At 60.1% G+C, this 65,970-nt stretch overlaps 5 protein-coding genes and 1 long non-coding RNA gene across 9 annotated transcripts; 5 read left to right on the top strand and 1 right to left on the bottom strand.

The window, feature by feature from the left end:
• Positions 1 to 16,946: 16,946 nt before the first annotated feature.
• Positions 16,947 to 18,295, bottom strand: CLDN2 (claudin 2). The gene has a single exon (XM_062006787.1). It carries the CDS (start codon positions 18,029 to 18,031, stop codon positions 17,336 to 17,338), a length of 696 nt encoding a protein of 231 aa, XP_061862771.1. The 5' UTR covers positions 18,032 to 18,295; the 3' UTR covers positions 16,947 to 17,335.
• A 3,834-nt stretch (positions 18,296 to 22,129) lies between these two features.
• On the top strand, positions 22,130 to 24,337 carry RIPPLY1 (ripply transcriptional repressor 1; the record flags this gene model as incomplete). The annotated part of the gene is made up of 4 exons (XM_062006663.1): positions 22,130 to 22,256; positions 22,805 to 22,868; positions 23,418 to 23,488; positions 24,187 to 24,337. Coding segments are annotated over exons 1-4 (381 nt in total), but the record flags the coding sequence as incomplete, so codon positions are not given.
• An 18-nt stretch (positions 24,338 to 24,355) lies between these two features.
• On the top strand, positions 24,356 to 30,913 carry LOC133626590 (uncharacterized). Of its 4 annotated transcripts, none has more exons than XR_009819650.1 (4): positions 24,356 to 24,441; positions 28,909 to 28,951; positions 29,148 to 29,653; positions 30,462 to 30,913. It is a non-coding gene; the product is annotated as an uncharacterized LOC133626590 (long non-coding RNA). The 4 variants fall into 4 exon arrangements; XR_009819649.1 differs by lacking the exon at positions 24,356 to 24,441 and adding an exon at positions 25,126 to 25,190; XR_009819648.1 differs by lacking the exon at positions 24,356 to 24,441 and having other exon boundaries at positions 28,014 to 28,951.
• A 2,544-nt stretch (positions 30,914 to 33,457) lies between these two features.
• PRRG3 (proline rich and Gla domain 3) lies at positions 33,458 to 35,184 on the top strand. Its single transcript, XM_062006891.1, has 2 exons — positions 33,458 to 33,571; positions 34,696 to 35,184. Exons 1-2 carry the CDS (start codon positions 33,512 to 33,514, stop codon positions 35,182 to 35,184), a joined length of 549 nt encoding a protein of 182 aa, XP_061862875.1. The 5' UTR covers positions 33,458 to 33,511.
• A 2,455-nt stretch (positions 35,185 to 37,639) lies between these two features.
• FATE1 (fetal and adult testis expressed 1) lies at positions 37,640 to 47,491 on the top strand. Its single transcript, XM_062006992.1, has 8 exons — positions 37,640 to 37,926; positions 39,144 to 39,271; positions 40,463 to 40,690; positions 41,842 to 41,996; positions 42,743 to 42,831; positions 43,732 to 43,875; positions 46,872 to 46,950; positions 47,360 to 47,491. Exons 1-8 carry the CDS (start codon positions 37,640 to 37,642, stop codon positions 47,489 to 47,491), a joined length of 1,242 nt encoding a protein of 413 aa, XP_061862976.1.
• Positions 47,492 to 56,942: 9,451 nt separating this feature from the next.
• CNGA2 (cyclic nucleotide gated channel subunit alpha 2) lies at positions 56,943 to 63,596 on the top strand. Its single transcript, XM_062006755.1, has 6 exons — positions 56,943 to 57,055; positions 57,178 to 57,285; positions 57,746 to 57,916; positions 60,018 to 60,125; positions 60,344 to 60,450; positions 62,173 to 63,596. Exons 1-6 carry the CDS (start codon positions 56,958 to 56,960, stop codon positions 63,594 to 63,596), a joined length of 2,016 nt encoding a protein of 671 aa, XP_061862739.1. The 5' UTR covers positions 56,943 to 56,957.
• Positions 63,597 to 65,970: the final 2,374 nt, after the last annotated feature.

Genomic DNA, 65,970 nt, shown 5'->3' on the forward strand with positions numbered 1-65,970 from the left:
GCTGGGGAAGAAAGAGGAAGAGGGAAGATGCTCAGAGTGATGGCATTTGCCTTCCTGGGCAAGCAGGGTGCATGCTGGAGCCCTGCTGTCCTGGGGATGGCTGAATGATGGCAAACACTGGATGAATTCCTTGCTTTGCTTTGTGTGCATGTGCAGCTTTTGCTTTTCCTTTACCTCAGCCTGTGAGTTTTCTCCCTTCTACCCTCCAGTTCTCTCCCCAAGCCCACTGGGGCAGAGGGAACGAGTGGCTGTGTGGGGCTGGGTTGGGGTTAAACCCCAGCAGCTCTGGTTGGCACCCAACATGGGACACAGAGGGTTCAAGATAAAGACAGATTTGATTAGAATGTCCTAGGTTGAATTTATAGCTGCTATTGCTGTTTAGATACTAATTAGCAGGCTCCTGTGCTTGCCATGGGGCTGGTTTGCCTCATTCTATATTAGTTTAGTGCTTGTTAGGAGCTGCTTTTTCCTATTGCTGCTTGCTATGCTGCTACACTGCTTATCAGCTCATTCCTCTCTGCCTGGGAACACTTTGATAGCAGCCATGGCTGTGTGCCTGGGCTGGCAGAGGACTGGGGCATGGCTCCTGGTTCTGTGCTGCTGTACTGGACAGGCTGGAACACCGGTGTGAACTGGGGGTGAAGGGAACCTGCTGAGGGTCACCAAGGGCAGGGGCAGAGTCCTGCAGCTGGGGAGGAACAACCCCCTGCACCAGGCCAGGCTGGGGGTGACCTGCTGGAGAGCAGCTCCAGGAGACAGACCTGGGAGTGCTGGGTGATAAGAAACTGCCCATGAGCAGCAACGTGGCCTCGTGGGCAAGAAGCCAACGGCAGCCTGGGGGCATCCAGCAGAGTGTGGGCAGCAGGGCCAGGGAGCTTCTGCTCCCCCTCTGCTCTGCCACAGCTGCTGAGGCCTCAGCTGGAGTTCTGTGCCCAGTTGTGGGCTCCCCAGCTGCAGAGGGACAGGGAACTGCTGCAGAGAGGCCAGTGCAGGGCCACCCAGATGCTCAGGGGACTGGAGCATCTTCCTTGTGAGGAAAGGCTGCGGGCCCTGGGGCTGTTCAGGCTGGAGAAGAGGAGACTGAGGGGGCAGCTCATTCATAGCTCCAAATCTCTCACTGGTGGGTGTCAGGAGCTTGGGGCAGCACTTTCTCTCTGTTGTATCCAGTGGCAGGACAAGGGGTGATGGGATGAAGCTGCAACACAAACAGTTCCATTGAAACACAAGGAGAAACTGTTGGAGTGTTTGAGTGAGGGAGCCCTGGCCCAGGCTGCCCAGGGAGGGTGTGGAGGCTCCTCCCTTGGAGCTCTTCAAGACCCTCCTGGCCATGTTCCTGTGTGAGCTGATCTAGATGGGAGCTGCTTTGGCAGGGGACTGGGCTGGATGAGCTCTAAAGGTTCCTCCCAGCCCCCACCATTCAGTGACTGTGTGACTCTCACCTGTGGATGAGTCCATACAGGAGCAGGACATCCCAAAGTGTCTGTGACCAAGGATATGTCCACACCAGAGTAGGTGCACCTCAAAGCATCAGGCTGTGATTATGGCCTTGCTGTTGCAGGCACAGCTCTGAAGGGGCTGTGGCCCATGGACACATTCACACTGTAAAAGGTACACCTGAAAGCATCAGTGGCTCTGCACAAGGTCATCTGCAACACCTCAAAGTCCAGGACACTGCCAGAACACCCTTAAAAGAACTGTGGCCGTGGGCAAGACTGTGTTGGAGCAGGTTCATCCCTGGAGGGACTGTGGCCATGGACAAGGCTGTGTTGGAGCAGGTTCACTGCTGGAGGGACTGTGGCCATGGGCAAGGCTGTGTTGGAGCAGGTTCACTGCTGGAGGGACTGTGGCCATGGGCAAGGCTGTGTTGGAGCAGGTCTATGTCTGAAGATGTTGTGGCACATGGATAAGGCCACTCTGCAGCAGATGCACCTCAAAGCAGCTGTGGCTGGGGATAGGTCTATGTGCAGCAGGCATACTCCTGGAGAGGCTGTGGCTCCCTTGGAGCAGCCACAGCCCTAAGGCACTGTGATGTGTGGGGAAGTCCAGGGCAGAGCAGGAGCAAGGGGAGGAGTTCATTGCAATGTTAAGCCCTATAACACCTGATTTGAGTTGAATGTTGTGGGAATTAACTGTAACAGGGATCACTTGAACCCCAGTGGCTCAGGACAAGCCCTAAAGGAAGCAGCTCAAGTGCAGGTGCAGCAGTGACTCGACCCGAGCTCTGGTGCCCAGTGACTTCACGTGGGCTCAAAACACCCTCCTGACAATGGGAAGTTTTGAATGAATCCCTTATTTTGCTTTCCTTGCACTCATGGCTTTTGCTTTACCTACTAAACTGTCTCAGACTGCAGGTTTTCTGACTTTTACCCTTCCAGTTTCTCTCCCCATCCCCCTGGGGGGAGGGAGCGAGCTGCTGTGTGGGGCCCAGGCGCTGGCTGAGGTTAAACTGTGACACTGACAGGGGTCATTTTCAGATGGAGAAAAGGGAGTGAGAGACAACAGAGTTCTTGAAATGCCAAGAGGAACTGGCCCTGCTCAGGGCCCAGAAGAGGGAAGGGCTGTGCTGCAGCAGGACGCGTGTGTGTTGCTGTGGGTCGGCTGCGCCCAGCGCTGTGCAGGAGAAGCCCAGCTGATGAGGAGCTTCAGGAGCACAGGGATGCACTTAGAAGTGCTGAGGGAAGCACAGGTTTCCTGCAGGAAGAGGTCAGAGCTGTGTGTTGGCTGTTTGGCAGCCTCTGTCTTCCCTAAGGTGGAAGGAGAGGGCAGGAATCATCATGGGCTGCCCTGTCCCATTCATCGTGGGCTGCCCTTTCCATGGGACACTGCTTCCCTGGTACCCAGCACCCTGCTGTGGAGTAACTGGCTTATAAGTGAAGATCCTGCTGTTTTGAGAGGTGGAATCACCAGCTCTGGCTCTAAAGCTGCCCTGCAGAAAGGTGCTTGTCCATATGTGTCTGTGCTATACTGTGGCACCTTGCTGCTGAATCCCTTGCACAGTGTCGAGTCTGTAATGGAGATAAGAACGGGGTGGAAAAAGGAACCCCAGTGCCCATGGTGCTCCTGGCAGGAAGGGGAACAGCAGCTGGGTGTGTAGCTGGAGGTATGGGAGGTATCAGATCCAGGCTCTTGCTGCTGACTCTCCTCTTGGCTTTTGCCCTCTTGCCCACAGCCTTATGGAGAAGCTTAAGAACCTGTGTATGAATGCTCAGAGACAGCTCACTGTCTCCTCTCATCCATCCTCCCCTACCTGGAGCTCCAGGATATTAACCTTATGTCAAATCAGGTGGCTGAGATCTTGCAGACCAAGCTGGAGGTGACACAGTGCATGTTGGAGTAGTCCCCTCTGTCCTGCCACTGAGCCTTTCACACTCCATCATTAATCAACGCCTGGTTTCTTTACTTGTGCTTTAGACCATCGTGCTGCTGGGCAGGGGCTCTCCTCTGCTCTTGCAGGGCTGGTGTGGCTCTTCTGCTCCCCATCACTGCTGGCTGAGGCTGCCCAGGCGGTGGAAACACAGATGTGGTGTGAGCAGAGGGGACTGTGGCACGCTGAGCCTGGCCCGTGGACATCCCCATCAGCCTCTTGGCCGTGCTCCTTGGCAGGGTGGGTCTGGGCACAGAGGCAGGCACATGCTGGCTGTGGCTGCCCAGCTCCTGGTGCAAGTGGGATCCCAGGAGAATGGCATCTTTAGCCATGCTGGAGTCTTCTTGTGTCTGACACAGCTGGCTGGCTCGAGCTGGAGCAGCGTGGTGCTGAGGCTCAGGATTTGGACCCTTTCACTCCAGGATGCAGTGTCGAGCCCAAAGGTCTGATCAGCCCACACAGCAGCTAAACTGGGTCCCTGCCTGTGTTTTCCTCTTGAGTGTGTCTGTTTGTTTGTTAAATAATGTAGCAACACAAGGCTCCTTGAATGGAATTCCTCTGGCTGTGTAGCCATGGGAACAGCCCATGGCACAGTGGTGCTGGGGCTTGCACACACATCTGCTCTGAGGCTCTGGGCCCCAGAGCCCAGCTTCTTTCAACAATCCTGGGTGGGAATTTTGCCTTTAAACTTCTTTAGGCTGATTTTCTTCAGCCAGGAGTATGAGCATCCCTTTAACCTGGGAAGTGTTGAGGACAAGGTGTGTGCAGGAAGACATGTGGCTCCAGAGCATCCAGATGTGACACAGGGGAACAATTGCCCCCAGCCCAAGGGGTGCTGCAGCTCCCTGCCTTGCCTCCAGCAGGAGGCCTGGGAAGAAACTATGGGCAATTGTATGTAGTTCAATATTGTTTGAGCCTGTACTTCCAGCTCAGAAGCTTCCTGAAACAAACATGGTTTCCTATGGGTATAAAGCCCTCCTTAACAGCCATGCAGTGTCCTTCCAGCACAGTGGGTATAGAGGAGGTGGTGTGTGGGTGGCCAGCACAGCATTGCTCCTCTGACTCAGGACAAACACTTTGTTTGCCCTGGGAAGGCACAAGGCAATGTGGCAGAAGTCAGTGGCTCCAGTGGTATCACCAAATGTGTGCAGTATGTGTTGCCTGGGAGTCAGAGTTGAGCAACACAGCTCTGTGGACACAGTGCCCCATCCAGCATGGTAAAGGACTTTGTCACATCCTTTCCACCTTGGCTGGACTTGCACACATTACTGCCCCAGTCACTTTCACTGTTGCTGCTGGAGATAGAAAGGACACATGCACACAGCTGGGTATTTTCTGCAGTCTCTAGGTGCTGTCTCTGTGTTTACTCTTCCTGGTTGAATCCTGTTTCTAGGGCTCAGAGCTGTTTCTGTGACTGACCTCTCTTGACATCTTTGAATTGGGTTGTTTGCTGTGTTTTCAGGTCAGTGTTGTGGGTGGTATCACTTGAGCCTGCAGGTAGCTCCCTTATCTCCCTCCATTCATGGTTTGAAGGTAACATTTCTTATCTCCCCTCCCCTTGGTGCTTTGCTTTTGACATCTTGCCAGGTGATCTTCAAACCACAGGACTGCACTCCCATCACTTTTAACGTTCAATAGAGCTCTTGAGGAGATTGGATCCGTGCCAGGATGCCCCAGTGACTCAAAGCTTTCCTTCCCCAGCCTTTGGGACACCTGCATTCACGTTGTATGGTGGCTGAGGTGCAGAGCAGCCAGCAGTCCTGGGCAGCTGTCGTGCCTCTGATCACGCCAGGAAGTTTCATCCCCAAAGCCAGTCATGTTTTCAAGCATCCACGTTGGGCAGAGGAAGAGACAGACCTTTATTTTCTTCTCCAAAGCTGCTTCTAAAGCTGGAAATATCCACACCTCCTTCAGGCTTGATCTCGGTGCTTTTCACAGCACATATGTGTTGAGTTAGTGATCTTAGCTGCTGCTGCCTCTCTCTCCATCTGGGTTAGTCCATCCCATTGCAACTAGCTCTGGCATCTGAGCTTTATCCCTGCCACTAGGCTGTATTTCTTTTAGCAGGTTGTTCACAGACATCCCCGATGTTTGTGGTGTCATGTGCAGAGCCCTCGGGCTAGACCTTGGGAGGGAGCTGTGGCACCCAGCTCCTCCCGCTGAAGCCGGGGCAGGACGAGGCTGTGTGATGCACAGCAAGCAGACGCTCACGCATCGGGGGCAGACACGGGCTTTGCTGACCGTGGTGCTGCTGAGCAAAGGGTGGCTTCTATGCCAGCAGCAGCCGGCAGAGATCTGCGAGCCTGTGGGAGCGTTTAGCAGCTTGTGAACAGTCGGCAAAGCTTCACACTCTCACCTCCCCGTGTCTGGCGTTACCAGCCAGGAAAAATAGACGCTTCTTACAGCAGTGTGTGGGTCTGCTTTGTTTCCCTCGGTGCACAGAAATGATGCACGAGATGGTGCTGGGATGGAGTGTTTCCTAAATGGATGGGACTTGGCAAAAGGTGCAGCTATTAATTTCCCTTAGATAAGCTGGTATCAAAGTCCCTGGGTTTGAAACCCGGCACTTCTCTCCTGCTTTGCTCAAAGCTTGCTCAACAGGGCTTGTGCCAGAAGGCTGATGCCGGGGTAGTTTGGTGGAATTAAGTTGTGTAGTGAAGATAAGTAGTTATTGCAGGTGAGGAGGTCAGAAAAGCATCTAAAAGATAAGGCTGCTTGGCAAAGCTTCCTCCTTCCAGAGCTCTCCCCGTCCTCCCTGCCAGCACTGCTCCGTGCCTCCCGGGGCTGGAGCTGCCAGCCCTGCCCAGGCTCTGGGGGAAACCCAGCCTGCCCTGGCCTGGCTTCCCAGCACTGTGAGTGCTGCAGGAGCAGGCAGGCTGTGCCAGGAGCCAGGGGGGAGCAGGACACATCCCCTTTGGCTCACGCTGCCATGGCTGGTGCAGCTCTCCTCATCCCACCCGTGAGCTGGGTGTCGTGGGCAGCCTCCCTCTGCTTTGCAAAGGTCTCCCATGGGAAGGGGTAGCTGTGCTCAGGGACACCTCAGGATATCCTTGTCTCTGTGTAAGACTGAATTGCCTTTACAGTTGTGCTTTGGCTCCATTGGTCCTTTTGCTTTTGCCCCCCTGAGGCTTTTGCTCAGCCAGAAGCTGTGAAGTTGGCTGCATCAGCTGCATCTGCCTGTGACCAGTAGGGGGAAGCTTACTGAGGTTTCAATTGCAGGTTTACAAGCCAGGAATCAGCCCATGGGGCTCACATGGGATGTGAGCCACCCTGGCACATCTGGGAGAGGGGATGTTCTGGTTTTGGGAAGGAGACTGTAAGTCACAGCAAGACCCTTGTTTGTGAGCAGGCCCTGGAGTGTCAGCTGCAGGGACAGCCCTCCTGTAGCCAGCTCTGCTCAGGGAGGTGGAAATCTGATGTGTGCTAGCAAGCTCCTGGCTGCAGCAGTTCTTATGTCTTCCCTGCCCAGGGCTGAGCTGTGGGGGCTTTGTGCTGGGAGCCACTTTCCCCTTCCAGGAAAGTGCAGCACAGAGGTCCTTCCCCTTGCTGAGGAACATCCCCTATCTCAAAGCACCTGCTCTCCACACCTTAAAAACAAGGAGCTGATCGATTTCTCCATCTGCTCTCCCTTTCCTGCTGGCTTCTTCCCTGGACACAGGCAGCTTCTGCTTCCTCTGCCTGCATGGAGATGGAGAGAGCAGCCCTGTACAGGCCAGAAGCCAGGCCTGGCATGAAACAACCTGCCAGTTACAATCTAGAAACACTGCTGACATGAAGGTGGGTTGAGAAGGCCAATGAGGAAGCACTCAGTCACAGGGGAGATCAGAGGTTAATTGCCCCCTTGCCTATCCATACTGTGTGAGATGTGCTTGGCATCTCCTGCAGCTAAGGGAAAATCCAAAGTCAAAGGGCAGCACCCTGGTTCCCGTAAGAGTGCACTGGGACAGCTCAGATGGCACAGGAGCACCGTGGGCATGGAGTAGGGATGCTCATGCTCTGCCCTCAGCTCTGCAATGCCTGCACACTCCTTCTCCATGCCTTGGAAAATGCTGGGGGCTGGAATTGCTCCCACCTCTGCAAAAGGGATAACAGCTCAGGTAATGAAAAAGGCATTTGTTGGTGCAATCTCAGGTGTAGCTGGTGGTGTGGGACTTTGCTCCAGTGACCTGAGAAACCTCAGGAGAGACAGCTCTTCTAGGAAAGTGAGTTCAAGGCAATCACACTGTTTGTGACGTGGGGCTTGTCCTGCTTTTAGCCTTTTTTAGCAGGCTGGGCATCATAGACAGAGGGTGCTGTAAGTTCTGTGGAAATAAAAGGCACCTGCCTTTAGATTAGTTGTGTGGTGTGGAAAAAGCCTCATCAAAGCACACCCTTCCCCTGTGATCCTGAGCAGATGTAAGAGACAAGCCCAGAGCTGCTGGAGCCTCCCTGTGTTCTCTGCTTCTTGTTGCTTCTTCCAGAATCCCAGTGCACAGCAGAGAGCTTGGAGGAGCTCAGCTGGGTCTGGGCTCTGAGCATCTTCTTAGGTATGAAGCTAGCTTAGCAGCTGCTGAAATGGTGGTGCCCTCAAGCACAGCCCGAGGAGGGAGCTGACAGGCTGCTGGATGGATTTGCTGGGGATGGCTGTGTGGGGTAGTGTGGTTTTAGCTCCATTTGTCCCTGTCAAGGTGTTTGGAGTCCTCTGGTCTTCCTCTGCTCTGTGCAGCACGATGCTGTTTGACCATCAGTTGGCAGTGGAGCTGCAGGACAAGTTCAGTTGTGTAAGGCAGTTCTCCAGGGCAGATTTTGGCTAGAGGTGGAGCCTGTTTGTTTGTGCAGGATCCAGCAAGAGCTTGTGTTCACACCATTCCACAAGTGTCGTGCTGGTGAAGCTCACTTTGCTTCCTGAATTGGTTCTGCTGATAAAGCCTGCTCTTGCTGCTACAGATTAGACTAGATTAGCATAGATTAGACTCAAATTATGGAGGATTCTGATTGTGGTGTTAGTGTAATGCCTGGGACATCAAAACTCTGTGTTCTCTTCACACTTATCAGGGTTTTCTGAGATAAACCCTGATAGATTTCCAAGCTGCTGTTCAAAGGCAGCCAAGAAGCTGCTTTCTAGCAATCTCCTCTGGTGCACTCAAAGGCCTCTGTCCCCTGCAGTGCCATGGAGTTCATTCTGACCTCTTTCCCTCATACCTCTCTTTAAAAGCAAAGTCATCCTTTAAAGCACTGTTAGACAGGTCTCTTCCAGGAGGCTATGGAAAGCCCTGAGCTTGTGGACAGGCTTTTCCTCCAACTGTAAGTGTTCTTCCAAGGGGATGAGGTTTCTCCTCACCTCCATTGCAATGTCCCCCATTAAACCAGAAGAGCCAGACCCCAACAGTCTCAGGGCAGCGTGCTGGCTGTGTGACTCCAGATGAGGCCATCCCCAAGGCTTCAGGAAGGAGGTACAATGAGTGCAGTTGCCAGCTGAGCATCACAGATGCCCTGAGGTGAAACCATGAGGCTGTTTCCTGGGAGCACATCAGGTGTGGGGCCTGGGGCATGGCTGGCACGAGGAGCACAGCTCTGCTCCCACCAGCACAGGGCACTGGGGCTGCTGCTGAGCCCAGCCTGGGAGCCAGCATTTAAAGTGCTTGAGAGCAGCCCCTCTGCAGCCCCTGCAAAGGCTGCTGTAATGCCATGGGTAGGAAGAGTTTATCCTCCTCCAGCCCTGGCTTGGAGGCTCTGGTATGGTGTGGGAGGCAGCTGGGAGTGTGCTGCAGCTGGGAGGAGGGTGGAGGAATGTGGAAGCCCTTTCCAAGTGCCTCAACCCATCAGGAACTTGGCCTGAATTTTCTTCCCATTCCTGCCTCTCCTCTCTGCACACTTCCCAGGGGCTGCAGGCAGAGCTGGCTTCTCCCAGCACTCCTCTGAGAGCCCCTGGGGATTGTTTGCTGCTGCTTCAGCTCGGCTGTGCAGGGCAGGAGCGACAGGCAGGGTGGGGATGGCAGAAGGAGCCAAGATCTGCTTGCCTGGAGGATTCCAGGGAGGCAGGAGGTGTGGGAGCTGGCCAGGTCTGGGCTGAAGCTGTGCCCTTCTTGCCCCTGGACATCGCTCCCCTGTGTTCTGCTGGGCCCAGGAGGGTGCTTTGGCCAGGGCATGGCCCTGGGTGCTGTGGGTGCCTGAGGGCTCCTGGCTGGCTGCAGAGGCCTTGGTGGTGAGCCTGTGTTTCTGTGGCAGAAGCTGGGGCTTTCTCCCATGTTTCTCACGAGCATCTGCTGGGGTTGCAGCCCCTGCCCTGGCTGCAGCTGCAGGTTTGGGTGTGCTGGGTGTTTATAGTGCCTCTATTGCTTTTGAAGATAAGATAGTGATAGTATTTTATTGCCTTCTTTCTTCATCTGAGGCAACATCCAGAGCAAGAAGAGGAGAGAAGAAGGACTCATTTCCTTATGATGGGGGATTAGTCACTGCAGCCTGGCCCTGCAGTGAGGGGCTGCACCAGGCCAAGGGCAGGGAGCCATTCCTCACCCATCCCCCTTCCCCTGCCTCAGCCCTGGCATTCCGCTCCTGCCCTCAGCTGGGGCTGTGCTCCTCCAGGCCCCTGCTGCAGCCACACCTGGGGCACACTCAACTGGGGCAACCCCGGGGCCAGCTCTGTCCCATGCTGGGCCAGCTCTGTGCCATGGCAGATCAGCTCTGTGCCATGGCAAACCAGCTCTGTGCCATGCCATATCAGCTCTGTGCCATGCCATGTCAGCTCTGTGCCATGCCAGACCGGCTCTGTGCCGTGCCAGATTGGCTCTGTGCCATGCCAAACCAGCTCTGTGCCATGGCAGATCAGCTCTGTGCCATGGCAAACCAGCTCTGTGCCATGCCAGATTGGCTCTGTGCCATGCCAAACCAGCTCTGTGCCATGCCAGATTGGCTCTGTACCATGCCATATCAGCTCTGTGCCATGCCAGACTGGCTCTGTGCCATGCCATATCAGCTCTGTGCCATGCCAGACCGGCTCTGTGCCATGCCAGATTGGCTCTGTGCCATGCCAGACCAGCTCTGTGCCATGCCATATCAGCTCTGTGCCATGCCAGACCAGCTCTGTGCCATGCCAGATTGGCTCTGTGCCATGCCAGACCGGCTCTGTGCCATGCCATATCAGCTCTGTGCCATGCCAGACTGGCTCTGTGCCATGCCAGATTGGCTCTGTTGCTTCACTGGTGCTGCCATTTGCAGTTTGGGCTCTGGTGCTGTGTGAGCTCTGGGCAGTTGTGGCTCAGGGCAGTGTGAGCTCTGGGCAGTTGTGGCTCAGGGCAGTGTGAGCTCTGGGGCAGTTATGGCTCAGGGCAGTGTGAGCTCTGGGCAGCTGGGGCTCAGGGCAGTGTGAGCTCTGGGTCTGTTGTGGCTCAGGGCAGTGTGAGCTCTGGGCAGCTGGGGCTCAGGGCAGTGTGAGCTCTGGGTCTGTTGTGGCTCAGGGCAGTGTGAGCTCTGGGCAGCTGTGGCTCAGGGCAGTGTGAGCTCTGGGTCTGTTGTGGCTCAGGGCAGTGTGAGCTCTGGGCAGCTGGGGCTCAGGGCAGTGTGAGCTCTGGGCAGTTGTGGCTCAGGGCAGTGTGAGCTCTGGGCAGCTGGGGCTCAGGGCAGTGTGAGCTCTGGGGCAGCTGTGGCTCAGGGCAGTGTGAGCTCTGGGGCAGCTGAGGCTCAGGGCAGTGTGAGCTCTGGGGCAGCTGTGGCTCAGGGCAGTGTGAGCTCTGGGCAGCTGGGGCTCAGGGCAGTGTGAGCTCTGGGGCAGTTGTGGCTCAGGGCAGTGTGAGCTCTGGGCAGTTGTGGCTCAGGGCAGTGTGAGCTCTGGGGCAGCTGAGGCTCAGGGCAGTGTGAGCTCTGGGGCAGCTGAGGCTCAGGGCAGTGTGAGCTCTGGGGCAGTTGTGGCTCAGGGCAGTGTGAGCTCTGGGCAGCTGGGGCTCAGGGCAGTGTGAGCTCTGGGCAGCTGGGGCTCAGGGCAGTGTGAGCTCTGGGGCAGTTGTGGCTCAGGGCAGTGTGAGCTCTGGGCAGTTGTGGCTCAGGGCAGTGTGAGCTCTGGGGCAGCTGAGGCTCAGGGCAGTGTGAGCTCTGGGGCAGCTGAGGCTCAGGGCAGTGTGAGCTCTGGGGCAGTTGTGGCTCAGGGCAGTGTGAGCTCTGGGCAGCTGGGGCTCAGGGCAGTGTGAGCTCTGGGGCAGCTGAGGCTCAGGGCAGTGTGAGCTCTGGGGCAGTTGTGGCTCAGGGCAGTGTGAGCTCTGGGCAGCTGGGGCTCAGGGCAGTGTGAGCTCTGGGGCAGCTGTGGCTCAGGGCAGTGTGAGCTCTGGGGCAGCTGAGGCTCAGGGCAGTGTGAGCTCTGGGGCAGCTGAGGCTCAGGACAGTGTGAGCTCTGGGCAGTTGTGGCTCAGGGCAGTGTGAGCTCTGGGCAGCTGGGGCTCAGGGCAGTGTGAGCTCAGGGCAGTTGTGGCTCAGGGCAGTGTGAGCTCTGGGGCAGTTATGGCTCAGGGCAGTGTGAGCTCTGGGCAGCTGGGGCTCAGGGCAGTGTGAGCTCTGGGGCAGTTGTGGCTCAGGGCAGTGTGAGCTCAGGGCAGTTGTGGCTCAGGGCAGTGTGAGCTCTGGGGCAGTTATGGCTCAGGGCAGTGTGAGCTCTGGGCAGCTGAGGCTCAGGGCAGTGTGAGCTCTGGGCAGTTGTGGCTCAGGGCAGTGTGAGCTCTGGGCAGCTGGGGCTCAGGGCAGTGTGAGCTCTGGGCAGTTGTGGCTCAGGGCAGTGTGAGCTCTGGGCAGTTGTGGCTCAGGGCAGTGTGAGCTCTGGGCAGCTGAGGCTCAGGGCAGTGTGAGCTCTGGGGCAGTTGTGGCTCAGGGCAGTGTGAGCTCTGGGCAGTTGTGGCTCAGGGCAGTGTGAGCTCTGGGCAGTTGTGGCTCAGGGCAGTGTGAGCTCTGGGCAGTTGTGGCTCAGGGCAGTGTGAGCTCTGGGGCAGTTATGGCTCGGGGCAGTGTGAGCTCTGGGGCAGTTGTGGCTCAGGACAGTGTGAGCTCTGGGGCAGTTGTGGCTCAGGGCAGTGTGAGCTCTGGGGCAGTTGTGGCTCAGGGCAGTGTGAGCTCTGGGGCAGTTGTGGCTCAGGGCAGTGTGAGCTCTGGGGCAGTTGTGGCTCAGGGCAGTGTGAGCTCTGGGCAGTTGTGGCTCAGGACAGTGTGAGCTCTGGGGCAGTTGTGGCTCAGGGCAGTGTGAGCTCTGGGCAGTTGTGGCTCAGTGCAGTTGTGGCTCAGGGCAGCTGGGGCTCAGGGCAGTGTGAGCTCTGGGGCAGTTGTGGCTCAGGGCAGTGTGAGCTCTGGGGCAGTTATGGCTCAGGGCAGTGTGAGCTCTGGGCAGCTGGGGCTCAGGGCAGTGTGAGCTCTGGGGCAGTTGTGGCTCAGGGCAGTGTGAGCTCAGGGCAGTTGTGGCTCAGGGCAGTGTGAGCTCTGGGGCAGTTATGGCTCAGGGCAGTGTGAGCTCTGGGCAGCTGAGGCTCAGGGCAGTGTGAGCTCTGGGCAGTTGTGGCTCAGGGCAGTGTGAGCTCTGGGCAGCTGGGGCTCAGGGCAGTGTGAGCTCTGGGCAGTTGTGGCTCAGGGCAGTGTGAGCTCTGGGCAGTTGTGGCTCAGGGCAGTGTGAGCTCTGGGCAGCTGAGGCTCAGGGCAGTGTGAGCTCTGGGGCAGTTGTGGCTCAGGGCAGTGTGAGCTCTGGGCAGTTGTGGCTCAGGGCAGTGTGAGCTCTGGGCAGTTGTGGCTCAGGGCAGTGTGAGCTCTGGGCAGTTGTGGCTCAGGGCAGTGTGAGCTCTGGGGCAGTTATGGCTCGGGGCAGTGTGAGCTCTGGGCAGTTGTGGCTCAGGACAGTGTGAGCTCTGGGGCAGTTGTGGCTCAGGGCAGTGTGAGCTCTGGGCAGTTGTGGCTCAGTGCAGTTGTGGCTCAGGGCAGCTGGGGCTCAGGGCAGTGTGAGCTCTGGGGCAGTTGTGGCTCAGGGCAGTGTGAGCTCTGGGCAGTTGTGGCTCAGGACAGTGTGAGCTCTGGGGCAGTTGTGGCTCAGGGCAGTGTGAGCTCTGGGCAGTTGTGGCTCAGTGCAGTTGTGGCTCAGGGCAGCTGGGGCTCAGGGCAGTGTGAGCTCTGGGGCAGTTGTGGCTCAGGGCAGCTGGGGCTCAGGGCAGTGTGAGCTCTGGGGCAGTTGTGGCTCAGGGCAGTGTGAGCTCTGGGCAGCTGGGGCTCAGGGCAGTGTGAGCTCTGGGGCAGTTGTGGCTCAGGGCAGCTGGGGCTCAGGGCAGTGTGAGCTCAGGGCAGTTGTGGCTCAGGGCAGCTGGGGCTCAGGGCAGTGTGAGCTCTGGGGCAGTTGTGGCTCAGGGCAGTGCGAGCTCTGGGCAGTTGTGGCTCAGGACAGTGTGAGCTCTGGGGCAGTTGTGGCTCAGGGCAGTGTGAGCTCTGGGCAGTTCTGGCTCAGTGCAGTTGTGGCTCAGGGCAGCTGGGGCTCAGGGCAGTGTGAGCTCTGGGGCAGTTGTGGCTCAGGGCAGCTGGGGCTCAGGGCAGTGTGAGCTCTGGGGCAGTTGTGGCTCAGGGCAGTGTGAGCTCTGGGCAGTTGTGGCTCAGTGCAGTTGTGGCTCAGGGCAGTGTGAGCTCTGGGCAGTTATGGCTCTGGGCAGTTGTGGCTCAGGGCAGCTGGGGCTCAGGGCAGTGTGAGCTCTGGGCAGTTGTGGCTCAGGGCAGTTGTGGCTCAGTGCAGTTGTGGCTCAGGGCAGCTGGGGCTCAGGGCAGCCGTGGCTCCTGTCCCCCTGGCCGTGGCCAGGCTGCATCCCGCCTGCCCTCAGGGACGCGGCTTATCAGCAGCGCTGAGCGTGGCTGTTGCGTGAGGCAGAGATAACCGCTGCCTTCCTCCCCCCTGCCCTTCCCTTCCTCCTCCTCTGCTCTGGCTGCTAAAGAAGGGGAAAATCTCTTCCAGGCTCACTTGCCCTGTAGCCAGGTTTCACCTCTTTGGGTGCCCTCAGGTTCCAGGCTGGGAAAGCTCGAGGGGAGAACCCTTCCCTTCCCTTCCCTTCCCTTCCCTTCCCTTCCCTTCCCTTCCCTTCCCTTCCCTTCCCTTCCCTTCCCTTCCCTTCCCTTCCCGGAGCCCCCCACGCCCCGGGTACAGGCTCTGCCGTGGGCACATGGGCACGGGGCTGGGCAAGGCTCGTCCCCTCTTCAGTGTGATGGCTCTGGGCTCCTCTGCTGCTGTGCTGCACCCACAGAATGGGGATCTGGTGTTGCCCAACTCAGATGGAAACCCAAGGGGCTGCTGGGGACGTTGAGGTCCCTTGGGTGCCTCTGTCCTTGCACTCATCTGCCCAGGCTCTGTTTCGGCCCCTGAGCTCCGGGCTCAGCCTGCCTTTGCCTGTGCCCTTCAGGGGGAAGCTGTGGGAAAGCCAGCTGCTCTAAACCCTGCTTGAATGAAGGTGTTAACAAATCCAGCAGCAACCAAACTCTGAATGAAGCATTTCAAATGCCCCTTTGTTTAAGGAGCTGCCCACAGACACAGGCAGCTGCCTGGCCCCGCAGCCGGGCTGGGAGGGGAAGAACCCGTGCCCAGGAATTCCTCCTCTTTGCAGGCACCACCTCTCCTACCAACTATTTTCTCGCCTCCTCTCAGTGTCAGCTGGACAGAAACAAAACATTTGTGGCTGAAGGACTTAAGTGAATTAGCAGGATCTCCCCGGGGGGGGGCTGCTGAGCCCATTGCACACTTTCTATCCTCTGCAGCCAGGGCTCTCTTTGCCCCAGGGCAGCAATAAGGAACCCAACCAGTGCAGGGCTGGGGCAGCACTTTGTCCCTTGGCCATGGCAAGAGGGTGACTGGCCCTTTGCCTTGAAATCCACCCTGATCCCCTCTGCCAGGATGGGTCCTGGGGGTGGCCTCTGGCTCGGTGAGGAGGGGAAAGTGTGACACGACTGGCTGTTATCAGCAGCTCATTCGCCTCATGGCAAATGGGTGTCACTGGTGCAAGGGTAATGGTGGGGAAGAGTCCCCTCCTCTCTGACACCTAATCTAAATTGGTTTATGAGGTGCTAGTGATAGACTAAAGCCTCCTGCTCCCTGGGCAGGGGAGTCCCCAAGCAACCTTGTGCAGGGGTAACCTCACCCCTGCTGGGACTGGGGCTGGGCTGCTGTGCCTGCTGTCCCTGGCATGTGCCCAGCAGCCCCCATGCCACCAGCAGCCCGTGCCAGCCATCCTACTGCTGCTGTGCAAAGCTGCACACACACAGCATGTCCTCCCTGCAAAGGCTGCCCCGGAGCCAGTTTGCCTCCTGCCTGCCCATCCCTTGGGGCTTGCTGATGTGATTTTCCTCCCCAAACAGCCCCTGCAAGGACTCCCAGGCTCAGGACCCTCTGCAGCTGTGTTGGGGTGCTCAGCCTCCATCGTGGCCTCATGGGCTCAGGCTGTGTTGCCTCCTGGGTGCTGGTGCACAGAACATCCTGGGTGGTGGTGCCAGGGCTCTCCCTACTGCCTGGGGACCTCAGCATGTCATACACACCTGGGGGCAGTGAATGCCCCTGTGCACACCCCAGTGCCCCTGATGCCTGCAGCCATAGTAGTGAGCAGGGCTGGGCAGGATCCTTGCCCACCATTTGCCCCCTACCCCTGCTGGCACCCTCACAGTGGTGGCATTTGGCAGCCCCCCAGCACAGGGCTCAGGGAGCAACACTGCAGGGTAGTGACCCCACTCCCCTGGACAGTGCTTCCCCTGCCTGGGCTTCTGAGTGCCATGGGCAGGGAGGGCATGTGCCACAGCAAGATCAGAGGCACCCTCCGCACTATGGTCCTGCCAGGGTGTGAGTGCAGCCCCTGCCACAGCCAGCCCTGCCAGAGGGTGAGTGCAGCCCCTGCCACAGCCAGTGCTGCCAAGGGGTGAGTGCAGCCCCTGCCACAGCCAGTGCTGCCAGGGAGTGAGTGCAGCCCCTGCCACAGCCAGCCCTGCCAGGGTGTGAGTGCAGCCCCTGCCACAGCCAGCCCTGCCAGGGGGTGAGTGCAGCCCCAGCCACAGCCAGCCCTGCCAGGGTGTGAGTGCAGCCCCTGCCACAGCCAGCCCTGCCAGGGTGTGAGTGCAGCCCCAGCCACAGCCAGTGCTGCCAGGGTGTGAGTGCAGCCCCTGCCACAGCCAGCCCTGCCAGGGGGGTGAGTGCAGCCCCTGCCACAGCCAGTGCTGCCAAGGGGTGAGTGCAGCCCCTGCCACAGCCAGTGCTGCCAGGGGGTGAGTGCAGCCCCTGCCACAGCCATCCCTGCCAGGGGGGTGAGTGCAGCCCCAGCCGCAGCCAGTGCTGCCAGGCTGTGAGTGCAGCCCCTGCCACAGCCAGCCCTGCCAGGGAGCTGCCAAGGGGTGAGTGCAGCCCCTGCCACAGCCAGCCCTCCCAGGGAGCTGCCAAGGGGTGAGTGCAGCCCCTGCCACAGCCAGCCCTCCCAGGGAGCTGCCAAGGGGTGAGTGCAGCCCCTGCCACAGCCAGCCCTGCCAAGGAGCTGCCAGGGCCCCTGGGAGCAGAGAAAAGCTCAGCCACAGCCTGAGTAGAAACACAGGTTTATTGTGACACGGGTTTGCAGCCAGCGCCCCCATACCCCTGCAGCAGCTCCAGACCCACACAGGCACCTTCACCCTGCTCTGACGCCTCTGTGCCCATTGGGCTGGTCCCTGGGGGCACAAGCTCTCCCCTACCCCCCACCTCCCCGAGTCCAGGCAGGCTGCAGGCCAGGGTCCCGCTGTGCCAGGCTGCCCACAGGCGGGTAAGCACAGGGACAGAGCTGGGTTTGGGGATCGTCAGAGATGTGAGCGGCTCACTGGGATCTCTGAGCAGTCCCAAAGCTCCGGGGATCCCCCGGGGAGAGCGGGGTCAAACCCCCCAGGCACGTGGGTGAGCAGCCCGAGCACGGGAGGTGCTGCCCGGTGCTCCGCTCCTCCCGTGCCCCCTCGGGAACCGGGAGAGCTGCCAGCCCCGGTTCCCAGCTGCAGCTGCTACACGTAGCCCGTCAGGTTGTAGGAGTTGAGCTCACTCTTGGTCTTCTGCGTGTGGCTGACGGAGGCGCGGGGGCTCTTGGCCGCCAGCAGGCGGGATCGGGAGGTACCCGTGTAGCTGGCTGTTGGGTCCCGGGCAGGGCAGGAGCTGCAGAGGATGAAGCCGCCGACGAGGGAGAGGAGGGAGGAGACGATGCCCAAGTAAAGAGCCTCCCCGAGCTCGAACTTCATGCCGTCGGGGATGACGGGGTTGTGGAAATCCCGCAGCACCACGTGGATGTTCCACACCAGAGGGACGAAGCAGAGCAGCCCCCCGAGGACAAAGACCACGCCGCCCGCCACAGCCACCCGGTCCTTGCCCGGCGAGCCCTGGCCGAACACCGTGCACCTCATGCCCACCACGGTGAGGAGACAGGCGAGGGACGAGACGGCGCAGGAGCTCACCATCAGCGCTTGTGCCGCCTGGATGTCGGCGGGCAGGTTGAGCAGGGAGCTGTAGATGTCACACTGGGTGATGCCCGTGCTGTACGTGGCACACTCCATCCACAGCCCCTTGGTGAAGCTCACCGCCGTCACGATGCTGGCTCCCACGTAGGCGCTGCTCTTCCAGCTGGGCAGCAGCGTGGCCGTCAGCGTGCCAACGTAGCCCAGGAAGGCCACGGCGTAGCCCAGCAGCTGCAGCCCCATGGAGACCATGGCGGGGGCTGGCTGAGCCCTCCCCGAGGCTCGGCGGCTTCTGGCCCGGCTCGTCCGGCGCTCAGCGTCCCATGGCCGTGCCCGCAGCTCCGCCCCGCCGCCGCTTCTGTGTGCGGGCACGGGCCCGTGCGTGGGAGCCGGGGGGAGGAGAGGTTACCTGCGAGAGCGGAGAGCGATCCCTTCCCGATTAACGATTGACCCGAGCCCGCGGGGGAGCGCCAGGCGCCCTTTCACCTCCGCTATCGCCCCGGGCAGGCGTCAGAGGCAGAGCGGCGCGGCCCGGGAACGGCGCCAAAGCCGGCCCTCGGAGGCAGCGCTGGCGGGGCAAGGCACCCGCTGCCTTCCCGGGGAGCACCCCTGCCATGTCCCCAGCCGAGGAGGCCAAAAAGCTCCGGCTGGTCCTTGGCAGCCGCAGGAGGCAGTTTGGGGTGGCGGCCCTGAGGCTGCCCTGGATGAGGATGGGGACTGTGCCTCGTCCCCACGTGCACGGGGCTCACCCAAAGGCGTCTGCGGCCACCACCCTGGCTCCGGAGGGACAACGGGATGTGCCCACCCCAGGCTGAGCCGTGGCTGTTGGCTCTGTGCTGCTGGGGACGAGGATGCAGAGGGACACGGTGCCTGTGCATCCCCAGGTCACAGAACTGGACATGAAGGACATGATGCTGGATCCCCAGGTCACAGAACTGGACATGAAGGACATGATGCTGGATCCCCAGGTCACAGAACTGGTGGGGAGGGACATGGTGCTGCATCCCCAGGTCACAGAACTGGTGGGGAGGGACACAGTGCTGCATCCCCAGGTCACAGAACTGGTGGGGAGGGGCATGATTCTGCATCCCCAGGTCACAGAACTGGTGGGGAGGGGCATGGTGCTGCATCCCCAGGTCACAGAACTGGTGGGGAAGGACATGGTGCTGCATCCCCAGGTCACAGAACTGGTGGGGAAGGACATGATGCTGCATCCCCAGGTCACAGAACTGTTCGGGAAGGACATGATGCTGCATCCTCAAGTCACAGAACTGGTCATGAAGGACATGGTGCTGCATCCCCAGGTCACAGAACTGGTGGGGAGGGACATGATGCTGCATCCCCAGGTCACAGAACTGGTGGGGAGGGACATGGTGCTGCATCCCCAGGTCACAGAACTGGTGGGGAGGGACATGATGCTGCATCCCCAGGTCACAGAACTGGTGGGGAAGGACATGGTGCTGCATCCCCAGGTCACAGAACTGGTGGGGAGGGACATGATGCTGCATCCCCAGGTCACAGAACTGGTGGGGAGGGACACGGTGCCTGTGCATCCCCAGGTCACAGAACTGGTGGGGAGGGACATGATGCTGCATCCCCAGGTCACAGAACTGATGGGGAAGGACATGGTGCTGCATCCCCAGGTCACAGAACTGGTGGGGAAGGACATGGTGCTGCATCCCCAGGTCACAGAACTGGTGGGGAGGGACATGGTGCTGCATCCCCAGGTCACAGAACTGGTGGGGAGGGACATGATGCTGCATCCCCAGGTCACAGAACTGATGGGGAAGGACATGGTGCTGCATCCCCAGGTCACAGAACTGGTGGGGAAGGACATGGTGCTGCATCCCCAGGTCACAGAACTGGTGGGGAAGGACATGGTGCTGCATCCCCACCACAGAACTGGTGGGGAAGGACATGGTGCTGCATCCCCAGGTCACAGAACTGGTGGGGAAGGACATGGTGCTGCATCCCCACCACAGAACTGGTGGGGAAGGACATGGTGCTGCATCCCCAGGTCACAGAACTGGTGGGGAAGGACATGGTGCTGCATCCCCAGGTCACAGAACTGGTGGGGAAGGACATGATGCTGCATCCCCAAGTCACAGAACTGGTGGGGAAGGACACAGTGCTGCATCCCCAGGTCACAGAACTGGTGGGGAGGGACATGATGCTGCATCCCCAGGTGACAGAACTGGTGGGGAGGGACACAGTGCTGCATCCCCAGGTCACAGAACTGGTCATGAAGGACATGATGCTGCATCCCCAAGTCACAGAACTGGTGGGGAAGGACATGGTGCTGCATCCCCAGGTCACAGAACTGGTGGGGAAGGACATGGTGCTGCATCCCCAGGTCACAGAACTGCCCCAGCCCACAGCAGCAGCACCTCTGGATGCTGTGTGAGCATGGTGGATGCCCCAGCCCGTGGGGGCTGGGCTGAGCACACCGGGCTGCAGCTCCCACTTGCTGCTGCTAGCAGGGGGGTTCTGCTGGTGTCATCTCCCTCTGCAGCCCTGGCAATGGGTGAGGGAGGTTGGCAGAGGTGCTGGAGCGGGCTGGTTTGTTTTCCTTCTGTTTCCAAATTCCTCCTCCCGCGGTGGATTGCGAAAGCAGCCTGAACCAGCCCTGAACCCACCTGGCACCGTGGCCCGGAGCGCTGCCACCACCCCAGCCCGAGCTCACACCTCACATGCAACCCTCTGTCTCCTTTCCCATGCACTAAATACACCTCCTGCTCCATCTCAGGGGATGCTGCTGCAAAAGAAACCCCTTGGGGTGCTCAGGGAGGCTGCAGAAAGGCCCAGGAGATGCGGGCCAGAGCACTGTGGTACTTACAGAGGTGGCTGGAGATGCGGTGCAGGACCCAGGGCGGCTGCAGCCGGGGCTGGAGGTGGCTGGTCAGGGCAGGGTGAGCGGCCAGAGCCCCAGCACAGAGGATCAGGGGGCTGCAAATTGTTTAGCCACGGCTTTGCAAAATCCACCTCCAAATCTCAGCCTGGCTCAGAAGCTTATTGCAGGGCAGAATTCAACCCTTTCGGTGTCGGGAAGGACCGAAGAGCTGGGCTGCCTCGTTTTGCTTGCTGCCTGTGAATGATCAGGTTGGGATTGCCTGTGTGGCTCAGGGCCATGGCCTGCTGTCACCTTGCTGCCTGGCCTTGGTGGCTGGTGGGTGACTGTGTGCCGGGGCCGCAGGGGCAGGGAAACACCAGCAAACACCAGCAGGTTGGACTCCCTGTGCCCACAGGCTGAGCTCAGGCTGCTGGTTTGCTCCTGCTGGCCCTTGTTTGTCCTCTGCAGGGTTTGTTGTTATAAGACTCCTGGCCCAAATGAGGAGCAAATGGAGAGAGCAGTGAGAGCTGTGCCGGGCCCGTGCCCCCTCCCGCTCGCCGGCTGCTGCAGATGGAGAGGCACAGGGAGGGCCCCTGGTGACAAATTGTGCTCAGAGCTGAGCAGGATCCGGCTGGCATTTGGACAAGGGTGTTTTGATGCTGATAGCAGAGCTACAGCAGGGACCATTTGCTATTTTCTTTCCTTGTCCCAGACTGAAACCTTCCGAGGAGCAGGAGGTGCCCTGTGGCACCTCAGCCTGGGCACGTGGTGGGGCTGGGGGGAACCAGGGCAGGCACCCTTCTATCCAGAAGGTTTTCTATACCTGTGGTCCCCATCTCAAAAAGCCAGAGGAGGGAGCTGGACAGGGGCAAGTGCCTGCTCTTCCTGTTGCCCCAGGAACAGGCTCTGGCAGCTCCCCAGGGCCATCTGAGCAGGGCCCGTGGCTGCCCGAGCAGTCCCAATGCCCTGCCTGCGCCCGGGGCTCACCCCTGCTGTCCATCTTCTCTCCCTCTCCTCTCCTGAGCATCCCACCCACCTGTCAGCAGGTTGCTCTGTGCTTGCCAGCCCTGCACACCGGTGCCCACCACGCTGCCCTCACCGTGCCCGTCACACGCTGCCCGTGCTGTCTCCATCCCCAGCCCACCACGCTGTGCCCAGGCCGTGCCCCTCAGGCTGCCCCACCACTCCCCATCCCTTCCCCCCCCCCCCTCCCCTATGCAAATGGCCACAAAGAGCATTTAATCATCCTCCTTAATTGTCTCTGCCCTCCCCTGTTCCCCCCTGGGGATTTTCTCACAAATGGTGTCCAACTTTTCCCTTCTGTGTTTTGCTTTTCCACCAGAGAGCGAAGCCCCTCCAGCCCCCAGCCTCCCCCCAGCCTCTGTTTACACAACTGGGACAGATTTCACACCCCAGCAACTGCTGCCCCTGCAACCCCATCCCTCCCTTGCCCCTGCCCCGAAGAATTTGTGAGTCACTGGCTGGGGCAGGGCTATAAAGGTGTCGTGGTCAGAAGCCTGCAGGGTCAGAGGGGACACGGCTGCCTGCCACCATGGAAGCTGCTGCCTGTTGCCTGTCTCCCCATGGGCTCTGGAGGCCTGTGACCAGTGCTTGCCCACCAGCCCCAGGGCTGCAGCAAGGGGGAAGGTATGTGGGTGCTGTGCAGCCTGAGGAGCATGTGGGAGCTGGGATGGGGAAGGCTCTGGCTCAGCTCTGGTGAAGGGGGTGTGGAAGAGAGGATGCAGAGCCCATGGTGGGGAAGAGAGAGTGCAGGCTGGGGAGCAATGCTGGGGGGGCTGGGGGGCTGAAGCAGGGCTGAAGCTGTGAAGCTGAGGTGGTAGGAGTGGACACTCACCTGCCTGACACACGAGCCACACACCCAGGCAGGGGCTGAGCTGGGTGGGTGACACTGTGGGGCTGGGAGTGTGTGGCTGCAGTGACACTGTGGGGCTGAGGTGACACTGTGGGGCTGGGGCTGTGTGGGGCTGGGGCTGTATGGCTGCAGTGACACTGTGGGGTTGAGGCTGTGTGGGGCTGAGGTGACACTGTGGGGCTGAGGTGACACTGTGGGACTGGGGCTGTGTGGGGCTGTGACACTGTGGGGCTGGGGCTGTGTGGCTGCGGTGGTGAGGAGCCAGGGGAGGCAGAGGGGGCCGGGGCAGGGGCCATGGTGCTGAACCGCTCTCCACACGCAGGTCGCCGCCTCTCTGGAGACCGTGGCTGCCCCGAGCCGAGGAGGGAGCCGGGCACACGGACACGGTGAGTCGCCCCTTCCCCGCTGCATCCCCCCATTTCCCACTGCCAGGGCTGGAGGCACAGGGCTGGCACAAAGCCGTCCCCTCGCCCCACACTCCTTCATACCCCCAGGGCGCTGTTCCCCAGCCGTGCTGTGCCCATCTCCCCGTGCCCATCACCCCTCTGCCCAGCAGCCACGGACCCTCGCGGCGGCAGGGCAGGCAGCCCCAGCAGCCGTGGGCAGCATAGCCTGGGCAGCACAGCCATGGACAGCACAGGCAGGGGCAGCACAGCCTGCTCCCAGCCCGGCGGGCATTCCTCAGGGGGTTAGCGGGATGCCTGGCACAAGCACTGGGCTGGTGAGGGGGGATTACACTGGCACAAAGCCTGTCGGGAGGAGGGGGATGTAAGCTCCCTTTGCCGGGATGTAAGAACCTAAACCCAGAAGAGGGGGCTGATGTGGCTTTAGAGTCTGCTCATGCTGCCAGCCAGGTCCGCGTGTGCCCTGCCGGGCCGGGAGGAGGGGGCAGCAGCAGCCCCCGGGCACATCCCACCCTGATTGTGTCTCCTCAGGCTCGGACTCGGGGAGCTGAGGTGGATGGCGGCACTGACAAAGCGCTGGCGCTTTTCCACCACCCGGTCAGGTACGTCTGTCCCGTCCCGTCCCTCCTGCTCGTGCCATGTCCATCCCGTCCGATCCGTGCCATGTCCGTCCCGTCCCACCCGTGCCATGTCCGTCCCTTCCCACCCGTGCCATGTCCGTCCCTCCCGCCAGTGCCACGTCTGTCCCTCCAGCCCGTTCCATGTCTGTCCCCCCCGCTCGTGCCATGTCCGTCCCTCCCGCTCGTGCCATGTCTGTCCCTCCCGCCCGTGCCATGTCTCTCCCGTCCCGTCCCACCCGTTCCATGTCTGTCCCTCCAGCCCGTTCCATGTCCGTCCCTCCCGCCCGTGCCATGTCTGTCCCTCCCGCCCGTGCCATGTCTCTCCCGTCCCGTCCCACCCGTGCCATGTCTGTCCCTCTCGCCCGTGCCATGTCTGTCCCGTCCGACCCGTGCCATGTCCGTCCCTCCCACCCGTGCCATGTCTGTCCCTCCCGCCCGTGCCATGTCCGTCCCGTCCGATCCGTGCCATGTCCGTCCCGTCCCACCCGTGCCATGTCTGTCCCTCCCGCCCGTGCCATGTCCGTCCCGTCCCGTCCCACCCGTGCCATGTCTGTCCCTCCAGCCCGTTCCATGTCTGTCCCGTCCCTCCCGCCCGTGCCATGTCCGTCCCGCCCCGTCCCGCGGGCGGGCACCGAGGGCAGCGGGCGGGCAGCGGCCTCACCCCGCGCCGCCCCGCGCAGGATCCTCTGGCCCAAGGCCAAGGCTTTCGACTATCTGTACGCCGTGGGGGAGAAGCTGCTGGAGAACTTCCCGGTGCAGGCCACGCTCTGCCTGTACGAGGACTCGGACAGCGAGGAGGAGGAGGAGGAGGAGGAGGAGGAGGAGGAGGAGGAAGAGGAGGAGGAGGAAGAAGAGGAGGAGGAAGAAGAGGAGGAGGCGGCGGGGGTCACGGCGGCCGGTGCCCCGCCGCAGGCAGGCGGCCGGGACGGAGCGGAGTGAGAGCGCGGGGGCACGGCGGAGGGGCGAGCGGCCGCGGGCACGGAGCGGCGGCGGGTGCCACGGAGCGGCCGCGGGCACGGGGCGGGTGTCACGGAGCGGCGGCGGGCACGGGTGGGGTGCCACGGAGCGGCCGCGGGCACGGGGCGGGTGTCACGGAGCGGCGGCGGGCACGGGTGGGGTGCCACGGAGCGGCCGCGGGCACGGGGCGGGTGTCACGGAGCGGCGGCGGGCACGGGGGGGGTGCCACGGAGCGGCCGCGGGCACGGGGCGGGTGTCACGGAGCGGCGGCGGGCACGGGGCGGGTGTCACGGAGCGGCGGCGGGCACGGGGCGGGTGCCACGGAGCGTCCGCGGGCACTGACGGCTCCGTCCGCGTCACGGCCCGGCCCAGGCTCTGCCCGCGGGCAGCGGCGCAACCCCGCCCCGCCGCGGCCGCCTGCCATTGGCTGCCTTGATGCCCCGCCGCGGCCCAGGCTGCCGCCATGCCCCGCCGCAGTCGCAACCGCCTGCCATTGGCTGCCGCCATGCCCCGCCGCAGTCGCAGCCGCCTGCCATTGGCTGCCGTGACGCCCCTCCGCGGCCGCAACCGCCTGCCATTGGCTGCCGCGGGAGGGGGACGGCGGCGTGCGCGGGCCGTTCGATTGGTCGGGGGGCGGGCGGGGGGCGGGGCCTGGCGGGCAGGGGGCGGGGCCTCGGCGGCGGCGGCGGGAGGGAGCGGCTGCGGCGCGGCGCGAGGCCGCCATGAGGTACGGGCGGCGCGGGACGGGACGGCGGCCGGGGCTGTGGCCCAGGAGGGGCTGGAGGAGCTGACAGGGCTGTCCTGGGCGTGTGCGGACGAGCTGCGGAGACGGGGCGGGGGAGCAGGGGATGGCAGGGGGCAGGGGGTGACAGTGAAACAGGAGTGGGCAGGGATTGGCAGTTGGACAGGGGATGCAGGAGGTGGCAGTTGGGCAGAGGGTGACAGTGGGGAAGGGGTGGCAGTGGGTGGGGCATGGCAGTGGGTAGGGGGTGACAGTGGGCAGGGGGTGACAGTGGGAAAGGGGTGGCAGTGGGTAGGGCATGGCAGTGGGTAGGGGGTGACAGTGGGCAGGGGGTGACAGTGGGCAGGGGGTGACAGTGGGGCAGGCAGTGGGACAGGGGATGCAGGAGGTGGCAGTTGGGCAGAGGGTGACAGTGGGGAAGGGGTGGCAGTGGGCAGGGGTCGCAGTTGGACAGGAGGTGGCAGTTGGGCAGAGGGTGACTGGGGAAGGGATGGCAGTGGGTAGGGGGGTGACAGTGGGTAGGGGATGGCAGTGGGTAGGGGTCGCAGTTGGACAGGAGGTGGCAATGGGGCAGAGGGTGACAGTGGGGAAGGGGTGGCAGTGGACAGGGGTCACAGTTGGACAGGAGATGGCGATGGGGCACGGGGTGACAGTGGGAAGGGGTGACAATGGGGAAGGGGTGGCAGTGGGTAGGGGATGGCAGTGGGTAGGGGGTGGCAGTGGACAGGGGTCGCAGTTGGACAGGAGATGGCAGTGGGGCAGAGGGTGACAGTGGGCAGGGGTCGCAGTTGGATAGGAGGTGTCAGTGGGGCAGAGGGTGACAGTGGGGAAGGAGTGGCAGTGGACAGAGGTCGCAGTTGGAACAGGAGGTGTCAGTGGGGCAGAGGGTGGGGTGGTGCTGGAGTTTGTCTGGGCTCTGAAGGCTCTGCTGGGTTGGGCAAGTCCACCCTTGGAGCTATGGGGCAGGTGAGCTGGGGGTCACACCGAGCCGTGGGGTCACACCGAGCCGTGGGGACACACCGAGCCGTGGGGTCACACCATGCCGTGGGGACACACCGAGCCGTGGGGTCACACCGAGCCGTGGGGTCACACCGAGCCGTGGGGACACACCGAGCCGTGGGGTCACACCGAGCCGTGGGGACACACCGAGCCGTGGGGTCACACCGAGCCGTGGGGTCACACCATGCCGTGGGGTCACACCGAGCCGTGGACACACACCGAGCCGGAGGCGATGGACGTGATTCGGGGCTGGGTTTGGGCAAGGCAGGGCCAGCGCTGGCTCGGAGGAGCCGGGGCAGGGGCTGTGCGGACGGCGGGGGCTCCGCAGGCTGTTTGTGGAGGGCGCGGCAGCCCGTGCGGACCCCACGGCGGAGCCGGCGCCGCGTCCCCTCCCGGCTGTGCCGCTGGTGCCCGGCGTGGCTCGGGTCCTCCGCGACCCCCCGGCGCGGCCCCCGCTCGGGCTGTGCGGGGTGAGGGCCGGGCGCCAGCTCTCCCCGGCTGCTTCCCGCAGCTTTCCCCGCCACGATTCCCTCCAGGGCGGCGGTGACGGGAGCGGGGGCGGAGACGGGGGGAGCCCGGGGGAGACACGAGCGTGCGGCTGCCCGCCTGCAGCATCCCGGCTCTGGCGGCCGCATCCCTCGCGCCTCCTCACGGTTGCCGTGGCAACCTCCTATCGATGGGGTATTTATAGAGGAGGCTGGAAGAGGGGGTGTCTGCTGGGTCAGGCTTCTGTGGGCTTGCGTGGAGGCAGGAGGGGGAGGGAGGCTGGAGCAGCCGGCCCCTGCTGCCCGTCGGAGCCGGGGGGGAGGGGGTCGGGAATTGGTGTCTGGGCTGTGTGCCCTTGCCACAGGCGTTGCTCCTGCTTGGAGCCTTGTGTAGACCTGGCTTCTTGTTGGGCTGGGATAAAGCATCTCTGAGCTCTGGTGCTGGGTGCTCTTGGCACGGGTGCTTTGGAAAAAGTTGCAGATAAAATCTTCCTGATGCACGAAATGTGTTGCCTGAGTGCTGATGGGAGTTGCTGGAGCTGGGGGGGTCCTGACAAAGCAGGTCTTGAAGAGCCTTCTTTCTGTGTCTCTCCTGCCCATCAAAGGGGGGAGGCTGTGTGGCACAAGCAGCGTTACAGGGCTCCTGTGTGGAAGCTGTGGCAGGCTCTCCATGCTGGGCTGTGGGCTCATGCTGTGGGTTTAGGTCTCTTGGGAACAAATGATGGCAACAAAGCAGGTCAAGTGGTCCCTGCTCAGAGCTCATGCAGCCTGTGGGGACTGCCTGGGTCCACAGGCCTCTGGGTGCTCTCACCTCCCCAGGATGGCTGAGAGGAGCAGGGCTGGGTGTGCAGGGTCACAGGCAAAGGCCTGCTGCTGTGGGCAGGGGGTGGCAGTCCCCTCCTGTGCCATCCTGGGCTCTGCTGCTTTCCCTCTCTCCTGCTTCCACTGCAAAGTGAGGTTTACAAACTGTGGTGGAAAGGCTGCTTTCTGCCTTGGGAAACAGCTCTGGGCTTGCTTGGCCTCTTTCCACTTTGGGTGCAGGAGCCTCAGAAAGCACAGGGAGCCTGATGTTGGCAGGGAGAGGGGCGAGATTTGCCGAGGGGGTGGCTGCTGGGGACGTGTGGCAGTACCTGCTGTGCTGTGCATCAGCCCTTCAGCCTTCCCCCAGCACGGAGAAACATGTTTCTAACCCCCTGAGCCCGCAGGCAGCTCTGCCCTGGCCCTCCCCTCACTCCAGCTGAGGATGTTCAGCTGCTTTTGGGGTGACTCTGACAGTGCTGGGCTCTGGATCAGCACGTGCTTTAGTTGCTGCTGTTGCTAACAGTGCTTGCTCTGCAGCACGTGGCTGCAGGAGCTGCTTAGTCCTGGCCCCTCTGTCCCCTGCCAGAGCTTTGCCATGGTGAGGTGTCCCCTGAGGTGAGAGAGGGGTGAGTTTGCCCAGGACCTTGGAGCACAGGGAGAAGACCTGTGAAAAACCAGTGAGTGAAACCCCTCCTGCAAGCAGAGAGGGGCACAGTCTGCTTCTGCAGGGCTGGATTTCACTCTTGTGGGGTTTAGTTCAGTTCAGTTGTGCCTTTGAAGCACAGGAGGGGCTTTTCCAGCTGGAGAGCTGTTGTCTTGGGTGTGCAGGGAGCTCTGTCTCTCTTGCTCCTGTCCTTACCTTGCCCAACAGCCTCTAGGAGACACATACCCCTTTCTTCTCTGCTGTGGGGTCAGCTTTACAGCAGCAGGGAGAACAATGTGGCTCTCTATTGCAGGCTGTGGGTAGGGGCTGCAGAGGTGGGGAGTGGCATGGCTGTGAGGCTGCTTCAGAACAGGATGATTGCTTTACCTGTACCCATCAATCTCTTGGGGAAACCAAGAGCACCAGGCTGGCCCTGGCAGCCCCAGGTGACCCCAGGTCAGCTTGTCTGCTGATCTCCCTCCTTGATCCAGTTCTTCTTCACCTGTAGAACCCCTCTGGGCTTCTTGGGCAGGGCTCTGGTGCAGCACCAGCATGGCAGAGACTTGCCCCAGGCTCCTGGATAGCTGAGAGTGCCCAGAGCCCCTCGAGTGCCTCCAGCTGAGTCCTTGGCTCTCTGAGCAGGGCTGGGAGCTGTGGTGGGCTCCCCACACACTCCCCTGCTTTCTGCATGAACCTGACCCTGGGTGATGGATGTCTTGGGCTTCAGGGGGGGCAATTTAAACTGTCAGTGACTGTCCTGTCTTCTTCCCTGCAGGTAGGCAGGAGTGTCCCTGCAGCCAAGTGAGGCAGCATGGCAGGTAAGTGTTCCCCAGGCCGGCTGGAGGCTGGGGGTGCTGGGGAAGGGGGATGCTTGGCAGCCACCCCACGAGGAAGGGAGGCCTGTGCTTTTGGAGGGGTGTTGTTTTCTCTGGGGGAGGGTGGATGCCATCAGCTCTTATCCCTGCAGGAGGTCTGAGGTCCAGCCTGACTTGTGCTTCTCTCTCTCCCGTGCAGTGGGGGAGTGGAGAGGAGCTGCTGAAGGGCTGAGCTCTCCACGACTCCCACATGTGCCCAGCTGACCTTCCCCTGGCTCTTGGCAATACCTGGCCCTTCTGCAGGGCTTGGGAGCCCACATCCACACCTCCCAGCAGCGTGCTCCTCATGGCTGGCACCCCACGAGCTGCCCAGCCCGGGGGCTACACTGGGGCTGCCGGGCACCGGGTCTCTGCCTTCATCTCTGTGTCTGCAGCAGCTCCTGGCACACGGGGCTGAGCCTGCCCCGGGAGGCAGGGTGGAGGATGCAGTGTGCACTGTAAGAGCTGGACTCAAGCCTCCCTGCCAGCTCCCGTGGGCAGCGCTGTGCAGGGGCAGCGTGCAGCGGGGCGCCGGCAGCTCAGAGGCGGCTCACGGCTCACGGGGAGGTGCAGAGACCCGGCTGGGCTCCGGGATTTGCTGGAAGCCGGCTGGGAAGGTGGAGGCTGGAGCCCAGCTGGGCAGGAGGAGGACCCCGGGCATGACAGGTATGCCTTCTCTCTTTGTGCTCTGCTCAGGGGGGGAGGGAGCAGAGATCTCGGGGCAGGGCTTTGAAAAGGCAGCTGTAATCTGTTAATGAGGAGGGCACCCAAGCTGGCTCCCTGCTTCCCTCCAGTGCTGCCTCTCCTCCTTCCCACAGCTCATGTGGTGCTGGGCTGGGGGAGGTGGCCCAGCAGCCCTTTGGGGTGACCCTGGCACGCAGGGAAGGGGATGTGGCAGTCAGTGTGTTCACCCTGCAGTGCCCTGGGGCCAGGCACTGCAGTCCCTGCAGGGGCAGCCCTGCCTGTGCCCACACACACCCCCACTGCCTGTGCCCCAGGGGCCAGCAGCCCCTCAGGAGAGCCCTCAGAGATGCAGCCACCCCAGCCCTGCTCCTGCTCCAACTGCCTACAGCTCTGATCTTTCCTGGACACCGGCTCTCCAGCTGGTGTGGGGAGACTCGGAGAGGCACAAGGGTGAGTGCTGAGGCTGAGGGGCCTGGGGAAGTGCCCTCTGCCCTGCACATTGGAGGCAGCAGCTGCTCAGCTGGCTGTCCTTGCTGGGGGCTGCACATGGGTTGGCAAGGCTCTTCTTTCCTGGTTCTGCTCTTGTCCCTAGGCACGTGGGAGTTCCTTGCACTCACCATGTAAAAGAAGGGAGGGAACAGTGACTTAGATCCTGCTCTTGTGCCATTTCTAGGCCCCTGAGGGAGATGGGCTGTGGGGAGAGGCACACACCTCCCTTGCAGTGTGCTTTTGCTTGGGACACTGCTTGTGATACCTGCCTGCCTCTGTGTCTGTGTTTATTTCCCACCAGAGTGGCCAGTTCAGCATGGCACAGCAGCGAAGGGGGGAAGTGCCTGAGAGGATGGAAAACCCTGCCAGTGAGATCTGTGGCCGAGCTTGTTGCTCCACAGTGTGCTGAGGAAGTTGGAAAGAGGCTCAGACTCAAGTGCTGAGGAGAGGGAGAGTTGATACTGCAGCCTGACCAAGGTGAGAGGCAGAGGAGGTGAGGCCAGACTTCTCCAGCAAAGGATGGCACATTTGCAACCTGGATGGTGTCTTTGTCAAAGTTCATCTCCTTCTGGAAAGGCTCAAGAGAAGGTTGGCCTGCCAAGCTGCTCCCTGACCAGCCCTCCCCAGCTGCAACAGCCAAGGCAAGAGGATCCCAGCCCTCCTCCTGCAAGATCCTTCCTGGGCCTCTTGAAAATGCTGCTTTGGTTGTCCTTGTAAAAGAGAAAGAAACAAGGTTTGCATAATAAAGTCTATTCTGAGGGAAGGTCTCTGACTCACATCATTCATGCTGCTCCTCATTCACACCTCAGTGCTTCAGCAAGCCACTGAGCCATTAATAAATCCTCCAAGCATGGGAGGGTGTAGCACAGTAGCAGTTGCCTACACCATCATCTTGTCCTTGCCTTGATCTTTGCACACACTCTCACTAACACTTTGCTGTGTTTTAGGGGCAGGATGCACAGAGGGTAAAGCTGAAGGCAGCCTGCAGGTCTCTGGTGAAAGGCTCCTCCCAAAAGAAGCTGGCAGCTTTTACTGTGGCCTTGCATCTGCACCAGGCTCCTTGTTGAAGGAGTGAACACTCCTTTTGTAACTTGTGGTACAGCCCAGCTGCTCTCACAAGGGGCTCCATCCTTCTGCATCTGTTGGTGCTGCTGCAGTGGGAGCTGGTTCATCTGGTTGATCCAATGGAGGGCTGAGCTTGAGGGGGAAGGAGGTAAACAGGCTTGTGTGGATCAGCCAGCTGCACTGATTCATCTTCCCCAAGGGAAGCAGCACGATAGTGGGGCTTGGTGGGGAGAGAAGGTGGCAGCCCACAGCTGAGAGTGCTGAGCTGGGTGATGGAAATGCTGGGTAATGGAAATGCTTGCAGGGGATGTTTGTGTCCTGCAAGGACTGTGGCTTGTGTGGAGTTTCTGCTTTGAGGGCAGCACCTTGTTTGCCTCTCCTGTGCTGCTGCAGGCCCTGGGAAGGACCAGCTGCCTGCACCCTGTGGTCTCCCTTCTGCACAGCATGGGGGGAGAGGCTTTCAAAGGGCTGTCTCTTGCAGGCAGGAAGGGGCTGTTCCTGCTCTGGCTGACACAAGTCTCCCCAGGCTTTGGGAGCAGAGGCAGGGTGCTGAGGCCTCTGCAGCAGCATGCAGCAGGGATGAGGCTGGGATGCTGTGCAAGGAGAGCTTGCTCTGCCCACTTCTGGTATTTGGCTTGTGACCCCCTGTGCTGTACCTGTGTGTTGGGGATGTTTGCCCTTGTTGGGCCTGGGAGAAGACACAGTGGTTTCTCTGGGACCTGAACAGAGTCCCTGCAGCCACCTGGGCTTGCATGACCCCCTGGCAGCATGGACAGCAGCTTCCAGCAGAGCAGCTGCCCTCCTCAGAGGGGTCTGGAGGGTGAAGTGGGAAAGGAGGCTCAGGGGCCATGCACAGGGCCTGGGATGATGCACAGTGCTCTGAGTCTGGCTTGCTCTGATCTCATGTCTGGGCAGAGGCCCTACCCTGTGTCATGGCTCTGTATCCCTGCTCTGTGTCCCAGCTCTGTGTCCCTGCTCTGTATCCCTGCTCTGTATCCCAGCTCTGTGTCCCTGCTCTATGTCCCTGCTCTGTGTCCCAGCTCTATGTCCTGCTCTGTGTCCCTGCTCTGTGTCCCACTCTGTCCCAGCTCTGTGTCCCTACTCTGTGTCTTGCTCTGTGTCCTGCTCTGTATCCCTGCTCTGTGTCTCAGCTCTGTATCCCTACTCTGTGTCCCAGCTCTGTGTCCCAGCTCTGTGTCCCTGCTGTATGTCCCAGCTCTGTGTCCCAGCTCTGTGTCCCTGCTCTGTGTCCTGCTCTGTGTCCCTACTCTGTGTCCCTACTCTGTGTCCCTACTCTGTGTCCTACTCTATGTCCCAGCTCTGTGTCCCTGCTGTATGTCCCAGCTCTGTGTCCCAGCTCTGTGTCCCTGCTCTATGTCTCAGCTCTGTGTCCTACTCTGTGTCCCTGCTCTGTGTCCTGCTCTGTGTCCCTGCTCTATGTCCCTGCTCTGTGTCCCTGCTCTATGTCTCAGCTCTGTGTCCTACTCTGTGTCCCTGCTCTGTGTCCCTGCTCTGTGTCCCTACTCTGTGTCCCAGCTCTGTGTCCCTGCTCTATGTCCCTGCTCTGTGTCCCTGCTCTATGTCCCTGCTCTGTGTCCTGCTCTGTGTCCCTGCTCTGTGTCCCTGCTCTATGTCTCAGCTCTGTGTCCTGCTCTGTGTCCCTGCTCTGTGTCCCTGCTCTGTGTCCCTACTCTGTGTCCCAGCTCTGTGTCCCTGCTCTATGTCCCTGCTCTGTGTCCTGCTCTGTGTCCCTGCTCTGTGTCCTGCTGTGTCCCAGCTGAGCTGGGTCTTGCTCACCCAGAGGGATCTCCCTTGTCCTGCAGCAAAGGGGCAGCAAGGTGAAATCCCATCGAGAGCAGTGATTGAAAAACAGTCTTTTTGGAGCCTTCTGTCTCCCCTCCAGCTGCCCTTTTGCTCTGCAGCTGCTGCTTCTGACCTCGGCAGCATCTCAGCCCTGCTGGAAGGATGCTCCTGGTTGCCCTGTGTGTCTGGGCAGACCCCCAGAGCCCTGTACCCCCCGGGGTTTGCTCTTGGGGGGCACAGCCCCGTGCTAACTGAACTGTACTGCTGGGCTCTTGGTGTTTGGGATGCCCAAACCACCCAAACGCCCTGGGGAAGCCTGGCTGGGCAGAGGGGGAGTGCGGGGTGGGCTCTTCTCAGCAAGTGTCTGCTTTGTGTGTTGCAGTGTTTTTGGGGGCCAGGAACGCCCACTCGGTCCTGAAACGCTTCCCCAGAGCCAACAGCTTCCTGGAGGAGATCCGGCAGGGCACGATCGAGCGGGAGTGCATGGAGGAGCTCTGCAGCTATGAGGAGGTCAAGGAGGTGTTCGAGGACAAGGAGAAGACGGTGTGTTTGTGCTGCCCTGCTCCCCAGTGGATGCGGGAGGCTTTGCAGCTCGGGAAGCCGGCGGCAGAGAAGGGAAGCTCAGGGGGAACAGCCTCTCCCGTTCCTTTGCCCTCTCCTGCCTGCATGGTGGGGGTTGGAAGGGACCTTTGGAGATCAGCCAGTCCAAGCCCCTGCAGAAGCAGCTCCCACCTACATCAGGTCACACAGAAACGTGTCCAGGGGGGTTTGAAGAGCTCCAGAGCAGGAGCCTCCACACCCTCCCTGGGCAGCCTGGGCCAGGGCTCCCTCACTCAAACACTCAAACAGTTTCTCCTTGTGTTTCAATGGAACTGTTTGTATTGCAGCTTCATCCCATCACCCCTTGTCCTGTCACTGGATACAACAGAGAGAAAGTGCTGCCCCAAGCTCCTGACACCCACCAGTGAGAGATTTGGAGCTATGAATGAGCTGCCCCCTCAGTCTCCTCTTCTCCAGCCTGAACAGCCCCAGGGCCCGCAGCCTTTCCTCACAAGGAAGATGCTCCAGTCCCCTGAGCATCTGGGTGGCCCTGCACTGGCCTCTCTGCAGCAGTTCCCTGTCCCTCTGCAGCTGGGGAGCCCACAACTGGGCACAGGACTCCAGCTGAGGCCTCAGCAGCTGTGGCAGAGCAGAGGGGGAGCAGAAGCTCCCTGGCCCTGCTGCCCACACTCTGCTGGATGCCCCCAGGCTGCCATTGGCTTCTTGCCCACGAGGCCACGTTGCTGCTCATGGGCAGTTTCTTATCAGCCAGCACTGCCAGGTCTGTCTCCTGGAGCTGCTCTCCAGCAGGTCACCCCCAGCCTGGCCTGGTGCAGGGGGTTGTTCCTCCCCAGCTGCAGGACTCTGCCCCTGCCCTTGGTGACCCTCAGCAGGTTCCTCTGTGCCCAACTCTCCAGCCTGTCGAGATCCTGCTGAATGGCAGCTCAGCCTCTGGGGAATCAGCCAGTGCTCCCAGTTTGGTGCCAGCTGCTCACGGGCAGTTTATTGTGCTGGTTCCCGCAGCGCCTCAGGCTCTGGTGACAGTGCTGGGCCCAGGGTGTCTGTCTCTTTGCAGGGCCTGGGGCAGAGTGCTGAGGGGGTGCCTGTGCCATGTGTTCCCGCTGCAGATGGAGTTCTGGAAGGGCTACACCAACTCCGTGTACTCCGTCAGGGACCCCCGGCCGGGCTCGGAGCGCTCCGACGCCGTGTACGTGCTGGTGCCTCTCTTGGGAGCGGCTCTCCTCATCGTCGTCGCCCTGTTCGGCGTGTGGAGGTGCCAGCTGCAGAAGGCCGCCCGCCAGCGCCCGTCCTACGCCCAGCCGCGCTGCCCGCCCAGCCGTGCCGGCCGCAGCCTGCCGCGCCTGGCGCCGCCCCGCCGGCGCTCGCACAGCCAGCCCGAGCCCGGGGGCAGGCCCGGGGGCGCCCCCCAGCCGCACCTCACGCTCTGCCCCCCGCGGCACTCGCTCTCCGTCCTCTCCAGACTGTCGGGTGCCACCCCTCCGCCGTCCTACGAGGAGGCGACGGGGCAGCCCGAGAGCGGCGGCCAGGAGGCCTACAGCGACCCGCCGCCCAAGTACGAGGAGATCGTGGCTGGTGGCCCTGCCATGGGCAAATAGCGGCGCTGCCTCGGTCCCGCCTCGCCCCCACGCTCGTGCCCGCTCGCGCTCCCTCCCCGTGCCATGCCCGGGACCCTGCTGGGGTGCTGCTGGGCTCCCACCCGTGCGCGCTGGTGCCGTCACACGGCAGCCTTACCCTGCTAACCAAAAGCAGCTGTGCCCAGGCGGGCTGAGGCTGGGCCGGGCAGCCGTGTCCTGCCCTCGGTGCCCCTCGGTGCCCCTCGGTGCCCCTCACAGGGCTGGAGCAGCCGGAGCAGAGCTGCAGCTTGGGCCTGGCTCGTTGCTGCGGTTCGTTCCCCTCAGGCAGACATGTTTGCCCTGGTTCCCGCAGCCTGGCCGGGCACTTGCTCAGCCTCAGCCCACGCTGGGCCCCTGTGTTGCTGCTCAGGGCTCTGCTCAGGAGCTGGGGCTGCAGGAGGGCTGCAGTGAGCTCCTGCCCATGCCCAGGGTCGGTGTCTGCGTGTGGATGTGCTGCCAGGAGGGAGGGGGGAGCCCCGTCCGCCCTGCACTGCCTGCAGTGAGATTCAGAGGCTGGAGCTCAGGGAAGAGCCGTCAGGGAGGTGCTCTGTGATCTCCCAGATCCTTTTGGAAAGGGGGAAGGGCTTCTGGTGGTCTTGGACATGAAGCAAGGGGACCTGGTGCTCTGTGCTCTCACCCTGCTGGGTGCTTGGTGCTGGGAGGTCTGTCTGTGGCAGAGCTGGCTCGTGGCGTCATCTCTGACCTGGAGCCAAAGGCGGTCCCATGGCTCTAAGCAATGGGGATGCTCCTTTCCCTGGAGCACGGCCTGGCCAGTGGGATGCTGGCCCAGGGAGCCTGCAGACAGGCCAAACTCCCCACCCTAAACCTCTCCATCCTGCCTGGCCCCTCTCTGTGGCTCTGTGTCCTCCAGAGCGGGTGAAGGGGAAGGTGAGACCCCGCTGTGCTCCAGGCCCCTCAGGTGGGCACAGCTGTGGCATGGAGGGCTTGCAGGAGGGGGCTGCAGAGGGGACAGCTGCCTGATGTGCCACGACCTGGTGATGCCAGAGCTAAACCCCTGCTGGGTGTTGTGCCAGGGCAGGGCAGAGCCAGGTGCTTTGCTGTGGGACCATAGTGTCCCCGTTTTCCTGGGCAGCTGCTTTTGGGCTCTGAGCTTTCCAGGTCTGTCCAAGTCACGTCTTGGGGAGTTGTGCTCAGCAGCTCCCCCAGGAGTAGCCTAGAAACTTGCAGCACTGCCAGCCCTCGGTGTTCACCCCAGCACCAGTCTCCACCAGCATGGGAAGGCCATTGCAGATCCCTCTGCTGCCTGCACCCTGCCTGGCCCCAGCGATGCTCCTGCAGCAGGTGCTCACACAACTGAGGTTTGCCCAGAGTGGCCGTTCCTGGGGCCAGGACCTGAGGGTTTTGCAGCTCCTGCCACCTTGTCTGTCCCCTCCCAGGCCTTTACTCTGCCAGCAGATCGTGGCTGTGGGAAGATTTGACAGTGTGCACCGGGGCCAGAGCCTGGAAAAGACCAGAGGGAGACAGGCAGGTGCTCTGCATCCTCTGTCTTTGATGCTCAGCCATTATCCCTGCAGTTTGTGTTCTGTACACCTTGGTACATTTCTGTGCAAGAGAAAAACCACAAAGGTGTTTATTAAAAAACCCTCACTGTCTGAGTGGCACAGGGTGGCTTCTTCCCTGCCAGGGGTGTGCTGGGGCTCAGCACTGGGAGGTGAGCTGGAGGATGGGGACTGCAACACAGTTCCCAGGGAGGAGAGACCCTTTCTGGAGATGGGCTGCTGTGGGGCTTGGAACACACCCTGGGCACTGACAGGAGCCAAAGGCTTCCCTGGCTGCTGTGGGGCTTGGAACACACCCTGGGCACTGACAGGAGCCAAAGGCTTCCCTGGCTGCTGTGGGGCTTGGAACACACCCTGGGCACTGACAGGAGCCAAAGGCTTCCCTGGCTGTGTGGTGCAGCACCGGGTGAGAGCTGGGGTGTGTCCTGTGAGCCCTGACCTTAACTGAAGTGTGGAGGGGTTTCCTAAGGCCTTTGATGGGATTCAGGTGCACAAGTTGCCTCTGTGTGCTCCTAAACCTCTTAAGATTAATTCCCTTTAAATAGCAAGACCAGGGCAGTGTGGGATTTCCTTACAGCCCTTTCAAACCCAGGTTTGTCGCTCAGCTCTTGGGCTCTGTCCCTGTCCAGCAGCGTTCCAAACCACCCTTCATCCCTCAGGGATCATTTCATTTCATGGCTGTGGGCCGCGGGGTGCCGTCGGGGTGCCGTGGGGGTGCCGTGGGGGTGCCGTGGGGGTGCCATGGGGGTGCCGTGGGGGTGCCGTGGGGGTGCCGTGGGGGTGCCATGGGGGTGCCGTGGGGGTGCCGTGGGGGTGCCATGGGGGTGCCGTGGGGGTGCCATGGCGGTGCCGTGGGGGTGCCATGGGGGTGCCGTGGGGGTGCCGTGGGGGTGCCATGGGGGTGCCGTGGGGGTGCCATGGCGGTGCCGTGGGGGTGCCATGGGGGTGCCGTGGGGGACCCCGAGGCGCCGGGTGCGAACGCCCCGTGGCCAGGCTGCCGGTGCCACCCCGCGTCGCTGCCGTGTCCCCCGCTGCCGGTGCCGGCGGGAGCTGTGCCGGTGGCTGCGGGGGGTGTCCCGGGGCTGGAGGGTGCCGGCTCGGTGGCTGCCGCTGCGGCTTTAAGCGCGGGGGGGGCCGGGTGTCGTGTCCCGACCCGGGCGGCAGCGGCAGCGCCTGTTTACGGCTCCCGCGGAGTGCTGAGAAAGTAGGTGCCGGTGTCTTGGGGGGCTGGGTGGGCAGCAGAGGGGGTCTGGGGAGCCCCCCACACACTCCCCTCCCCAGCCCCGTGCCTGCCCCCCAGCCCCCTCCCATCCCGCCTCACACCCCGCAGGGAGCCGGCTCCTGTCACGCGTGGCCCGAGCCCCTCAGCCCTCCCTCCCTCCCTCCCTTCCCCCGCGGTGATGAGGGGCCGGGGCACCGTGCCTGGGGGTCTCCGGAGCCCTTCGCTCCCCGGTGCAGCCCCAAGGCGGTGCCGGGGGGTACAGGGGAGCTCGGGCGGTGGGATCGGAGCAGGGCAGAACACCCATCCCAAGAGGCCAGGGGAGTGCCTGCACCCCATCCCCGCTGGTGACACGGGGTGCCGAGACCCCCGCTTGCGCCGTGGGCTGGTGCAGGGCCGGGCAGAGGGAGGCTGGAGGACTTTCCCTTCCCAGGGCAGGTTTTCTCGGCGTGCAGGATTTAAAGCTGCCTCGCGGGCTGCCGTGAGACGGAAAGTGCCTGGCGCTGCAAATAGGAGGCGAATTGCCAAAGCAGAGCCTGGGAAGCAGGCTGCTGTGTGTGTGTGTGTGTGCGTGTGTGTGCGTGTGGTGCTTGGCAATGGCTAGAAAAAGCCCCGAGGAAAGTGAAACGAGGAAATCCAGCCACTTAAGCATTTTATTCTTATGTGTTTTGACAGCTGATTCATTTTTTTCCCCCCTTTTCTTAATAGCTCGGTGTCCCAGAGCCCACTTCTCGCTCTCCTCCCGTCCCTCTGCTCTTTGGGAGCTGCAGCACTTTCACAGGCCATTGCAAAACGATCCCGTCTGTCCTCTCCAGATTTATTAGCCTTAACATACGCTGCTTTCCCGGAGGAAAGGCTGAGGCAGCAACACAGGGTGTTTGCCCCTCGAAACCACCCGAAACGCGAAGGAGAAGCCCGTGGCTAGTGAGGATGGGGGTCTGATGCAGGTGTCTCCTGTGGGACTGCCCCCGCTCCCGGCTGTACTGGGGGGGGTTGTCCTGCAAAGCCCCACTTTCTGTGCGGTGGAGAAGCCAGGACGGGGCTGTGTGGTGACAGTCAGGGGCCGGTGCCAGCGCTGCCAGCGCTGGGGAAGGTGTGGGGCAGCCCCACTGTTGTCTCTGCAGGGCTGGCAGCGGGACCCCGCCGCGGCTGGAGCTTGGCAAATGGCAAATGTCTCTCATGAGCAGGGTTTTTAATGACAGAGGAGGGGAGAGGCGGGTGCTGACTCGCAGCTGTGGCTGCCGGCAGCCGCCGAGCTGGTTCCGCCGGCCCCGCAGAGCCAGGGAGCGCCGGGTCGGGAGCTGCTGCGGCTCCCCGCGGCTGGCTCGGGGTGATGTCCCGGGGCTGCCTGGCTGCCAGGAGCCTGGCCAGGGCCACACGTTCTGCAGCGGCCCGAGGGCTGCAAACGCAGCGTCAGACCTGGCTGCTAAATATAGTCCCTGGCCAGGAGAGAGGGCAGAGCCCTGCACGTCCCGCTCCCCTCCCACGGGCTCTGCTCGCTCCGCCTGTCTGGGCTGCCCGGAGCTCCTGCCGGGAGGATTTGGAGCTGGAAGCAAAGGGGGACTCTTTGGGGCACGGTGAGCTCAGAGGGCTGCAGGAATTGGGTGTGTGTGGGGTTTGTGCCTGGGGGTCGGCAGCCCTCGCTTCTTGGGGTTCTTGGGGTTTTTTTTGCCTAGGCTGAAGCATAGTTGTGTATGTTGGGAGCCAGGAAGGTGGTGCTGGGGGCTCCTGCCCAAAAATACTGTGCTTTGCATGCATTGCCCAGTGAAAATGGTCAAACGTTGTGGCCCCAGAGCGCTTCTCAAAGCCCTGGCACTTGGCAAAGGGGAAACTGAGGCACGGGGCAGTTGTTTGACCTCAGCCAAGCCCCAGGGGGTGTCTGTGCCCCGTGTCCTGCTCCTGCTGTCTGCAGACCCCAGGAGCAGTGGCAGAGCTGAGGGCTGTGTCCCTCCCCAGTGCCAATCCCCAGTGCCCATGGGGGACACAGCAGCCAGCTTCTGTGTGGAGAAAGAGTTCAGTGCTCAGTTTTGCCTGTGGTCACCTCAAATCTTGCCACCAAAACACGTGGTTTGCTTCTAGAAAACCTTATCTGAGGCTGTCTGAACACTACAATGTGCTTCCAGCCTCCCAGAACTATTCTTCTCCATGGAAGAGAGATCTTTTTCCTCATCAGTTTTTAGGGTATCCTCAACTGCTCTTCTCCCACAGCTGTGCTCAACTGTTCCCCTTTCCTTGCTACCAATTGAGGCAGTGGCTGTTAGGCTTGTGCTTTGCTCTCAGGACACAGAGGAGTTTCTCCTTTCTCCCCTACAGCAGCCCTGCACCTTTCCCTCACCAGCTGGGCTTCATGGGCAAACCTGTTTCTCCAGGACAATCCCTTTGGTGTCTGTCTCCTGGGTTGTTTGTGCCTGTGTTTTAGCTGCCTTATGGCAGAGGTGTAGTCTTTGTGCAAGTGCCACTTTGGAAGAGCTGCTTGCTTCCCCTTTCACTCAGCTTTCTTTTCCTCTGTGTGAAATCCCAGGGCACTCAAGCAGCCTGAGGCAATCCAGGAAGATGTGGCCATTCTGGGGACTGGAGCTGAACAGAGCCCGCTGTGACCTGCTCTTCACAGAAGCCATCAACCAAAGGATGCAGGTTCCCAACAGGCTGAAGGTAGCAGAGAGCTTCAGCCCTGGGGATGAGGAGCCAGTGACAGAGGACATCCCTCCTTCCTTTAGGATGCACATCCCTGATAGGATTTCTCTTGCAGGTAAGGTTGTCTTTTGGGGTTGCTGAAGGCTGGTGAGGCTCTACAACATCTGAGGGAAGAGGATCTCTGGGTAAAGCCCCCAGTGGTTTGCTGTGCAAGGGGAGGAGACAGGGGCAGATGATGTAGTCAGCTTTCCTCTGGCAGGTGGGACAGGGTGGTGGATTGATGCTTGGGGAGAGGTGGGCAAAGGTGACAACAGAAGGGATCTTAGCTCCAAAAGGTGAGGAGCAAAATGTGGAGGTGTCTCCCTCCACATCTCTTACAATTCCCTCTTGGCCTTTGTTAGGCTCCCTGCTTTGGGATGCAGAGATCCCATCCCTGCCTCGTGGAAGAACAGCTCTGAAGCCCCATTTCCTGGAGCAGGGTGTCTCATTCTTTGTATACCATGGCCTGTGGGACATTGTGTTTGATGTAGAGCTGTTACTAGACACAGGGCTGGCTCTCCTCCTGGCCTGAGGACATTTGGGTTGGTTTAAAGAGACCTGGGGGGGAGGGTGGGGTTAATTGACAGCAGCTGAACATGAGCCAGCATCATGCCCAGGTGGGCAAAAAGGCCTAGGGCATCCTGGCTTGGATCTGAAATGGTGTGAGCAGCAGGGCCAAGGAGGGGATTGTCCCCCTGTGCTGGGCACTGGTGAGGCTGCACCTCCAATACTGTGTCCAGTTCTGGGTACAAGGACACTGAGGGGCTGCAGCATGGCCAGAGCTGGGGCAGGGGCTGGAGCACAAGGGTGCTGGGGAGGGGCTGAGGGAATGGGGGTGTTGAGCCTGGAGAAGAGGAGGCTGAGGGGAGACAGCAGCACTCTCTGCAGCTGCCTGAAGGGGAGTTGTAGTGAGCTGGGGGTCAGTCTCTTCTCTCCAGTGATGAATGACAGGACACAAGGAAATGGGCTCAAGTTCCCCAGGGGAGATTGAGATTGGAGCTGAGGAAGAACCTTTTCAGCCAGAGGGTTATTAAGCACTGGCACAGGCTGCCCAGGGAGTCCCCAGCCCTGGAGATACTCACAAGACACAGAGATGAGGTGCTGAGGGCTGTGGTTTAGCTCAGTGCTGAGCCTGGCAGTGTGAGCTGAGGGGTTGGGCTCGATCCTCAAGGTCTTTTCCAACCGAGGTGATTCTCTGACTCTAATGCTTCCCTCTCTCCTCTGCAGAAATATCAGATGCCAGTTTGAGGCCCATCCTGCTGAACCAGCAAAGGAAAGTGCCCTCTGTGCTGGTGCAGAAGAGCCCAGGCCTGGCTGTGCCCGGGGAGCTGCCTGTTCCCCACGCAGGCAGCAGATGCAGCGCCCAGAAACGCAAGCGCTCGGTACTGTGGGGACTGCTGGGGAGGGAAAGCTGCCCTGGCACTGGGTTTCTCCACAGGTCTGTTCCCAGCCCAAGCCAGAATTTGTCTTCCAGCATGCTAACACCTCCTAGGAGGTCCTGAGAGACCTAGGAGGGAGGGTGTAGGGGTGGTGGGATCTCTTTCTGTCCCATAGCCAGCACACACCTGCGTGCTGGGACATCACTCCAGCCAGATCTCCCACTCCATTTGTGGGTAGGATATAGGCTGAGGTGGGTGCAGTCCCCCCATGTGCTCCTTCTGCTACTCTTGAAGTCCCATCTCAACCCCTGTTTCTCCTGGATGAAGTATGCAATGGAGCTGCTTCATTACTGCAGCACAAAGGGCTCTGGTGTCAGAACTGAAAGCAGATTTTAACCCTGTGTGATATCAACCCAAAGAGAGACGCCCTGGCACAGGCAGACCAAGGCTTGGTTTGGCTGCTGGAGCTGCTCATCTGCCCTGTCAAGCACATTCACCTCCTTGAGATTCAAGGATCAAGGATTTGGATGTGAAGAGAGATCAGATCAGCAGGTTCCTTGCTGCTGACCCTCGTCTGCCCCGAGCCTGGCTCCCCACCTCCTTCAGCATCAAGCTCACCAGGCTTTGGGTTGCTGTGCTGCTCCTGAGTGCTCTCCCTGTGCTGACTGGCACTGCAAAGCCTGTGGCCAGGGGCTGGGCTTGTCCTGGGCAGGGGCTCTGCACTAACACCGTGTGTTTGATGCCAACAGGGTCATCACGGCAGCAAGTCACGGCGGGAGAGGCCTGGGGGTGACTGTGGCCAGCTGGCTGTGCAGAGCCAGGGCCAGCACTGTGAGCGGTGAGCACAAGCCCAGAGCTGCCTGGGCTGGGTGAGGCTCAGCATCTCCTGCTGTCTGGGCTGCTTTGATGCTCTCTGGTGTCAGTGCCCTGAGGTGGGGGGTGGTCTCCAGGTTGGGGCAAGGCGATGGTTGGCAAGTTCTACCCTTGTATAGGAGGAATGTGGCTGAGGGGTTTGTGTCAGGCAGTGCTGAGGGCAGCTGCCCTGGTTCCTAAGGTGATGAGCTCTTTGCTGAGATGCTCATGGGAGAGCATCCCCTCTGGCAGCAGCCCAGGAGCGCTCTCAGTCTTTGCCTGGCCTTTGGACCATGCTGCCTGCTCTGGCTCATCCTGGTCTCTTTGTCTCTGCCCACCTTCCTCTCAGTGGCAGAGAACTGGAGGCTACAGGCATGTGACCACTGTCAAATGAGGCACCAAGGCAAGGGTTGTGGAAACTTGCAGTGCCTTGCAGACAGGGTGGGCTCAGAGCACGTTTGCTTTTCATCTGAGGGTAGCTCATGAGCAGTGGCATGGTGACAGTGATCCTCTGCTCGTGGGCTCCAGAGTCTCTGCAGTGGAGAAATTGTCTCTGACTTAATCCCAGAGCAGAGCCACCTTTTCCCCTGGAAGTACAAGGTTGTCCTGGGTGTCAGCAGAGCTGCCTTCTGCAGCCGCTGTGAGAGCAGCTGCTGCAGACCTGCCTGCAGACCAGCCACGGTGCCTTCGGAGGAGTCGGGCTGCTGCCTCTGAGCTGGGGCTGCTCAAGGGGGTTCTGTGTGGCAGTGTGGGGATCCAGGTGCTGGTGGCATTGCCCAGGCATGCCTGGAGCTGCTGAAGTGATAAAGGGCACTGGGAAACACCAGGCTGTGCCCATGCCATGGGAGGCCAAGAGCTAAGAGGCGTGATTCTGTGTGCACCCCAGGCTGGCTGTGTGCAGGGTGCTGCCCCTCCAAACGCAGACAGGCAGCATCTACTCCCTGCACAACATCTTCCAGACCATGTACCTCCTGGGCCAAGTGCTCTTCCACCGTGTCCAGAACTCTCTGCAAGACCCAGTGCCATCCAGGTGACTTTGGCTCCTCTTGAGCCACCTTCCCTGTCATTCTGCAAGGACTTGCCTCTGCCTCGCTAAGACATGAGCTGGGCTGAGCTGTGTGAGCTGCAGGGTGCATGGGGCAGGATGGTGCTGCATAGCTGTCTTGGACTCTCCTCTAGCCTGTCCTCTCCAGTAGCTCTTCCCAGGGTGCTGGGTGCCTCAGCCTGGGTGCCCCTGCTCTCCCAGCCCAGCCTCTGACTGCTGCTCAGCTGCACGCTGCTCCCCAGCCCTCCCAGTGACCACAGGCTGTTGCTGGATGCCTTTCACTGCTAAGCCAGTGCTGATCCTGCTGCATGCTTTCCTAGCTTGATGGGGAGAAATGTGTGAAGGGAATCACAATCCAGATGGGCTCACCCAGGTCCTGTCCCTGAGGTGCCCCTGCTGCTTGCTCCCAGCACCCTTGGCTGAGTGTGAGTGTGGGGTCCCATCCTTGGAGGTATTTCAAAGCTGCACAGCTGACAAGGGCTGATGGGATGAGACTGGAACACAAACAGTTCCATTGAAACACAAGGAGAAACTGTTTGAGTGTTTGAGTGAGGGAGCCCTGGCCCAGGCTGCCCAGGGAGGGTGTGGAGGCTCCTTCCTTGGGGGTCTTCAAACCCCCCTGGACACATTCCTGTGTGACCTGATCTAGGTGGGAGCTGCTTTGGCAGGGGGGATGGGCTGGATGAGCTCTCAAGGTCCCTTCCAACCCCCTCCATTCAGTGGTTCTGTGATCCTGTGCTGAGGGCCATGGGTTAGTGATGGGCTTGGCAGTGTGAGGTCAGTGGCTGGACCTGATGATCCTGAAGGTCTTTTCCAACTGAAATGGTTCTGTGATCCTGTGACTCTGATCCTGTGTCTCACCCTTTTGCATGAGCTGGCTGCACAGTTACTCATGCCATGGCTGATGCCTCTGGCCAGGGTGCAGCATGGCTGTGTGCTCTCTGCAGCAGGGATGCCATCACCCTGATGTCTCCAGGAGCTGCTGTCTGCACCACACTCTGTGCAAGTGCAGCAGTTTTAACGTGTTCAAAGGCATGATTGCAGCCTTAAGGTGTCCCCACTGCTCTAAGGCTGCTAAGCACCCACAGGATCATCTAAATACTTCAAATGCTCCTTGAGCAAAGCCTCCAGGCAGAAGGGGAGGACAGTGCATGTCCATTATCTGTGCCATCCCTACCAGCTGGCACAGAGGTGCAGGCAGCAGAGGGATGGCCCTGCCTGGAGCCACAGGAGGCTGCAAATGGTGCTTCTTAAAAAGCTTTAAATGAAGTCTGGGCATGCCAGCAGTGTGGTTGGTGGCTAGGTGAGACCTTCTCCCTCCTCCCCTCAGCATCAGGGGAGGTTTAGGCCATGGTTCCATGAGAGGTGGTGGCCTGCAGAGCTACTGTAGTGCAGTGAGGTAGGTCCTGAGCCTCAAGTTCCCCAGGGCAGGTTGAGATTGGAGCTGAGGAAGAACCTTTTCAGCCAGAGGGTTATTAAGCACTGGCACAGGCTGCCCAGGGAGGTGGGGGAGTCCCCAGCCCTGGAGATACTCACAAGACACAGAGATGAGGTGCTGAGGGCTGTGGTTTAGCTCAATGTGAGCTGAGGGGTTGGGCTCAATGATCCTCAAGGTCTTTTCCAGCTGTAACCGTTCTGTGAAATGTCTCTTCCTGGCCCTTTGCATCACTTCAGATGCACCCAGCCTGTGATACACCAACCTTGTACATCCCATGCAACAATAAAGGCTGAAAAATGATTGAGCTGGCTTGTTTGTCCTGAGCTTTCAGTCAAGGAAAGCCTGGTGTCAGCCAGGGGCTGGGACATGTGCCTGACAGGGACTCTGTGAAGCCAGGAGTCAGCAGGAGCTGCCTCTAAAGGATGTTCTCCTGGATCAGCTGGGATTCCTCACTCCAGAGCTGCAGGATTTGTCCCTTTTGAATGGCTCCCTTGGGGAAAATGGACTTTCTTTGTGCTGTGCCTTTCATTCTGTGCTGCAGCTACGTGGTGTGGAGGTTTTCTCTCCCACACCTCTCTGGGTGCTGCTCTGGCCTGTCCTCAGCCCCATCATCATGTTGCAAACAGGAGTAGATAAGGAGAGGGGTTATACACACGTTACCCTGCACCCTCTCAGTGAGTTATTGGTGTGCACAGGGGAGTTTTGATGCCAGCACAACTACTGTAGAGCTGGCCTGGCACGAGAGGGCCAACAGAATGGTTTTGTCTCCTTGGATCTGCTTTGTTTTGTGGCTCCTTGCTGTGAGCCCTGTGTCTCCAGGGCATGCCCTGGGGATCTGTGGTCTCTGTTGCTTCTGCCAGTGCAGCAGCTAATCCCAGAGCTGCTCCCTTTGTTTCCAGGGATGGAAGGGAGTGCTGTGTGCTTGGGTTGCTTGTTTGTGTTTGAAGCTGTAGGTAAGATTTGCTATGTTTGTTTTGGTCAGGGAGTGGGCAAAATGAGCTTGTGGTATCTACAGATTCTGGAGAGGGGCAAAGCTTTGTCTCAACCACCTCAGGCCCCTGATGCACTTGCTCAGGTAGTTCCCCCAGCTGATGGCTGATCCCACCAAGGGATCCTCTCCTGCTGATGAAGGTGAGATCAGCCCTGTAACATGGATTTACCTGACTGGCTCTAAGGGTGATTTATCCAACACTCAGGGAATTCCTCTGGCTACAGGAGACTGGATGCTTGGTAAATACATTTTCTCTCTGTTGAGCCTCTAAAGAAAGACAAGCATTTGTTTTCCCTGTTGGCTGTCCTGTGTTTTGTTGGGATCACTCTGGGGTGTGTGGTGGAAGGGAATAAATACACAGACACTGTGGGTTCAGAAGAGGTGAGCAGATGCTGTGCAGGGGCTGTTTCCTCTCTCCTGGTGTGCTGCAAGTGGTGAGCAAATGCTGGGCACCTGCATGGCTGGGCTCCCCTTGGCAGGGCCCTGCATGGGGAGGCACTTGCATCTCCTGGGCATTGTTTAGCCTCCTGCATCTCTCTTTTGCTTCCCCAGCTCCCAGGAGGCTGCCCCAGGCCCAGAGAGCGCTGTGGAGGAGGTTGAGGTGGCTGAGATGGCAGCAATGAAAAAGCAGGTGAGCTGGGAGTGAAGGGCTGCCAGGGGATTCCAGGGTGGGGGGAGCTCCAGGGCTCCTTGCTGGGTCCTGGTGGGCTGATGCCCAGTGAGGGATGGCTGCTGCTGCTGCTGGAGAAGCAAGGGGGGGCTTACACCCGTCAAACCCCTACCCTGAGGAGTTGTAGGGCTACAGGAGACAGCCAGACCCCTCCATCTGCTGACAACAGAGGGCTCAGATGGGCTTCTGGTGGGGTGGATGTTTTCCTGCAGCATCTGCTCAGGAGCTGAGGTACTGCAGCTAATTCTCCCCCACAAAGACAGCTGCTGCTCTGGCAAAACTGAACCTTGAAAGGCACAGCAGCTCCCATCCCTTGCTGTCCCCTGCCTCTGCTGCAGGGCTCACAGTGGCCTCACTGCTCCCCTTGCAGCTGACCAGGATCTCGGGGCGGCTGCGTGTGCTGGAGGAGCAGCACAACGCCTGGAGACAGAAGGAGGCCTTTGTCCACTCCATGCTGCTCTCTGCCTGCCTCATCAACACCTGGCTCTGGCTGAGGAGATGATTTGCCCTGCCCCAGCCTCCCCTGCCCAGCCCTGGCAGGCTGGGTAAGGGCAGGAAGAAGATCCTTGCTTGCATACCTGCAAACAGTAAAGCTACATGTTTCTTCTTACCTTGAGCTGCATTTTGCACTGTAGGCCCTTGAGGATCTGTGTCCTTTAGGCTCTGGTTACAAGGAAGGTGCCATCAGCCCTCCCATGTGTTAGAGGTGAGTGATGAAGCTGGGAGCTTGTGCCACAGCAGCTGGAGATGGGTGGCAGGCACAAAGAGGATGGCCCAGGAGGCACAGACCTGGGGCTGTGCACTAGCAACCACCTCAGGTGTCTGATGGGGTCAGTGCTTGTGTGGGAAGCTGCTGTGAAGAGCCCAGGTCTCATAAGACATTGGTGGCTGATGCAGGAGGTGTTTGTCCTGCACAAAGCAATGAGGGATCCTCTGACCCTTGGGCTGATGCAGGAGGTGTTTATCCTGCACAAAGCAATGAGAGATCCTCTGGCCCTTGGGCTGATGCAGGAGGTGTTTGTCCTGCACAAAGCAATGAGGGATCCTCTGACCCTTGGGCTGATGCAGGAGGTGTTTATCCTGCACAAAACAATGAGAGATCCTCTGGCCCTTGGGCTGATGCAGGAGGTGTTTGTCCTGCACAAAGCAATGACAGATCCTCTGACCTTTGGGCTGATGCAGGAGGTGTTTGTCCTGCACAAAGCAATGAGACATCCTCTGGCCCTTGGGCTGATGCAGGAGGTGTTTGTCCTGCACAAAGCAATGAGACATCCTCTGACCCTTGGGCTGATGCAGGAGGTGTTTGTCCTGCACAAAGCAATGAGACATCCTCTGACCCTTGGGCTGTCTGCTGGAGGAGGTGCAAAGCCAAGGTGTTGGGTGTTTGTAGCTGTGGGGTACTCTTACAGACTCTGGTGGGCTCAGCCCCTGATCATGCCCAGCGTGGACAACTCTGTTCTGACTCTATAGAAGTTTTCAGTCAACTGCTGTGATCTGCTTCTCACAGAATGCCAGCATGGTGGGGCTGGCAGGGCCCTGCAGAGCTGCTCCAGCCCCAGCCCCTGCTACAGCAGGTTCCCCTGGCTCAGGGGGCACAGGAACGTGTCCAGAGGGGGTTGGGAACCTCCAGAGCAGGAGCCTCCACACCCTCCCTGGGCAGCCTGGGCCAGGGCTCCCTCAGCTCAGCACCAAAGGACTTTCTCCTCCTGTGTCAGTGGAACTTGCTGTGTCCCAGTTTGTGTCTGTTATCCCTTGTCCTGTCACTGGCCACCACAGAAAAGAGACTGGCTTCATCCTCTCACCACTCATCCTTTAGGTATTTATAAGTGATGATGAGCTCCTCCCTCAGTCTCCTCCAGACTAAACAGCCCCAGGTCCCACAGCCTTTCCTCAGAAGGAAGATGTCCCAGTCCCCTGATCATCTGTGTAGCCCCAAGGGCTTTGCAGCCCTCACCTTGCACCCCAGCAGCTCGTGCACAGCTGCTCTTTGCTGGAGGCAGCAGTGCCAGCTCTGCCCCTGCTCTGGAGCTGTGGGCTGGAGGAGCCAGGAGCTGCCATCCCTGCAGCCATCAGCAGCACATCCAGAGTCACTGGGAGAACGTTGCTGAGGCTTGAGCTTACCCAGGAGCTTGGCTCTTTCTCAGAGAGATGTGAATGGGAAACCTCCCTGTGGTGACTGCCTGGGTTGTAAGACCTCAAACCAGCCCCAGTCAGGCCATGGGAAGTTGCCCATTTGGTGGGTGTTTGCAGGGTGCCAGAGGGCAGCATTGCTGCCAAGCTGTAACTTCAGCCACGGTGCAAGAACAGAGGGGAGGGCAAAGTCTTAGCCTAGATGCTCCCTAGCTAAAAACAAAAGCCCAGTTCAATGGCTTTGCCATTTTTTTCCTTCTGTGGAATTGAGTAACACTTGCATCTGGGGTGGCTGAGATGGCTGAGAATGGTGTCAGTCACATCTGGGGTGGCTGAGATGGCTGAGAATGATGTCAGTCACATCTGGAGTGAGATGGCTGAGAATGATGTCAGTCACATCTGGAGTGGCTGAGATGGCTGAGAATGGTGTCAGTCACATCTGGAGTGAGATGGCTGAGAATGATGTCAGTCACATCTGGAGTGGCTGAGATGGCTGAGAATGATGTCAGTCACATCTGGAGTGAGATGGCTGAGAATGATGTCAGTCACATCTGGAGTGGCTGAGATGGCTGAGAATGGTGTCAGTCACATCTGGAGTGAGATGGCTGAGAATGGTGTCAGTCACATCTGGAGTGGCTGAGATGGCTGAAAATGATGTCAGTCACATCTGGAGTGAGATGGCTGAGAATGGTGTCAGTCACATCTGGAGTGGCTGAGATGGCTGAGAATGGTGTCAGTCACATCTGGAGTGGCTGAGATGGCTGGGAATGGTGTCAGTCACATCTGGGGTTGCTGAGATGGCTGAGAATGGTGTCAGTCACATCTGGAGTGAGATGGCTGAGAATGGTGTCAGTCACATCTGGAGTGGCTGAGATGGCTGAGAATGATGTCAGTCACATCTGGAGTGAGATGGCTGAGAATGATGTCAGTCACATCTGGAGTGGCTGAGATGGCTGAGAATGATGTCAGTCACATCTGGAGTGGCTGAGATGGCTGAGAATGGTGTCAGTCACATCTGGAGTGAGATGGCTGAGAATGGTGTCAGTCACATCTGGAGTGGCTGAGATGGCTGAGAATGATGTCAGTCACATCTGGAGTGAGATGGCTGAGAATGGTGTCAGTCACATCTGGAGTGAGATGGCTGAGAATGATGTCAGTCACATCTGGAGTGGCTGAGATGGCTGAGAATGATGTCAGTCACATCTGGAGTGAGATGGCTGGGAATGATGTCAGTCACATCTGGAGTGGCTGAGATGGCTGAGAATGGTGTCAGTCACATCTGGAGTGAGATGCCTGAGAATGGTGTCAGTCACATCTGGAGTGGCTGAGATGGCTGAGAATGATGTCAGTCACATCTGGAGTGGCTGAGATGGCTGAGAATGGTGTCAGTCACATCTGGAGTGAGATGGCTGAGAATGGTGTCAGTCACATCTGGAGTGAGATGGCTGAGAATGGTGTCAGTCACATCTGGAGTGGCTGAGATGGCTGGGAATGGTGTCAGTCACATCTGGGGTGGCTGAGAATGGTGTCAGTCACATCTGGAGTGGCTGAGATGGCTGGGAATGGTGTCAGTCACATCTGGAGTGGCTGAGATGGCTGGGAATGGTGTCATTCACATCTGGGGTGGCTGAGAATGGTGTCAGTCACATCTGGAGTGAGATGGCTGAGAATGGTGTCAGCCACATCTGGAGTGGCTGAGATGGCTGGGAATGCTCTCAGTCACATCTGGGGTGACTGAGAATGCTGTCAGTCACATCTGGGGTGGCTGAGATGACTGCAACTCTTAGTGTCTGAGGAGCTGCTGGAGCTGTGCTGGGAAGCTCTGTGGGCAGGTTTGGCAATGGCTTAACAGGACCTTTCCCTTCCACCTATAAGTAATTGTAACTGGATCTGCAGATGATCCAGATGTCCCAGAAGATAACTTCCAGACACAGCTGCTTGGGCACTTTCTGCCTGCAAGGTGCATCCATCTGGCAGCTGGACATGGGCCAGTAAATAACTGTCCCACAAGGTCTGAACCTGTGGCTGCCAGCTGAGCTGAGCAGGGGGCTGAGAGGGACTGCAGGTGAGGGCCAGGATGGTGTGTGTGCTGGGCTGCCAGGCTGTGGTGGGGTATGTGTGTGTGTGTGTGAGCAGTGGGAGCACTGGGCAGGGCTGGATGTGCTCAGGGCTGCCAGGACCTTGCACAGTGAGTCTGGATGAGGGGGCTGTGGCTGTGGGGCTCCTGCCAGAAGAGCAGGGAAATCTTTTGGTGTTGCTTCCCTGAGAGGGGAAAAGGTGTCTTGGAAAAAGCTTGTGGTTTGGTGTTTTAAAGCTTTACCTTAGGGTGAGAAGATCTGGCCCTTTGAGGGACACAGCACCTTCCAGGTGTGCATTGAGGGGGTTTGGAGGAGAGGTGATCAAGCTGCATGTGTTCCCACAGGCTGATTATTGACACATCTCCAGTGGGACTCACAGCAGTCATCAACCAACCCTGCTGTAGGTCTGGAAGCACTGACCCTGAATAAACTCGGTGTGTTCTGGATGTGTCTCTTCTACCAGCTCACCCTCCTGCTAAAGCAGGTTTCCCTCCATCAGGGGCATGGGAATGTGTCCAAGTGGGTTTGGAATCCTCCTGAGTGGCAGGACCTGACCCAGCCTGGGGGCTGCTGGCTGGGCAGGGACCCTTCCCCAGGGCAGGGACCCTTCCCCAGGGTTTGCTGAGGATCTGGCAGCCCCTGGGCCCAGAGCAGCTCAGGACATTGATCTCCAGCTGGTCTCTGCCCTGAGAGTGCCCTGGGGTCCCTCCAGCTACTGAGGAGGTGACAGGAAAGAGGGTGAGAGAGGTGACAGGGGATGTGTGGGTAAGGAAATGGAGCATCCCTTAGCAGCGTGTTTCCCTCCTCCCCTTCCATCTCCTGGACACCAAGCTGGCTGCTGTCATCTCCTCTGAAGTGCTCCCTGCTGCTCAGGGCGTGCTCTGGAGGCACACAGGCACAGATGGGAGTGCATCCTCCTGTGCCCTCACCAGCCTCCCAGCCCCTCACCAGCCCCTGTGCTTGGGCAGGAGCTCTGCCCAGCCCCTCACCAGCCCCACTGCTGGGGCAGGAGCTCTGCCAACCCCCTCATAAGCCCCTCTGCTGGGGCAGGAGCTCGGCCAGCCCCTCACCAGCCCCTGTGCTGGGGCAGGAGCTCTGCCAGCCCCTCACCAGCCCCTCTGCTTGGGCAGGAGCACTGCCCAGCCCCTCATCAGCCCCTGTGCTGGGACAGGAGCTCTGCCAACCCCCTCATAAGCCCCTCTGCTGGGGCAGGAGCTCTACCAGTCCCTCACCAGCCTCCCAGCCTCTCACCAGCCCCTGTGCTCGGGCAGGAGCTCTGCCCAGCCCCTGGCCAGCCTCCCAGCCCTTTGCCAGCCCCTGTGCTCGGGCAGGAGCTCTACCAGCCCCTCACCAGCCCCTGTGCTTGGGCAGGAGCTCTGCCCAGCCCCTCACCAGCCCCTGTGCTGGGACAGGAGCTCTACCAGTCCCTCACCAGCCTCCCAGCCTCTCACCAGCCCCTGTGCTCTGGCAGGAGCTCTGCCAGCCCCTCACCAGCCCCTGTGCTGGGACAGGAGCTCTGCCCATCCCCTCACCAGCCTCCCAGACTCTCACCAGCCCCTCTGCTCGGGCAGGAGCACTGCCCAGTCCCTCTGCTTGGGCAGGAGCTCTGCCCAGCCCCTGGCCAGCCTCCCAGCCCTTTGCCAGCCCCCGTGCTGGGCTGGAGCGCAGGCAGCTCCCCTGGCAGCGCCTTTTCCCTGCAGCACACGGCTGGTTTGCGAGGCCGGAGCGCAGCGGCGGCAGGCGGGCGGCTCGGGGGAAGGCAGCGTGTGCCGGGGCTGCAGCGCGCTGCCCGACGCTGCGGGAGCTCCGGGCTCGTGAGTGCACAGCGTGGGCTCCGCTGCCCCGCGTGTCAGGGCTGCACAAGGCATTGCCGTGCCGCGGGCAGAGCCTGGGCTGTGCGGGAGCAGCGTGCAGGAGCTGGGCTGTGCAGGAGCTGGGCTGTGCAGGAGCTGGGCTGTGCGGGAGCTGGGCTGTGTGGGAGCTGGGCTGTGCGGGAGCAGCGTGCAGGAGCGGTGCTGTGCAGGAGCTGGGCTGTGCGGGAGCAGCGTGCAGGAGCTGTGCTGTGCGGGAGCTGGGCTGTGCGGGAGCAGTGTGCAGGAGCGGTGCTGTGCAGGAGCTGGGCTGTGCAGGAGCTGGGCTGTGCGGGAGCTGGGCTGTGCGGGAGCAGGGCTGTGCGGGAGCTGTGCTGTGCGGGAGCAGCGTGCGGGAGCTGGGCTGTGCGGGAGCTGGGCTGTGCGGGAGCTGGGCTGTGCAGGAGCTGGGCTGTGCGGGAGCTGGGCTGTGCGGGAGCTGGGCTGTGCGGGAGCAGCGTGCGGGAGCTGTGCTGTGCGGGAGCTGGGCTGTGCAGGAGCTGGGCTGTGCGGGAGCTGGGCTGTGCAGGAGCTGGGCTGTGCAGGAGCTGGGCTGTGCGGGAGCTGGGCTGTGCAGGAGCTGGGCTGTGCGGGAGCTGGGCTGTGCGGGAGCTGGGCTGTGCAGGAGCTGGGCTGTGCGGGAGCTGGGCTGTGCGGGAGCTGGGCTGTGCAGGAGCTGGGCTGTGCGGGAGCAGCGTGCAGGAGCTGGGCTGTGCGGGAGCAGCGTGCGGGAGCTGGGCTGTGCGGGAGCTGGGCTGTGCGGGAGCAGCGTGCAGGAGCTGGGCTGTGCGGGAGCAGCGTGCGGGAGCTGTGCTGTGCGGGAGCTGGGCTGTGCGGGAGCTGGGCTGTGCGGGAGCAGCGTGCAGGAGCGGTGCTGTGCGGGAGCTGGGCTGTGCGGGAGCAGTGTGCAGGAGCGGTGCTGTGCAGGAGCTGGGCTGTGCAGGAGCTGGGCTGTGCGGGAGCTGGGCTGTGCGGGAGCAGGGCTGTGCGGGAGCTGTGCTGTGCGGGAGCAGCGTGCGGGAGCTGGGCTGTGCGGGAGCTGGGCTGTGCGGGAGCTGGGCTGTGCAGGAGCTGGGCTGTGCGGGAGCTGGGCTGTGCGGGAGCAGCGTGCGGGAGCTGTGCTGTGCGGGAGCTGGGCTGTGCAGGAGCTGGGCTGTGCGGGAGCTGGGCTGTGCAGGAGCTGGGCTGTGCAGGAGCTGGGCTGTGCGGGAGCTGGGCTGTGCAGGAGCTGGGCTGTGCGGGAGCTGGGCTGTGCGGGAGCTGGGCTGTGCAGGAGCTGGGCTGTGCGGGAGCTGGGCTGTGCGGGAGCTGGGCTGTGCAGGAGCTGGGCTGTGCGGGAGCAGCGTGCAGGAGCTGGGCTGTGCGGGAGCAGCGTGCGGGAGCTGGGCTGTGCGGGAGCTGGGCTGTGCGGGAGCAGCGTGCAGGAGCTGGGCTGTGCGGGAGCAGCGTGCGGGAGCTGTGCTGTGCGGGAGCTGGGCTGTGCGGGAGCTGGGCTGTGCGGGAGCAGCGTGCAGGAGCGGTGCTGTGCGGGAGCTGGGCTGTGCGGGAGCAGTGTGCAGGAGCGGTGCTGTGCAGGAGCTGGGCTGTGCAGGAGCTGGGCTGTGCGGGAGCTGGGCTGTGCGGGAGCAGGGCTGTGCGGGAGCTGTGCTGTGCGGGAGCAGCGTGCGGGAGCTGGGCTGTGCGGGAGCTGGGCTGTGCGGGAGCTGGGCTGTGCAGGAGCTGGGCTGTGCGGGAGCTGGGCTGTGCGGGAGCAGCGTGCGGGAGCTGTGCTGTGCGGGAGCTGGGCTGTGCAGGAGCTGGGCTGTGCGGGAGCTGGGCTGTGCAGGAGCTGGGCTGTGCAGGAGCTGGGCTGTGCGGGAGCTGGGCTGTGCAGGAGCTGGGCTGTGCGGGAGCTGGGCTGTGCGGGAGCTGGGCTGTGCAGGAGCTGGGCTGTGCGGGAGCTGGGCTGTGCGGGAGCTGGGCTGTGCAGGAGCTGGGCTGTGCGGGAGCAGCGTGCAGGAGCTGGGCTGTGCGGGAGCAGCGTGCGGGAGCTGGGCTGTGCGGGAGCTGGGCTGTGCGGGAGCAGCGTGCAGGAGCTGGGCTGTGCGGGAGCAGCGTGCGGGAGCTGTGCTGTGCGGGAGCTGGGCTGTGCGGGAGCTGGGCTGTGCGGGAGCAGCGTGCAGGAGCTGGGCTGTGCGGGAGCTGGGCTGTGCGGGAGCTGGGCTGTGCGGGAGCAGCGTGCAGGAGCTGGGCTGTGCGGGAGCTGGGCTGTGCGGGAGCTGGGCTGTGCGGGAGCAGCGTGCAGGAGCTGGGCTGTGCGGGAGCTGGGCTGTGCAGGAGCTGGGCTGTGCGGGAGCAGCGTGCAGGAGCTGGGCTGTGCGGGAGCTGGGCTGTGCGGGAGCAGCGTGCAGGAGCTGTGCTGTGCAGGAGCTGGGCTGTGCGGGAGCAGCGTGCAGGAGCGGTGCTGTGCAGGAGCTGGGCTGTGCAGGAGCTGGGCTGTGCAGGAGCTGTGCTGTGCAGGAGCTGGGCTGTGCGGGAGCAGCGTGCAGGAGCGGTGCTGTGCAGGAGCTGGGCTGTGCAGGAGCTGGGCTGTGCAGGAGCTGTGCTGTGCAGGAGCTGGGCTGTGCGGGCTGTGACTAGTACTGTGGGGAGGGGCTGGGTGGTCCTGTGTGTGGGGCTGTGTCTGTGTGTGGGGCTGTGCTGTGTGTGTGGGGGGCTGTGCTCTCTGTCTGTGTGTGGGGCTGGGCTGTGTGTCCATACAGGGACAAGGCTGTGTGTCCATACAGGGACAAGGCTGTGCTGGTGCCAGGTTGCTTTGGCATGGGATGGGCTGTAGCAGGGTGCTGCAGAAATCGGGGCTGTGTGTGATGTTGGAGCTGGGCAAACCCCTGGGCTACTCTCACTTCATAGAATCACAGGGTCACAGCATGGTGGGGGCTGGAAGGGACTTGTAGAGCTCAGCCAGTCCAACCCCCTGCAGAAGCAGCTCCCATCTAGCTCAGGTCACACAGGAACGTGTCCAGGGGGGTTTGGAGACCTCCAGAGCAGGAGCCTCCACACCCTCCCTGAGCAGCCTGGGCCAGGGCTCCCTCACTCAAACACTCCAACAGTTTCTCCTTATGTTTCAATGGAACTGTTTGTGTTGCAGCTTCATCCCATCACCCCTTGTCCTGCCACTGGAGACAACAGAAAACCACTTCTTAGGTAAAGAAGCCCCCTTGAAGTCTCACACTCAACAACTCCACAGCAGCCTCCATGTACTAATGCAGGGGCTCCTCTGCTGCTCTCTGCAACCAGACAGCAGCTCCTGCTAGCAGGAAGCTCAGCAAGGCTCTTCATCCAGGCAAACCTCTATTTCCAGTGCCTTAATGTCTCTGTGGTGCCAGGAGGGGAGGCTGGCAGGGCAGAGCCCCAGCAGCTCACGATGCCCTGGGGAAGAAGGGCATTTGCATGGGTGCAAACCCCCTTGTACACACAAAGCCCACCCTGTGCTGCTGTGTACCAGCATCTCCCTGCCAGGGTGGCCTCACTCTGACATCTCTTACAAGCCTGTTTGCTTCTTGTGGGGCAGGGAGTGGTGCCAAGAGCCACAGGCTGTTGTTATGGCACGGCTCAGCTGGGGATGCTGTTGCCCCAGCAATGGCTGAGGAGCCTCCACTCCAAAGAGAGCATCTCCCATGGGCTGCTGGCTGATGTGGGATCTCTTGGGGAGGGTGAAATGCTCAGCAGGACTCTTACTGCAGCCTTCAGTGGTGGCTGGTGGTGGAACACACAGGGTGGGCACATCCCATGGGGTTTGAGCCTCTCTTGCCATGCTGTATCTCTGCCTTCAAGCCATGGGATATGTCCTGCATGGCTCTTTCATGGCTGTTTTCTGCTCTTTGCAGGTCCCCAGGACAGGGTGTGTGCCCCTGGTCCACTCACATAGAAGATGACAGCCAAGAGTAATGATGTGCAGAGCTCCCCAGCTGCCCTCTGCCCCTGTCCCCCTGCCCAGGCCCGAGCCAGGATGGGGCTCAGCACCAGGAGGTCAGGCTGATCCCTGTGCTGGTTGGGGGGGCAGCAGCCTGGTGTGTGTGTGTGTGACAGGGCTGCCATGCCAGGTCGATGGCACCATGTGGCTGTGGCACCCCCCTTCCTCCCCACTGCAGGACCTGCCCAGCCCAGGATGACACCTCAGAGCTGCAGAGAGTAGCTTCCCTGGAGAGGGAGGATCAGCCATCTGCCTCTGCACCCCAAGGCAGGCAAACCCTGGCCAGGTACCTGTGTGTGTGTGTGCTGCTGGCCCAGGGGAGCCTGAGCCTTTTGTGCTCTGAAACTGGGGACTTGGTGGGTCAGGATCCCCTCCTGCTGTTTGGCATTCGAGGGGCACAGGGATGGGTGCCTGGGAATGGCTCCATCACCCCTGAGGTGCCAAGAGGGCTGGGGGCTGCCTTCCTCTCCTTGTGGGCAGCCTCACTCTGCCCTAGACACCCACACCTTTCCTCATGTGCCCCTGGGAATGGCAGCAGGGCTGGGGAAGGAGCTGTGGCACTCTGCCAGGGTGGGCTCACTTCATCCCAGAGCATCACTACAACAGGGGCAAAAAGGAACCATTTGGGCTTGAGAGGGAGCTGTGAGAGTTTTCTTCTCAGGTGAGAAGAAACTGCTTGCTCTCAAGGCTTTGCTTTCTCCTTGCTCCACAGACACCTCCTGACTTTGCCTCTTTCCCCCATGCAGGATAGTCCAGCTGGTGCTGGTGCTGAGAGACTGGGCCAGCAAGAGCTTGCAGGAGGAGCAGCAAAGGCCAGACCCCTTCCTTGAACGCTTCCAGGGCCCTGAGCTCCAGACAGTGGCTGCAGGAGCTGGCAGTGGGCTAGAGGACGAGGAGACTGAAGAGGAGAGCAAAAAGTAGGAGCCCTTTGCTGTACCCCAGCTGACTTGGCTGGAGATCAGCCATGCAGAGTGCTGGGGGCTCCCAGGAGCAATGGCTAGGGAGGGGGATGGAGATGAGAAAGGGGGAGGTAGGATGCAGTGGTTGGAAGGAGCCTCTCCAGCCCCTGTCCTGGCAGCCAGCCTGGCATCACTGCCCTGTTGTGCAGGCACACAGCACCTGGTAGCCTGTTGCTGTGGAAAGGACCTGGCCTGCCCCTCACCTCTGAGGTTTTCCCTCCCCTAGCAGGAAACCCCATGGCATGGCTGGTGACAGACAGTAGATCCTCCCCATCTGCACAGCAGCTCTTCAGCTTGTGTGGATGAAGAGCTGGGGCCAAGCCAGGGGATGTGGGGTCTCACCCAGGGGGTGTGGGGGTCTCTCTCACCCAGGACACCACAGCAAGCAGGGGGATGTGGGATGTGCTGGTCTCATTCATCAGCAGGATGAAGGGAGTGCATTTGCTGCCCATGCCCTCCCCCTGCCAAGAGCAGATGCAGTGATGGCAGCTTTCTGAAAAGGCCCTTTCAAACCCAGCCCTTTCATCTCCTCAGCTCACACTCCTGGTGAAAAGCAATAACCTGGCTTTCCAGGCTGGCTAATTAAAGGGCAAAGCTCCCAGAGTGCTCAGGGACCCTGCCATTATACTTGGTAATTAAAGACACCAAGAAAGGATTGTTTTCCTCTAGGAGAAAAATATCAGAGCCTTGTATCTGGGTCTTTACCAGTCAAAGAAAAAGCCCTTTCTGCCCCATGAGGTGAAGGGGAGCTTGTCAGATATCAGAGGGAGCTGAGCTGTGCCATGAAGGGGCTGCTTGGTGCCAGCTGGCTCCTGGGCACATGGAGGGCACTTCTGCTGGGCTCTCAGAGCCCCAAGTCTGGTATCCCCAAACGTGAGCTGCTGGTCACAGCTGTGGGAGCCTCCATGGTTGCAGCCTTGGATGCAAAGCCTTTGGCAAGAGGCAGATTCCCTCTCCCTGGGCTGACCCAGAGCCTTGGTTTCCCATCAGTGACCCTGTAGTCATCATAACATCAGTGACTGACCACCTACTGTGGCCACCTCTGCTGATTTAAAGCTGAAATTACCCATTGACACCGTTATTTTTGCACTTAACACCTTTATTGAGGTTCTTAGTGCCTGTGGGTGTCCCAAGGCCACTGGCTGGCTGCAGGTGAGTCGGTGCTTCCCTTGTGCCAGTGCTGTGTGTCCCAGGGAAGGAGGCTGCAAGGCAGAGGCTTTGCTTCTGAAGCTGTCAGAAGCAGTGGGGTGGACACAGGGAATCTGTTGGCAAGTGGGTTGGGGTTTTTTTTCCTATCCCTGGAGGGGTTTTTCCATGTTCAAAAGCTGGAAGGGAGTGAAGGGGAGGGTGAGAGGGAGTTTTGCCCTACCAGGCTGCAGCAGCTAAGCCTATCAGCCCAGCTGCAGGGTTTCTCTCTGGTGAGATCTGGCAGCTGGAGCACACACATCTCATAGTCCCAAAATGAGCAGGATCAAACACTTGGGAGCACTTCAAAGCCTGGACCTAGGACTGAGCAGAGTGCAGGCAGCTGTGAGCTACAAAGCACTGCCAGCTGCCCTCCCCCTGGGTCTGCTCTGGGCCTTGGGCATCCCCTCCTGGTGCTCCCACTCATCTGCAGCACAATTTCCTTCCTGCTCTAATTAATCTTCTCTTAAGATCCACCTGGCACCAATCCATACCTCAGCTGGGAGAGGAAATGTCATGTAACAAGAAGCTTTCTGATCACCCTCTTCCATCCATCCATCCATCCACCCACCCACCCATCCATCTGTTTCTGGCCCTGTAGCTGAGGTGTTGTCTGCATTTAGGCACCTGCTTTGCCTCATTGTCCTACAGTTTCCTCTTCTGGCATGTTACTGAGCCCAGTTTTGGGGATAAAGGAGCTTAAACACTGTTGGGATTGGTTCTAGCTTGCAGGCTGGCACTCGAGCTGCAGCTGTGTTTGAGCCAGTCTAGTGCAAGGGATGAAAGATGTGGCTGAGGTGGTTCCTTCCAACCCTAGTTTCTCTTTTAGCCCTTTATTCCTACATTGCCAGCTCTGGTTTCTCTCTGCTTGCAGGAGGAGGTGGCAGATCTTTGTGGTGGACCCTGCAGGGGACTGGTATTACCGTTGGCTGGCTGTCATCACAGTGCCTGTCCTCTATAATTGGTGCTTGCTCATAGCCAGGTGAGCTGGGAGCTTGGAGGGTTTCAAGACATTTACCCAGGTCAAGGGAGGGCAGGATTGTCAAGGAGAGCCTTTTAATTGCTAGGAGAAGAGGGGTAAGTGGCCCAGCTCTGGTGCAGAGTAGGAGCCTCAAAATCAGCCTGTATTCAGCTGTGATCATTGGAAAGCATAAGGAGATCTGCTGGTCTCACCACTCTAATTGTGTGACCTTCCTCCAGGGCTTGCTTCAGTGACCTGCAAGAGACCTATTGTGTCCTCTGGCTGGTGTTGGACTACGTCTCAGACTCGATCTACGTTGTGGACGTGGTGATGCGCCTGCACACAGGTACAGCAGCAGAGGAGCACTGAGCCCTTGCTGTTGGAAAAGACCTTTCAGATCATTGAGCCCAACCCCTCAGCTCACACTGCCAGGCTCAGCACTGAGCTAAACCACAGCCCTCAGCACCTCACCTCTGTGTGTTGTGAGTATCTCCAGAGCTGGGGACTCCCCCACCTCCCTGGGCAGCCTGTGCCAGTGCTTAATAACCCTCTGGCTGAAAAGGTTCTTCCTCAGCTCCAATCTCAACCTCCCCTGGGGAACTTGAGCCCATTTCCTTGTGTCCTGTCATTCATCACTGGAGAGAAGAGATCGACCCCCAGCTCACTACAACTCCCCTTCAGGCAGCTGCAGAGAGTGCTGCTGTCTCCCCTCAGCCTCCTCTTCTCCTGGCTGAACACCCCCATTCCCTCAGCCCCTCCCCAGCACCCTTGTGCTCCAGCCCCTTCCCTAGCTCTGGCCATGCTGCAGCCCCTCAGTGTCCCTCTGGCAGTGAGTGAGGGGCCAAGAACTGGACACAGCACTCGAGGTGCAGGCTCACCAGTGCCCAGCAGAGGGGGACAATCCCCTTCTTGGCCCAGCTGCTCACACTGTTCCAGATCCAAGCCAGGATGCCCTTGGCCTTCTTGCCCACCTGGGCATGATGCTGGCTCATGTTCAGCTGCTGTCAGTTAACCCCCCCAGGTCCTCTTCTGCCAGACAGCTCTCAAGCCCCTCTGCCCCAAGCCCACAGCATTGCCTGGGGTTGGTGTGACCCAAGGGCAGGACCTGGCCCTTGTCCATGTTGAACCTCATGGTCTCAGCCCATGGCTCCAGCCTGGCCAGGTCCCTCTGCAGACCCTTCCTGCCCTCAGCTCCAACCCAACCTGCTGTCATCTGCCAACTTAGTGAGGGTGCCCTCCATCCCCTCACCCAGACCACTGTTAAACAGAACAGCCCCCAGCACTGAGCCCTGGGAAATGCCACCAGTGACCAAGCCACCACCTGCACTTAACCCCATTCCCACCACTCCCTGGGTCTGACACCAGCCACTTTTTCACCCAGCACAGAGTAGGTCTGTCCAAGCCATGGGCAGACACTTTCTCCAGGAGCAGCCTGGCTCCTGGGTGCTTTGCTTTAATCCCCTAAAAGTGGAGATGGGCTGCAAGGGAGAGGCTTAATGGACAGCCCCTTTAGAAGGGGTTTGTCTACTTTGGCACTCGCTGGTACAAAGTGGTCTCCAGAGAAAGAATCTAATTAAAGGATCTGAGGAACAGAGTGAGTTTCAGAATGAAAGATTAATCATCCCAGCTTTCAACTTCACCTTTGAGTAATTGTACCAAATTACCTGCATTACTATCAGTATTCAGGCATAGGTGAGGGTCTGTACCTCTGATTTTGCATCAGTTCAGCTAATGTGGAAGAATGGTGGGGTGTAATGTGGTGGGAGCACAGCAGGTAGCTGCACACTTCCCATGGCCTGAAGGACAGAAAGCTTTTGTGTCCCCTTTCCCTTGTGCCACAGAGTAAGTCCACAAGTCACGTCTTTAAGTGTCTTTTGCCAGGTGAAGGGCTTGAGTGATAACAAAAGCTTGGGAACTGAGTAGGTGGGGTGGAAGTGGTAACGTTGGGATGGTTGCATTTGGGTGACCCTGTGTGTGTGTGTGGCACACCACAGTGTTCCTTGGAGTGCTCTCCAAGCCTACAGAAGGCTTGAACATAAGCCAAGAGAATTCTCTCACCCCTGCTCAGGTTTCTTGGAACAGGGCCTCCTGGTTAAAGACCTGAAGAAGTTAAGGGATAACTACATCCACACCTTGCAGTTCAAGCTGGATGTTGTCTCCATCCTGCCCACAGACCTGGCTTACTTTGCTGTGGGGTGGCACCACCCTGAGCTGCGTTTCAACAGGCTCCTGCGCTTCTCCCGCATGTTCGAGTTCTTCGATAGGACTGAGACCAGAACCAGCCACCCCAACGTCTGCCGCATCAGCAACTTGGTCCTTTACATCCTGGTCATCATCCACTGGAATGCCTGCATTTATTATGCCATCTCCAAGGCCATAGGCTTTGGAGAGGACACCTGGGTCTACCCCAACGTCACAGACCCTGAGTATGGGTATCTGACCCGGGAGTACGTCTATTGTCTCTACTGGTCTACGTTGACTTTGACCACGATCGGTGAGACCCCTCCCCCTGTGCGTGATGAAGAGTATCTCTTTGTGATCTTTGACTTCCTCATCGGTGTCCTCATCTTTGCCACCATCGTGGGCAACGTGGGCTCCATGATAGCCAACATGAATGCCACCAGGGCAGAGTTCCAGGCCAGGGTGGATGCCATCAAGCACTACATGCAGTTCCGCAGGGTGAGCAAAGACATGGAAACCAAAGTCATCAAGTGGTTCGACTACCTGTGGAGCAACAAGAAGGTGATAGATGAGAGGGAGGTCCTCAAGAATCTCCCTGAGAAGCTAAGGGCAGAGATTGCCATCAATGTTCACCTGGAGACGCTGAAGAAGGTGAGGATTTTCCAGGACTGTGAGGCAGGTCTGCTGGTGGAGCTGGTGCTGAAGCTTCGCCCTCAGGTCTTCAGCCCAGGGGATTACGTCTGCCGGAAAGGAGACGTTGGGAAGGAGATGTACATCGTCAAGGAGGGGAAGCTGGCAGTGGTGGCAGATGATGGGATGACACAGTATGCCTTGCTGACTGCAGGAGGCTGCTTTGGGGAGATCAGCATCCTCAACATTAAGGGCAGCAAAATGGGCAACAGGCGCACGGCCAACATCCGCAGCTTGGGCTACTCTGATCTCTTCTGCCTGTCGAAGGAGGATCTTATGGAAGCGGTCACAGAGTACCCTGAGGCCAAAAAGGTCTTGGAGGAGCGTGGCAGGGAGATCCTGATCAAGGAAGGGCTGCTGGATGAGTCAGCTGCAGAGGCAAGTGCAGAAGGGAAGAGTGTGGAGGAGAAGCTGGACAGGCTGGCTTTGAACCTGGACACGCTGCACAGCCGCTTTGGCCAGCTCCTGACAGACTACAGTGACGCCCAGGTGAAGCTCAAGCAGCGCATCAGTGTTCTGGAGTCCAAGGTGAGGCAGCAGGATCTGGAGGACTTCTTCTCTGATAGCTCAGACAGTCTGCTTGAGGACGAGGAGAAACCTTCACCTGGTGGAAGGCAATGAGGGGAGCTGCAGAGGTCAGGTCACCCCTGGCTGAGTGCTGAGACACTGCTGTCTCACAGGGCTGTGTCTGCCTTGCCAGGGACTTCTCTCAGGTCCTCAGCATTGTCACTGCTGTGCCAGGCAGCCCCTGAGATGGTCATTGTCCTAGCTCCTCCTCCAGCCTGTGCCTTTGCTTCTTGCCTTGGTCTGAGACCTTGGAGTTGGATCACTAAATAGAGAATGGCTAATGCTACTGCTGGCATTTCCTCCCAGCTCCTGCAAAGGTCTGTGCCCATCACACCTCCTGCCTCCTCCTCATCTTAATGGAAGGTGAGACATGAACATTGCACGGACGGGCAGCTGGACGTGGTGACCTCCCAGGTTCGCTGAGGAGAGGCAGAGTCACGTTGGACAGAGCCTGGCCACGTGCCTCCTACACATCCCACAGAGACCCAGAGACCCCTTCACCCACAGAACACCAAACTTCAGCTAAGGCAGCCCAATCTGTGCCTCGTGCCTGCAAATGGAGAGGCTGCTCTGGGTCACTGTCCCTACCTAGGTCATCTCCACCACCCAGCCTGGGGCTGGACATCTAGCTGGAAGGGCAGGCAGCTGCCATCCTCCTGCCCATCTCTCTCCTCCCTTCTGCTGCCAAATGGCATCTTGGTAGCCCAGGCACTGCAGCTTTGTCAGGGATGGCATTGCCAGGCTCTCCTGCTGTGGAAGCAGCCTGGTTTCCATCTGGGCTACGGACTTCTTGGATGACAAGTCCAACAGACAGGTAAAGACCGTGGCTCAGGCTGCTGTGCTGGCTGCAGGAGGAGGACAGTGACGGTGTGTCTGCTCTGTCTAATGACAGCCAGATGTGCCAGGCAGGGTTGGACTGAAATAACATGTTTTTCAGGAACAAAGCAGTGGTGGGACCCAACTGTGCCACTGTTTGCTTTGCTGTGGCTAGCTGGGAGAGGCCACAGAGCACATCTGTTTTCTTAGGCAGGTGGTTTTCTTGTGCTCAGTGGGAGTTTTAGGACTTTGGCAGCCAGTTGCCTTTTCTGGTTGGAGAAAAGAGGGGCAGAGCCACGGGGATACACGTGTGAGGGTGAAAACGTGGCACCATCACTTGCACAGGCAAAGCTCTGCCAGGCTGAGCTGCAGCCCTGAGAGCTCCACACTGAGCAGCTCCTTGGCAAAGGGGTGCAGTGCAGGAAAGGCCACCAACACCCTGCAAGTGACAGCAAGCTCAGCACAAGCAGTGATGCCCCCTGTGCCTGATGGCACTGCTCAGGTGCTGTGATGGGGGGATGCAACCTCATTCCTTGCTTCTGTTGCCTGGCTCACCCTGACCCACATCTGGGACCTCCTGCCCACTGGGTCTGTGGGGTGGGCTGGGGCTGGTTTCCAAGGAGGAAAACATCTGGGGGAGAAGGGAATTGTGGAGAAATTCATGTTCTGAGTCCAATTCAGTGAATATTCAGCTAAAATAAAGGGATAAGACATGGGGAGGTACCCACCCAGAGAGGTTCATGGTGGAAAATGGGGGCTATGTGCTGTGTCCTTTCTTTTTCCTCCAACATATGGCTGCCTCTTCATCTTGTATGACAACTTGCCCCTTACAAACACTGCCCTTGCCTTTTGGGCTTGCTTAGGGAGGGAAAGCTAAACCACCAAAATTAGAATATAGGGTAAGATCATTTTATTGGGGTGATTCTAAAATGAAATGATGGGGTTTCTGGCTTGGTTTTATTCTGGGGTTTCTTCCTGACGTTTGTTGAAGGTGAGATGGTTTGTGTCCAGCTTGTCCTCGTGCCCCCACCTCTCCCCTCTCTTGTGGTTTATTGAACTGGCTGCTGTGCTTTGGTGGGGGTGCAGGTGAGCAGTGCAACCCCTGTGTCCCCCCTAGCCCATCTCCACCGTGTCCCTGCCTCCCCCTTGTCCCCATTCCACCATGTCCCCCCATGTCCCTCGTGTCCCTGTGTCTCCCCATGACCTCCCATGTCCCTCCCTCCATCTGTATGCCTCTGTCCCTCCTCCTATGTCCTCCTGCATCCCCCCATCCATGTCCCTCTGTGTCCCCCTGCCCCATCCCCCCGTGTTCCCCTGTGTCTCCCCATGTCCCCTGTCCATATCCCCCCATCCATATCCCTCTGCACCTCCCCTGTGTCCCCACCCTCCCATGTCCCCATCCCCCCATGTCCCCCCACATCCCTCATGTCCTGTCCATGTCTCCCCTTGTCTTCCCACATCCCTACTTGTGTCCCTCCATCTGTGTCCCTCTGTCCCTCCCCATGCATCCTCCTGCATCCCCCCTGTCCGTGACCCCCGTCTCCCTATGTCCCCCTGCCCCATCCCCCGTGTTCCCCTGTGTCTCCCTGTATCCCCCCGTCCGGGTCCCCCC

The sequence above is a fragment of the Colius striatus genome, chromosome 13 (assembly GCF_028858725.1).
Source record: "Colius striatus isolate bColStr4 chromosome 13, bColStr4.1.hap1, whole genome shotgun sequence".
NCBI lineage: Eukaryota > Metazoa > Chordata > Aves > Coliiformes > Coliidae > Colius > Colius striatus.

Excerpts from the sequence above, each read along its gene's own strand:
- CLDN2 (XM_062006787.1), bottom strand. The coding sequence starts at position 18,031 with ATGGTCTCCATGGGGCTGCAGCTGCTGGGCTACGCCGTGGCCTTCCTG.
- PRRG3 (XM_062006891.1), top strand. The coding sequence starts at position 33,512 with ATGGAGGAGCTCTGCAGCTATGAGGAGGTCAAGGAGGTGTTCGAGGAC. Across the intron at positions 33,572-34,695 it reads TCGAGGACAAGGAGAAGACG|ATGGAGTTCTGGAAGGGCTA; the intron begins GTGTGTTTGTGC and ends TTCCCGCTGCAG.
- FATE1 (XM_062006992.1), top strand. The coding sequence starts at position 37,640 with ATGGCGGTGCCGTGGGGGTGCCATGGGGGTGCCGTGGGGGACCCCGAG. Across the intron at positions 39,272-40,462 it reads CTCCCCGCGGCTGGCTCGGG|GGCACTCAAGCAGCCTGAGG; the intron begins GTGATGTCCCGG and ends GTGAAATCCCAG. Across the intron at positions 43,876-46,871 it reads CAAGACCCAGTGCCATCCAG|CTCCCAGGAGGCTGCCCCAG; the intron begins GTGACTTTGGCT and ends TTGCTTCCCCAG.
- CNGA2 (XM_062006755.1), top strand. The coding sequence starts at position 56,958 with ATGACAGCCAAGAGTAATGATGTGCAGAGCTCCCCAGCTGCCCTCTGC. Across the intron at positions 57,917-60,017 it reads ACTGAAGAGGAGAGCAAAAA|GAGGAGGTGGCAGATCTTTG; the intron begins GTAGGAGCCCTT and ends CTCTGCTTGCAG. Across the intron at positions 60,126-60,343 it reads TGGTGCTTGCTCATAGCCAG|GGCTTGCTTCAGTGACCTGC; the intron begins GTGAGCTGGGAG and ends ACCTTCCTCCAG.